Source organism: Rhinopithecus roxellana, chromosome 4, assembly GCF_007565055.1.
Source record: "Rhinopithecus roxellana isolate Shanxi Qingling chromosome 4, ASM756505v1, whole genome shotgun sequence".
Taxonomy (NCBI): Eukaryota; Metazoa; Chordata; class Mammalia; order Primates; family Cercopithecidae; genus Rhinopithecus; species Rhinopithecus roxellana.
This window is the reverse complement of record NC_044552.1, coordinates 173,667-245,755: the sequence shown is the minus strand read 5'-3', so window position 1 is coordinate 245,755 and position 72,089 is coordinate 173,667. Positions and strand designations below refer to the sequence as shown.

General features: G+C 38.4%; 1 long non-coding RNA gene across 1 annotated transcript; it reads left to right on the top strand.

The window, feature by feature from the left end:
- The first annotated feature begins 37,659 nt into the window (after positions 1 to 37,659).
- LOC115896853 lies at positions 37,660 to 46,921 on the top strand. The gene is made up of 2 exons (XR_004056745.1): positions 37,660 to 37,755; positions 46,388 to 46,921. It is a non-coding gene; the product is annotated as an uncharacterized LOC115896853 (long non-coding RNA).
- Positions 46,922 to 72,089: the final 25,168 nt, after the last annotated feature.

Here is a 72,089-nt window from a genome sequence, read left to right as displayed (position 1 = left end):
AAAGTTTTTAAAATTTTATTTTAGATAAAGTACTTCATTTCTGCACAAGTGAATAGACCTATCTTAGATACATAAGAAACATACTCCAGAAATACATGAAAACCAACTCTGTCTCTCTGTCTCTCTCTCTCCCTCTCCCTCTCTATCACCCTCTATCACCACCCTCTCTATCTCTCTGTCTCTTTTCTCTCTCTCTCCCAGAAGAAAACTGAAATGGAAATCTGAGGGAGGTTGATAGAATACTATATGAAGGAAGAATCAGGATATTAAAATAGATGTAGACTTTCTTGGAAAAAAAAGTACAATTACTGTATTCGCCTAAGCTGGAATAATTATAAGTGTCTTTTTCATGATCACAAGGCAGAAAAAGAAAACACAAAACAAAACAAAACAAAAAACTAGAACTCAGCATAAAATATCCAGCTTGGTCCCAGAGCAGTTTAATTTCTAAAACTTATCCTGATTAGCAGGCTAAACAAAAAATCCTCATGTCTGAGTTTGTATCTTCATTTTCTAAATGGCAATAATCATATCTAACCTACCTATCTCAAAGAGGTATATTATAAGAATCCAGTAAAATATGTTCGTATGTCTTTTTTCATAATTTTATTTTAAATTTAGGGGTACACGTGCACGTTCATTATATAAGTAAAATTGTGTCATGGGAGTTCCTAGTACAGATTATTTTGTCACCAAGGTATTAAGCCTAGTACCCATCAGGTACACCAAGGTATTAAGCCTAGTACCCATCAGTTATTTTTCCTCTCTCTCTCCCACCCTTCATCCTCTGATCAGTCCCAGTGTGTTGTTCCCCTCTATGTGTCCATGTGTTCTCATTTAGCTCCCACTTATGAGTGAGAACATGTGTTATTTGGTTTTCTGTTCCTGTGTTAGTTTGCTAAGAATAATAGTCTCCAGGTCCATTCACGTTTCTGCCAAGGACATGATCTTGTACTTTTTATGGCTGCATGGTATTCCATGGTGTATATGTACCACATTTTCTTTATCCAGTCTATCATTGATGGGCATTTATGTTGATTCCATGTCTTTGCTATTGTAAATAGTGCTGCAATGAACATATGCGTGTACGTATCTTTATAATAGAATGATTCATATTCATTTGGGTATATACCAGCAATGGTATTGCTGAGTTGAATGATATTTCTGTTTTTAGGTTTTTGAGGAATCACCACACTGTCTTCCACAGTGGTTGAACTAATTTATGTTCCCACCTACAGTGTATAAGCATTCCTTTTTCTCCACAATGTTGCTAACAACTGCTATTTTTTTGACTTTTTAATAATACCCATTCTGACTGGTGTGAGATGGTATCTGATTGTGGTTTTGATTTGCATCTCTTTAATGATCAGTGATACTGAAGCTGTTTTCCATATGCATGTTGGTCACATGTATGTCTTCTATTGCGAAGTGTCTGTTCATGTCCTTTGTTCACTTTTCATTGAGGTTCTTTTCTTCTTGTACATTTGTTTAAGTTCCTTATAGATGCTGGATATTAGAAAATTGCAAAAATTTTCTCCCATTATGTATGTTGTCTGTTCATTCTGTTGATAGTTTCCCTTGTTGTGCAGAGGCTATATAGTCAGTATAGCCATTTTAATGATATTGATTCCTCCTGTCCATGAACATGGAATCTTTTTCCATTTGTGTTATCTCTGATTTCTTTGAACAATGTTTTTTAGTTATTTTTGTACAGATCTTTCACCTCTCTGGTTAGCTATATTCCTAGGGGTGTGTGTGTGTGTGTGTGTGTGTGTGTGTGTGTGTGTGTGTGGCAGTTGGGCCAGGAATTGTGTTGCTGAGTTCACTCTGAGCTTGACTGTTGTTGGTGTACAGGAATGCTGTGAGTTTTACACAGTGATTTGTATCCTGAGACTTTGCTGAAGTTGTTTATCAGGTTAAGGAGCTTTGGGGCTGAGACTACAGGGTTTTCTAGTTACAGGATCACGTTATCTGCAAACAGGATAGTTCAACTTCCTCTCTTTGTATTTAGATGCCCTTTATTATTTTCTTTTATGATTTCCCTGGCCAGGACTTTCAGTACTATGTTGGATAGAAGTGGTGAGAGAGGCCATCTTTGTCTTCGGCTGGTTTTCAAGGGGAATACTTCCAGTTTTTGCTCACTCAGTATGATGTTAGCTATAGCTCTGTCATAGAAGGCCCTTATTATTTTGCTGCATGTTCCTTCAATACCCAGGATTTTTGAGAGTTGTTAACATGAAGGGGTGTTGAATTTTATCGAAAGCCTTTTCTATGTCTATTCAGATAATCATGTGGTTTTTCGTCTTTAGTTCTGTTCATGTGATGAATCACATTTATTGATGTGCATATGTTGAACCAAACTTGGATCCCAGGGATAAAGCCTACTTGATCGTGGTAAATAAGCTTTTTGATGTGCTGCTCGGTTCAGTTTGCCAATATTTTGTTGAGGATTTTTCATCGCTGTTCACTGATAATAATGGCCTGAAGTTTTCTTACTTTCTTGTGTATCTGCCAGGTTTTGGTATCAGAATGATGCTGGACTTATAGAATGAGTTAGGGAGAAGCCCCTCCTCCTCAATTTTTTTGAATCATTTCAGCAGGAATGGTATCAGCTCTTCTTTGTACATCTGGTAGAATTCAGCTGTGTATCTGTCTGGTCCTGGGCTTTTTTAGTTGGTAAGATACTTATTACTGACTCAATTTCAAACCTCATTACTAGTCTGTTCAGGGATTCCATTTCTTCCTGGTTCAGTCTTGGGAGGGTCTATGTATCCAGGAACTCATCTATTTCTTCTTGATTTTCTAGTTTATGTGCATAGAGGTGTACATAATGTTCTCTGATAGTTGTTTGTATTTCTGTGGGGTTTTGGTAATATCCCCCTTGTTGTTTCTGATTGTGTTTGTTTTAATCGCCTCTCTTTTTATCAGTCTAGCTAGTGATCTATTTAATTAATTTAAAAAATAAAATAAAACCTCCTGCATTCGGTGATCTTTTGATTAAGACATGATATTTTTGTGTCTCAATCTCCTTCAGTACATTTTACTCTTGTCACCCAGGCTGGAGTGCAATGGCATGATCTCAGCTCATTTCAACTTCCGCCTCCTGGGTTCAAGCAATTCTCCTGCCTTAGCCTCCCAAGTAGCTGAGATTACAGGCATCTGCCACCGTATCCACCTAATTTTTACATTTTTTATAGCGGTGGGGTTTCACCATGTTGGCCAGGCTGGTCTGGAATGCCTGACCTCAAGATCCACCCACCTTGGCCTCCCAAAGTGCTGGGATTATAGGCATGAGCCAGCACACCAGGCCTGGTTATTTCTTGTCTTCTGTTGGCTTTGCGATTTGTTTGCCCTTGGTTCTCTAGTTCTTTTAGTTCTGATATTAAGTTGTTAACTTTCTAACTTTTTAATGTGGCATTTTAGTGTTGTAAATTTTCCTCTTAACACTGACATAGCTGTCTCCCAGAGATTCTGTTATGTTGTATCTCTGTTCTTACTAGTTTAAAAGAACTTCTTGATTTCTGCCTTAATTTCATTATTTACCCAAAAGTCATTTAGGAACAGGTTCTTCAATTACCATGGAATTGTATGGTTTTGAGTGAATTTTTTAGTCTTGATTTCTAATTTGATTGTTCTATGGTCTGAGACATTGTTTGTTATGATTTCAGTTCTTTTTATTTGCTGAGGAGTATTTTACTTCTGATTACATGAAAGATATTACAGTATGTGTCATGTGGCAATGTGAAGAATGTATATTCTGTTGTTTGGGAATGGAGAGTTCTGTAAATGTCTATGAGGTCTATTTAATCAGTAGGGCATTAAAGTCTCCCAGTATTCATGTGTGGGAGTCTGTCTCTTTGAAGGTCTCGAAGAACTTTCTTTATGAATCTGGGTGCTTCTGTATTGGGTGCATATATATTTAGGACAGTTAGAGCTTTTTGTTGAATTGAATCCTTTACTGTTATGTAATAATGCCTTCTTTGTCTTTTTTGGTCTTTGTTGGTTTAAAGTCTGTTTTGTCTGAAACTAGGATTGCAACCATTGCTTATTTCTGTTTTCCATTTACTTGGTAGATTTTCTCCATCCCTTTATTTTGAGTCTATGTGTGTCATTGCATGTGAGATGGATTTCTTGAAGATAGCATACCACTAGGTCTTGGTTCTTTATCCAGGTTGCCAATATGTGTCTTTTGAGACATTTAGCCCATTTACATTCAAGATTACTATTTGTATGTGGGGATTTAATCCTGTCATCATGATGTTAGCTGGTTATTTTGCAGACTTGTTTATGTGGTTGCCTTATAGTGTCACTGGTTTGTATACTTCGGTATGTTTTTATAGTGGCTCGTAACTGTCTTTCTCTGTACGCCTTTTAGCATGCTTTAAGCTGCTTTGAGAAAACCAAACTTAAACTCACTTGAACAGCCAAATAATTTCCTGTCACATGACTTCCAGAAGTAGGGCAAACATTAGAGTTGACAGCTTCAGTTACTGTGACATCATCAGGAGCACATGTTCTTTCCAACTCTCCTTTCTGTTGTCAAGAGATTTGGCATAATCCACAGCAAATCTCTCATTCCCCTAGTGACTATAAAATGGCTACAAGTAACAGTAGGGCCTCCCTGCCTCTTTCTTTCTATCCACAGAGAAAATAGAAATTCTTCCCTCCAGACCTTGCACCTATTCCTGGACTGTAACACCAATCAGTGAACTATTTGATGCTTGACTTATACCTTCCTGAAAGGCTCTGGCTTTGATTCTTTAGGACCCACTCCTGGAGCTGGGAAAGGGGGAATTTCTCATGAGTTGCAAGAGCTATGTGATGGATATAATTACATATGAACAAGATTGGATATCTGTAAAGGGGAAATATTAGAGAGGAAATGAAGATTGAGTAAGCGATCAACAGCATCCAATATAGACTGGGAAGTCGCCTGGAAATAGCACATTTTTATAAATATACAATAAGATATTTTTTAGCTGTATTTTCTTCAAAGGCAGCAGCTCATCTTCCCCTACAACGATATTGAAGTTCTCCTAAACAACTTGATGGGGAGGATCTGACTTTCTTGGTGACTACAACTTAATCTACCCTGTTTAAGGTAGATTTTGAAGGTGGATTTTTATAAATTATGACATTAAAAACTGTAATATGAGCAAGAAAAGCCCGAGGCATCAGTATAAAACATGGTGTTAAGAAAAAATTTTGATGAGTTAGAAATATTTTCATATTTTAAGTGAAGAACAGCAGGTTTTTAAAAAAACAAAATATCCTTACCTTATGCTATATACAAAAATTAACTCAAAATTGATCAAAAACCTAAAGGTAAGAGCTGAAACTATATCAGTCTAAGAAGAAAACAAGGGGGAAGCTTCATGACATTGAATTTGGTAATGATTCTTTAGATATGACACCAAACCACTGGAAACAAAAGAAAAATAGATAAATTGTGTATCATCAACATTTAGAACTTTTGTGCATCAACATTTAGAACTTTTGTGTATCAAAGGACACTTATCAACTGAGTGAAAGGCAACGCACAGAATGAAATAAAATATTTGCAAATTATATATCCAATAAGGGTGTAATATACAGGATATATAAAGAACTCCTATAACTCCACAAGAAAAGAAATTGATTTTTAAAACGGACAAAGAATTGAATAGACATCTCTCCAAAAATAAATATGTAAATGTCCAATGAGCCCACAAAATAATGCTCCACATCACTAATAATTAGCGAAACACAAATCAAAACTATAAGATACCACTCCATATCTATTAGGATAACTACTGAAAAAACAAACAAAACAGAAAATAGCCAGACTTGGTGAGGATTTGAAGAATTTGGAAACCTTTTGCACTGTTGGGAATGTAAAATCGTGCAACTGATATGGAAAACAGTATGGTGATGCCTAAAATAATGAAAAATAGAATTAATATTAATCCACTAATTTCCTTTCTGAGTATACATCTAAAAGAATTAAAAGTAAGGTGTCAAAAATATATTTATATACTCACAATGTGCATAGCAGCATTATTCACAATACTTAAAAAGTGGAAGCAACCCCATGTCCACTGACAGATGAATGAATAAATGAAATGTGGTATATACATATAATGAAATACTATGTAGCCTTTAAAAGGTAGGAGACGTAACACATGCTACAGCATGGATGAAACTTGAACACCTCATACTAAGTAAGACAATTCAGTCACAAAAAGATAATTACTGTATTATTCCACATATATGAAGTACCTAGTATAGTCAAATTCATAGAGACCATAACTAGAACGGTGGTTGCCAAAGGAGTTACTGTTTAATGTGTACAGCGTTTTGGTCTGGGAAGGGGTCAAAGGTTCTCATGATGAATGGTGGTGATGGGTTCACAACAATGTGAATCCATTTAATACTACTGAACTGAACACTTACAAATGGATGATACATTTTATATGTATTTTCCCACTTTTTATAAAAAGTGTACAAAAATGTTTACAATTTTGCTATTTTACTACTAAACTGTCCAAAATGTATTACTTATGTAACAAGAAAGACACTGATTTAATGGAAATACCTGTTACTTCCTTACCTCTTAGTCTTGAAAAGATTGAATTCCTATTCCACATCTGGTGGAGGTTGAAAATTCTTTGAGATTTCTACTAATTTTTAGTTGTCAAGTCTGCCTCTGATTCTCCATTCCTAATTTCACTGAATTATTCTATGTTAAAAAATTTTTAAACACCCTCAAGAAAACCATTTTCCTCTACATTACATTTACATAGACTCTCTTCAATTTCACAAAAGCAAAATGAAGCATTAAAATACCCCATAGACACATGCATTTAAAGAGTTAACTGAAGATTTGAAGAGATGGGAAGTAGGGCTTGTGTATATCTACAACCCAGGACATTTCAATTTGAATATCAAGCACTCAGGTCTTACAAGTCATTTCAGTCTCTCTACTCCGGTCGCTTCAAACTTATAACATCCCAACCTCACATCACATCGACCCCTTATAGCTCCTGTCTTTCTTTTTTTAATCATTCTTCCTCACGCATTCTCTCTTGTATGGATTCTCCTCTTTCTCAAAGCTCAAAATTCTTCTCTATCATATAATCAGTTCAGAGCTCTCTAACCCCTTTACTCCCAAATTCAGCTCTAAAACCTCTCCTGGGATCACTAGAATAAAGGACCCTTTTTTATAGGTCTTCTTCTTAAAAGGTAGCTGTAGTCACGATAGGCATTTTACCTTCCATTCCAAACAGAGGGTCAGAGCCCCAATCTCCTTTTCTACACCCTCACATCTTTCCTGTCACCTACCCTGCTATGAGCTACATTCACCTCCTTGAAGACAGTGAGCTGCCATTCTTCTCTGCTGGCACAGTTCGTTTGACCCTAATCGGGTCTAAGGCCTGCTTATACAGTTTTGCAAATCACCATTTTCAGGGGCATACATAGAGTCCATTTACCAAGTCTTTCTAACAAGTGCTAGAACTAGTTGTTGTCATAACCCACTGCAATGAACTCTACTGGGAATTGCAAGAGATCATTTTTCTTCTGCATCTTACAAAGGAACTCCTTGATACTCTCTCAGGCCTTGAAAATGGAGTGGAAATAAGAAGAAATATTTCACATTTAGCTAAACAAAGCACAATGTAAAACACGATTCATTCATCTTAGGTGCATAGGTTCTTTGAGGGCTTATTAGCTAATGTGTACTATGTATTCGAAGAGAAACAATAGCTTCCCGTGTAAGAAATAGTGCTTTAAAAATAAATGGACAAAAAATTTAATTTTCTATTCAAGACTGACTTGGTTTGGCTTTTACTAACCACTGACTCTGAAGGAAGAGGAAAACGTTTTCAGTAATGTCTTTTAAATTGGTGTAACTTGATGGTTACCGATATTTCAACACAAAAAAAGAAATCCTTATTATTCTGATAGCATAAAGGAACTTACTTGTAAAATATTTCAAACCAGTCATTTATTATTTTTTGAAGTCCATTCCATTTATTCTTCAGTCCATAAATTGAGTGACTAATCTATATCCTTTCACCCATTGACATAACTCTCCAAAGACATTCACATAATGTTGTGTATGTGAGAACAAGGTAGGAGGAATGTAAACGTAAGTCATAGAAATTACCAGAATGGTAAATAAAAGGGATTCTATAATTTATCAACTTTAGAAATCAAAGAAAGAGCTCCCAGTCCAAATATAGCCAAATGGATAATTGTGAATAAGTTGCTAATAGGAAACTGTTAAGCGATCAGCCCAGAAAAGAGATGAGAAATTTAAGAATGGTGCAGAAATTATCTAGGTGTATGTAACTTTTTTGTTGTGGTAGCCAGATGAATAGTAACATTTTTCCTAATGTTGTCAGTGTTTAATAGTCTGAAAACTACCTACAGGTATTCAACAAAGTGGACTCCAATCTATGGAAGTGAGGAAAGCAACATGATCAGGTGTGAAAATAATTGAACTAGGTACCAGGAAACCAGGTTCTAAGGTCAGAGCTGTCACTGACTCACTAGGAGACTTCAGGTCATAGTTGCTCAGTCCCATCCATCCGTTTTTTTCTGGTGCCCATTCAATAAGTATTTCTTGAAATATTTATTGCTATGTGCTAACAAAAAGTGGTAAGTTCTGAGTTGCAATAATTGATTAGAAATGGTTGGTGGCCTCAGATAGCTCCCAGTCTAGAGGGAAAGACAAATAATAATGATGTTTGCTCTATAAATAAATGTCTTTAGTTTTAGAGTGGCACTATCGACCAAGTATTGTTGTGGCAGAAAGTAGACCACATTATTGCTCCACATTCCTTACTGTTATGGGAAATGTCAGGCTGCTATGTCTGGCAGGTACTACAGCCACAATGTGAGAACCCAGGAACTTTTCAAGAGTTTATGAAAGTGTTTTCATCCTGGAAAAAAACAAAACAAAACAAAAAACTATTGGCTGCAAAATTTAAAAATAAAATTGCAATATGAACAATCATTATTGTTTTTGCTCTAAGCAAGTTACTTATTTTTCAATGACTCAGAAAATACGGTGATACATAAATTATGTTTCAAGTTAGGTGTTTATTCTAATATATTTGAAAAAATATGGACTGGGCTTCCAAAAGTAACAGTGCCCGGGACTCACTAAGGTCTTTGAATAGTCACTCCCTATGTAGACAGACATGGGTTCAGTCCTGGATCAGTCACATGTTGGTTGGGGACTTAAGAAACTACCTTGAATGTCTTAAGCTGTAGTTTAGTATTCTATAACATGAAGATAATCATATCCAACTTAAAGTATTATAATGACTAACATATAATGTTTTATATGGGAGTTGCCTAGCATAATGCCTGGCACACATTGGTTGCCCAATGACTGTTATTTTAATTTTCTTTCCTGTATAGTTGGGGCTACTGTTGATATGTTTCTCTTTTTTTCCATAAAGTGACATTTTTGCATTTTTTTTTCTTTTAAATTATGTGCTTAGACACCATTGGAATTCCAGTGTGATCTCAGTCGTGTAATCTGCCTTTTTCTGAAGTTTTATTTTATTTTTAATTGACAAACGATAATATATAGAAAACAGTGTGATGTTTCAATACATGTATACTGTGTGGAATAATCAAATCAGGCTAATTAGCATAGCCATAACCTCAAATATATAGCATTTCTTTGCAGTAAGAGGATTTAAAGTTTAGCTATTTTGAAATATACAATACTTTATTATCAACTAGTCACCATGCTAGGAAACAGACACCAGAACTTGCTCCTCCTGTCAAACTGAAACTTTGTGCCCGTTGACCAGCATCTCCCCTTTTCTTGCCTATACGCCTCACCCGGCCTCAGGTGGCAGGAATGGAATCAATCACAACATATTAACTTTAACAAAAAATGTTAAAGCCTACTTCACTCTGAGCATATCTCCTCCCAAACACTGGGCTCTGAGGAAACTGTTAGGAAAACAATGATATATCCAGAGACACCTTGACTTCTCAAGGTGATACTGTTGTGATACTAAGAAGAGGGGCTTGCCTGGCTGATACCCTTGGTGGTGTTTACTCAAGAGACACTTTATAGTCTCTTAAGAGAATTTCTCACCCCACCTTCAAACTTCTCTCTTTCTTCCATCTTTTTTTTTTCTTTCACTGAACCTCTACGAAAAATAACACATTTTGCTGTTTAAAAAAAAAAAAAAAAGTCATTCATCTCAATTACTGACATGCTTATTTGTATGATTTCTTTTTAAAATTATGAAGCCTTGAATGGTTCTTGGAGAGTTTATTTTTATTTTATATTTGGTATCTAAAATCTGGAAAAAAGTCCCATACTTCAAGATACAGAAAAATCTGCATGAGGAACAGATGAGTGAAATTTTCACAACTCAGCTTGCATTTCTCTGACTTCTCCAAATGTCATCACTTTTGTGTGAGCATTGTTTTCTTGCCTCTATATCCCAAAGGCAATATTTTATCTTTTCTCAAAAGTTTTATGTGCTTTCTTGTACTTGATATCTTTATTAACTGGTCATGTAGTTAGGTGATCACATTGACTTTATTGATATTGTGCAACCAGTAAAAATGTTATTATAGGTAATTAATGAATTTCCTTCCAAACTCACCCATCTTGTCTCTGTCCCTTAAAAATATGATTTACTTTTAGCATTCTGAGTTTTGCGTGACCCATAATACCTTTGCTGTCACTAAGCCTACGCAAGGGCAGGAGCAAAGAATCTTCTGGATCTCCCGCTTCACCCAGAAATATCACATTGTGCCATCTATGGAGGCAAATGTATTTGGCTCCTAAAGGACAAACTTTGGTCACAACGAATTATTTACTGATGGAAATACCTTTAAAAGTGTATGTGTTTTCAATTGCAGTGAAGTCCATGAGGAATTCAAACCATGTCAGTTAGCCTCTCTTCCCGATGCATTCTTCATGGGTTGAAAGAATCTCTAGGTCCTAGTTACAAAAGACTCATTTTATAGGAAAGGAGATTCAATTTTAGGAGAGTTAGTGAGTTTTCCAAGGTGGTCACTGATTTGATCAGAAGTAGGAATAGAATTTAGGTCTTCTAGGATGCTAGCCTAGTGATCTTTCCTTTACACCAAAATGTTCTTGCGCTGTAAGCCTCTGCCCATAACCTTTAAAAAAAAATCTCAGGTGGTTTCTGGGAAAAAAGAGAAAACTATTATCCAAAAATCGTGTCCAGAATTATGTGTCTCTGGGCCTAATTAACATGTCAGGGGCCTAAGTTGGCATCTTCTGCCTTTCTCAAGTTCTGCTTCTTAAATTTTTATACTAAGAGCAACATGGGGCCAGATACTGTGTAATACTGTTGTTTCTCAGAGAAAAGTGTATTTTTTCACATATTCAGAGTAATTATGCAGTGTTTTTTGTAGAAAAAAATTATTACAGTTTTTAATGCATTCCCAGTTTTTGAACTATTTAGCTGAAGAAAAAAAAAACTACTATTCCCTTTTGCAAAGCAATATGGAGTCACAGGATGAAAACTCAGAAAAATTAAAGCACCAATAGCTGCTGCTTAGCACTTAACAGTTACTGAAAAATCTTTTTCGTATACATTCTCTGTTTTTTGTTTTTGTTTTGAGACAGGGTTTCACTCTGTCGCCCAGGTTGGAGTGCAGCTACAAGAACCCAGTTCACTGCAGTCTTCACCTCCTAGGCTTAAGCAATCCTCCCACCTCACATTCCCAAGTAGCTGGGACTACAGGTGTGCACCACCACGCTCAGCTACTTTTTAAAACTTTAGAGATGGGACCTCACTATGTTGCCCAGGCTGGTGTCAAACTCCTGGCCTCAAACAATCCTCCCCCCTCAGCCTTCCAAAATGCTGGGATTACAGGTGTGAGCCACTGCACTCAGCCTTGCATTGCCTTTCTTAATCCTACCAAGAACCTTAGAAGATGGAGACATAGAAATCATTGTCTCCATTTTGCATATCAGAAACTGAAGCTCAATGAAGTTACATAATTTGGTCAAAGTTACTCAAGTAGCTGTGTAGACTGATTGTTTTAATCTTAACACCAGCAGCAAAAATCTGAGTGTTCCTTTCCATATACATGTTTCTTTATAATTTGTACATACATTGATTAATATTGTTATTAATATTAATTAACATTATTATTATTATTAATAACATTATTAATATGTTGAATATGTTATAAAACTTCCTATCAAAATGATAACTTTAAAGGGTGAGATAAATATAAAATAACCGTTATTTTTTGTTACATATTTTTTATCAATGAAATAAAAGTTTTATTCACACACAAAAAGTAGTATTTATGACATTTTAAGTACAAAATGTATGATTCAATATGCTCTGTTTTTTTGAAGAATTTTATTTAATACTTGTGATTTAGCAATATGAAATTCTGGTTCTAAGTTGAGTTTACTTTGATACTTGATTTTATGGCCAGATAAATGGAAAAGCCACTCAACATTAACATATAAATATAAATAGAAGAAGTGCATTATTGATCATACTGATTAAATTGTGGAAATTATTTTCAAGTTTATCCACTAATTATGCAATGTTTTCTCTTAAAATTCTGTTAAAAATTTTCCTCTCATCTGACCTCTGCTAATTATTCTTGCTAACTAATCAGAAGACATTAAGGTAGAGCAAATTTACATTATTAACAAATAAGCTCAGACTTCCAGTTTTAGCTCTGGCAGATAAAGAGCTTGGAAGTCATTACTCTCATTTTCTCAACAAGATAAAGTTGAACCTACTGAAAAATCAATGACTTTTCTTGTACCCATGAGGTAGCAGGGCAAACCACAACCCAGAAATCTCAGCTGCTTATCTGGACAGGAACTACTGGAGTCTTAAACTAGTAAAAACACATAAATAGTAATTTTGATGACTTAGAGGAGATGAAATATGTACTAGCTTACGATTGAGAAAATCCTGGCAGCTGCAGTCTTAGAAGGGCCTCCTCACTTTTACATTTAGAAATCCCAAAAAGCCTTCATGTGAAGAGAAAAGAAAAATCCCCTCATGGTTCTGGTAGGGACAATCATAGTAAAACACCCCAGAGCATTCTCCATGACAAAAGCCTACTCTCCAGTTGGTGGGGGAAACACTTGACCAGAGCTTTAAAAACCACCTGGAGAAAGGACGTTTCTCTGACTTCCTGTCTCAGCTTAGAAGCGAACAAAACTATGGAACCTTTGCAAAGGTCAAAGCCCCAGAACTCAGGCCTGCTGAAAACAGAGATTTTATTATTAGATTACAGAACACTTCCCTTGGCCTACCTTACCACCACACCAGCAGGACTCCACTAGAATAACAGTGACTTACAGCTGAAAGAGCACATTACTATTTACATGTTTCTGCTAGTTTAAGCCTCCAGTAGTTCCTGTCCAGACAAGCAGATCTCAGCTGAGATTTCCGATCTTACTCCAGATTCCATGTCTTAGTCCAGATTCCACATCTTTGTCCATTCATGCTGCTATAACAAAATACTATAAACAAAATACTATAAATGTTTAAACACCAAACATTTATTTCTCACAGTTCTGGAAAGTGAGAAGTCAAAGATCAAGGAGCCAGCACATTTGCTGTCCAGTGAGGACCCAATTCCTAGTTTGTGGATGGTGTCTTCTTGCTGTGTCCTCACATGGAAGAAGGGGCAAACCAGTTCCCTTGGGCCTCTTTAATAAGGGCATTAGTTCCAATCATAAGAGTTCTATCCTCTTGACCTAGCTATCTTTCAAAGCCCCCCTCTTCCTAATACTATCATATCGGAGGTTAGGATTTCAACATATGAATTTTGTGGGACCACAAACATTCAGACCTTAGCACACAAACTCTATCTGAGGAATATTTCTTAGGGAAGCCTGAAGCAGTAAAAACATAGACACTAGAGGACTTTGAGACCACTACCACCTATAGCTATAGCAAACATTAAGGTGGGCCCAACTCCTAGCCAGACTGAAACAGCTATATTGTCTGGGGTATACACCCCGGGGTTTGTCATCACGTGCCAGGAAAATTTAGTACATGGACGCCCAGGAGGAGTTTAGGAGTGGAAGTTTAATAGGCAGAAGAGAAGAGAAAGAGAAACAGGTCTCTTCATAGAGAGAGGGGTTTCCAAGGGGAAAGGACTGGCTGGCAGTGAATGGGTCAGATTTTATAGTCAGGTTTGAGGAGGTGGTGTCTGAATTACATAGGACTCAGAGATTGGTTAATCAGGTATGACCTTTACATAGTGCACAGGGAAGGCTGATCTCCTCACCCTAATCTTATTATGCAAATGAGCTTTCCAATTAATCGGTGCCATCTTGTCTGTTCCTTACTGTACATGTGGCTGGCAGAGAAGGGAAGGTGGAGCTACCATCTTGAATATGTCTAGTCCCTAGTTCCTGCCAGTATTCACACTTGCAAGCTTCCAGCTTGCTTATCTATGTCTGCAGCTTGACTTTACAGTCATGCTCTTTGTTAGAAAATTATTTGGGGCTGCTTTTCATTGAAAAGAAAAGCCTTACCCAGGACTTCTGTCCCCTCATTATCTGCCTAAGTGATTTCTTCATAACTCCCATATCAAGATTACCATAAATCTTCACACTAAAGGCCTAATTACCTCAGTTCCTATTGCCTTATATGTCATGCCTTGTTTTCAACAACAAAAACAAATGGAAGACATGCTAAAAAGCAAAAGAAAAAAAAAAAAACCTCAGATATGACATAGATTTGGGAATTATCAGGCAGAGAATTTTAAAATGTTACAATTAATATCTTAAGAGATGTAGTAAAAAAGGTAAATAACATGCAAGCACAGATGAGTAACGTGGGCGGAAAGATGAAAATTCTAAGAAAAATCAATTATATTCAAACCCACATGACAGAATCTGTTCTAATTAAGAAAACATTAAAAACACACACATACACAATCAAATAAGTAATGGCACCACCTTCAGCCTCTCTATGATAGGGAACTACTTCTCTTGTTCTAGGATTTCCTCTCAAATGTGGCTAGGGAAACTGTCACATATCAATCGAATGAATGAACAAGTATCAATCTGTCTATTAAATGTATATGCACCCCATTTTGGCAACAACTGCACTATAACCTAATAGCCACGTCCCCATCTACATTGGGCAATTGATCTATGAAGGAAGAGCTAATTTATGTTGTAATTCAATTTTCCATTGAGACACTGATTGAACTATGTCCTCCAATGATTGCATTTTTTTTATATAGAGAGGAATAATACTTTCCACTTAACCTGCCAGATGCCCTGAATTCATATTGAGAATCAAAAACTAGTCACAGTAAACCAGTATTTAAAAGGAGATAAACTGGTTTCATTAAGAGTCAATTTAGGCCAGGCATGGTGGCTCATGCCTGTAATCTCAACATTTTGGGAGGCCAAGGCGGGGAAATTACTTGAGGTCAGGAGTTTGAGACCAGCCTGGCTAACACGGTGAAACCCTGTCTCTACAAAAAATAAAAAAATATATAAAAATTAGCCAAGTGTGGTGGTGTGCACCTGTAATCCCAGCTACTCAGGAGGCTGAGGCAGGAGAATCACTTGAACCCGGGAGCAGAGGTTGCAGTGAGCTGAGATCACGCCACTGCACTCCAGCCTGGGTGACAGAGTGAGACTTCATCTCAAAAAGATAAAATAAAATAGTAAAAAAGAGTCAATTCACCATTCACTTAATTTGGAAATAGAGTTGTCTCCAGTTAACATTTATCAGTTATTTTTACTGATGCTAGTGGGAATGAAGGAGTCTTGGGTTTGACACTTTCTCTCGTTAGTTGTGACAGTTCTATTCATCCAATATTCACCTTCCCCTCTTCACTTCCAAACTCTCTTTAAATAAGGCAGAGCCACCTAACTAGCTCTGGCCAATGAGCTGTGAGCAGAAGTGACAGAAAGGTATGAGCTCTTCATGTGTGGTCTCTTATGGTGGAGCCTGCATCAGCAGTATTCCTAAGCTTCCATGAGTAGGACAGCCTCATACCACCTCCCTTCGTACATGCAACTATACTGGATACGTAGCATAAGCAAGAAAAACACTTGTTTAAGTCAACAAGATTTCCAAGTTCATTTATTATCTTAGCATAACTTGGCCAATCCTGAATGATACAGTAATCCTGAGGCAATTATGGTTCTTGTTTTCCTTTTCTGTAATAAGAACGAAACTACCAATGCACTCTATCTGCTCCATGAGTTGTCACACAGAATGAGTTATAGGTTAATTAGTGGGTAAATCCCTTATGCATGGATTAGAAAATGCACCCTAGCACTATGTAGGTGAACACTATAGTTCCTATAGACTCTATCAGAAAAACGGGATACATTTTTAGTGCAATGATAGAGATGGTCTATAATTGTCTTAATATTGATCTAGGCCCTTCTAATCAGAATAGTAAATTCTAACCTCATTTGATTTATCTCAAAGTGTTTTTGCAAATAAAGGCCTTCTATTTGGAGTTTATTTATTCTCCCTTCTTCCATGTGTACATCCATGCACATCGGCTACCCCATGACCTGTATAACTATAAATGAATAGTTGAATGAATAATAAAATTAATGCATTGATCATAACTATTTATTTCTTAAACCAATAAAACAATTTTGACATATCGAGACTCTGGAATGTGTTATTCTCCAATTATGGATATGACCTTTTGCAGAAAAAGAAAACTATGTGGAGAGAGAGATGGGAAAGTCAGAGTAGAATGGACTCAGGCAGAATCTATCTACACATTTCTTCAGCTCTAAAACTCTGAATATTACATAAAATGTAAACTAAATTCATTACATAAATGAAAACTAAAAGCAGAAAATGTATTGTTGAGTGACATTTTAAATGACCCACAAGTTAGTGCTTTCAGTAAGTTAAAAGATAAAAAATACAACAGCGGAAGCAATGTTTTGTGTTATCACTATGACTCATTAATTTAAAAATAAGCCAGTGTTCAAAAAAGAAAGCAAATCAATTTCCTTTTTTTTTCTATGTGCACAGCCTAATGATTTATAAAAACAAAAGTGAAAATGTGGTCTACATATTGTGTTAGAAATATTAATAATCCAACTGTTGAAAGTGATATAAATTTGCTCAATTCTCCTACTTTAACTAAAAGACATTACAACACAGCATGTTGAAATCTAACTAAATGATACTATTGAAATATTGTGTTGTATGTTTTACACCTGAACCATTGTATCTAACACTCAGAGGTCTTTAAAAAAATTTTTTATTATACTTTAAGTTCTGGGATACATGTGCAGAACGTGCATATGTATTTATTATACTAAGTATTTATTATACTTTAAATTCTGGGATACACGTGCAGAACATGCAGATTTGTTACATAGGTATACAAGTGACATGGTGGTTTGCTTCACGCGTCAACCTGTCATCTACGTTAGGTATTTCTCCTAATGCTATCCCTCCCCTAGTCCCCCAACCCCCAACAGACACTGGTGTGTGAAGTTCCCCTCCCTGTGTCCATGTGTTCTCATTGTTCAACTCCCACCTATGAGTGAGAACATGTGGTGTTTGGTTCTCTGTTCTTGTGTTAGTTTGCTGAGAATGATGGTTACCAGCTTCATCCATGTCCCTGCAAAGGACATGAACTCATCTGTTTTAATGGCTGCATAGTATTCCATGATGTATATGTGCCACATTTTCTTTATCCAGTCTATCATTGATGGGCATTTGGGTTGGTTCCAAGTCTTTGCTATTGTGAACAGTGCTGCAATAAACATAACGTGTGCATATGTCTTTATAGCAGAATGATTTATAATCCTTTGAGTATATACCCAGTAATGGGATTGCTGGGTCAAGTGGTATTTCTGATTCTAGATCCTTGAGGAATCACCACACTGTCTTCCACAATGGTTGAACTAATTTATACTCCCACCAACAGTGTAAAAGCGTTCCTATTTCTCCACATCCACTGAGAGGTCTTTTTAACCAATATTCTGGGTTTTTTAAAAGAATTTTATAAGTTACTTCTCAATAATTTAACCTTTTACTTTTATACTGGGTGTTAAAGACATACAGTAAGATAAGCACTATAATCAATTGACTGGCTAAGTACAAAAAAATTGAAAGAAGAGAAACTTGAAATTTATAATTCTTCTGTGCCTAACTTTAAACGTTAAATGTTTACCATAAGCATGAGTCCTGATCACAAAGGAAATACTTTTAGCATATATTTTATATTTGACTTATCCTAAGACATGGCTTCAAGTGCCTTCTACGAATCAAGCATGACAGTTGACATTAAAGGAAACAGTTTCTGATAGCACCGAGCTGAGAGTCTAGTGAGAAAGATAAGGAAACAGATAACTATAATGAATGTACTGCAAGAAAAGATCCTTTGGTGAAGCTATAGAAACCCATGGGAAGAGGACTAACCCAGGTTGGAATGGGCACGACTATGAAAAAGTGAGTAGGATTTAGCTAAGAGAAAGACAATGAGGACACTCTTGAGAGAGGAAAGAGTTTAAGCAACAATGCAGAAGAAAGTGTGTATCTTTGAGGAACTTCTAACTGTGTTGAACACTGGCTATATGACTGAATCACAGGCAGTGCCGCCCAAAGGAACTTTTTGCATTGATGGGAATATTCATATTGTCTTCACTCTAATGCAGTAGGTGACTGTAAAGCCACCAGTCACAGTGGCTGTAAAGTACTTTAAATGTAATGAGTGTGACTAAGGAATAGAAATTTTAATTTTATTCTATTTTATTTTAAACGACATTGAAGCAGCCACCTATGGCCAGTGGCCATCCTATCAGCAGCACAACTCTAGATTATCAGTTGCTGAAACATGAGGCAGAACACAAGGCTCACACTTCGAAGAGTTTTATAAGCCAGGTTAAGTAGTTGGGATTTCAGCCTGAAGGCAAAGAGGAGTTAATGGTGAAGAATGTTAAGCAAGGAGGGATGTGATCAAATTCCTTTAGAAATATCATTCTGACCGCTGTGTTTAGGATGCAAAGGAGGCTCAAGGCTTGAGGCAAAGACAGCAGATAAGTTTATGGTTAGAGTAACACAAATGAAAAATGAGAACCCCACTAAAGACAATGACAGGGAGTATGAGGAAGAGGAGAGAGATGGGATTAAATGTGAGATTAAGGAACAGTAGAAAGAGACATTCTAGTGTCTGGATTACACACATAGGTGGAAGAAAGTGTCAGTCACCAACATGTGCAATAGGAGTTAAGAAAAATGTAAGGGTTGCTCTATTTAACTGATATTGAGTATGAACTGTCAGTGGGACAGTGAAGTAAAAAAGACATAATTAGGAGTTGGGTGAGTATGTTAGCAAATAGAGAAACAAATGAAAATAGCACCTAGACATACTTAGTTCAGTCTTTATATTCATTGGCAGAAATTTCACAATATGCTGTTAACATCTTTTTACTTCAAAGACTTCAGATGTATACACATTCTATATAAAATATTATTAAAGGCAATGTAATCAGATTCATAAAGTGCTTATAAGTTTCACTTTAAACATCAATTATCATTATGTAATGTTTTGAAAAGTATCTTATTTATTTAAACTTTTGGACTAGTTATATTTTGGATTGACTTGAGATTAGTAATTTCTCAGATATGAAATTAGGGTGTTTTTCCAAACTTTCCAAAGGTGCATTCTGGTGATGATATTCTACATCAAATAGGTTTAATTTTAGAATAATACGAATGTTCTTTTACTAGCCAATGAAATAAATATTTGCTTCCTTAAAAAAAAAGAAAAACCTTTCTCTCATAAAGGAAACAAACAAGCTTTTTTTATTTCAGAACCCATTCTGGAAACTGACTTAAATCCATTATTCAGGTTTCTACAGATAATTATGGCTCATCTCAAGGTATACAAAAGTTGTGAAATAGAAAATATCATTTCAAATCTACACAATAACTATTTTGGGGTCCTCAATCCACATCTGACCTCTAAAAATAAATCTTCCTGAGAAAGTATAGTCCACTAAATACGTTTCAATTTTTGTCACAAATAGTCGTATGATCACTGGTTCCAAGTGGCTCTTTGGGACCTAGATGTTCCTCCAGTGATATGTATACATCTTTGTAATTTTCACACTGAATGTTTAGTTCTTTTTTTATGGTTCCTTTAAAAACATAACACACATCTTCAAACTACCACCTGGCTGTACCCTAAAAGTTTGTCTGGGTAGGCCGTGTGGCACCCAGAATACATGTTTGCCATAGAAAGAGTGTTGTAAATGTTGGAGAGGTTCCCAGGTAACACACAAATGCCTATTAGCCCTGTGGATGGAGCTAATGGCACTGCAAAATCTTAGGCATTAGGACGTAAGTTGTTCAAGACTCTGAGACCTGGAAGGCAGGAGTGATGAAAAACCTGGGGAAGAGCTGTACATTGAAGAGGAAGAAAAAACATATGCTGAATGGTGCCAAGAAAAAGGACAAGGGCTGAGATTGTAAGAAATGTTTTTTTAAAAAAGCAAACAAACAAACGAAATACTTTTGAAATGAGGAAGAGGGAGAGAGAAAAAGATGGGGAGAGAAAGGCTATATTACAGTTTGATGTTTTCTATTTTGCTTTCACTCTAACCCTCTAGTGGTAAGTGAAGGAGGAAATAAAAGAGCAGGGGAGCAGCAAAAGGTGAAGGAGAGCTTGCTCTGTCTTTTCCTCTCCCTTCTCCTTCCAAGAATTGGCTCCTTCCAGCCATGCTCATATTCCACCCCCCTACATGATGGCCACATCATGTTGAGATAAAAGACTGTATACAAATTTTTAAAACTTCAAAAAAAAAAAAAAGGCTACCCAGTGAACTGTTTTATATAGATCATTATAATATTGGTCGCTGTCTTTTGGAACAATTGCCTGCTGTGGTGACACAGCTGTAATGAAGAGATCACGCTGTGAAGTGAAAAGTCTCCTTTTCCTCTGGGATTAGATGCGTATTTGCCTTCTTCCAGAAAGGTTTCGGAACACAGGGAGGAGAGAAACAGCGGTAAGGAGCAGCAGAAGATATTGTCTTGATCTCCCGTTTCACTAGCCTGGAGAAAAGGTGCTTTTGCAGGAAACTCGGTTTGCAAACACTGAACATCTTTTGTGTTTCTTGTTGGCAAAGCAATTGATTCTAGTTAGAGACTGGCTGGGTGCCACCGTGTAACCACTTTGTCTTTTCTGTTCTGAAAAGTATAGTAGGAAGAGCTACAATTGAGGCTTCTTTTTTCTTTTCTTAGTATAGTCTGTTTATACTATTTTTTTTTTTTTTTTGCCTACTACCCCTTCTGCCATGAACAACTGCACGCGATTCATAAGTCACAGTTCATAATACTTTTTAAAATATATAAACAACAAAAATATACCTTTCGAGACATTTTTTAAAACAAGAGGGAGAAGACAGTTTTTATACCAGTATGCCTTCCTCCCTAATATGATTCTTTTACCTTTCCCTTCTGAGAAAGAAAGCAAGCCAAAACCTTGTGCTATAAGCAGAAAAGGTAACAGAGGGTGTATTATAACTCAGTAATGCTAACACAAAGATGGACTACACTGTGAGCGTGGCATTTAAGGAGCCGAGGACAGCTGTGGCAACCATTACTTTTCTATTTAATTTCTTTCATAAACATTGTAACACTCAGTTCTATTTAAATTTCAATTCAGTTTTATTAAGGAATGAATATCTACTATTGATTATTTATTAGCTCCTGTCTGCCCTCTGTTTAAAAAAGTTCGGATACTTTCACCATGGAAAGTATTATTCAAATGACTTCATGGTAAACATTAATAATTGGCTTTGGTGTAATTGACACTTTGAAAGCACCAGGAGTTGAAGAACTTGCGGAGAAGTCATGGAGGCACTGAGGCCTCAGAAGCGCAGCTCTCCTCCCCTCACACAGGGGACTACAGTGGTGGCAGGGAGGGGATGGGTGAATCCACTCCCTTGAGGCAACTGCGTTCTCATTAGCAAGGTGTGATTTGGGACTGACTCTGAGCAACATCTATTGTATGTACTTGGGTGTCTGGGCTTGGAAGACAAAGCCCGCCAAGAAAGCAGGTCAAGAAGGTAAGCCCTTCCCCTAGAACCGGGAAGAGGGAGGCCTTTTGTTTGCTCTCACACATTGAAGCAGACTTAACTGACTCTCCTTCATGATAGTGAAACAGGTTCTGCAAAATACACATCCAAACTTATTCTTCAAAAGGCAATATACAGCATGAAATCCAAGCAAGAGGCCAAGCAGAAAAAGCCTTGATTGTTGTTGCATGGATTAATTGCTCTCAATGCCAAAGGTTTTAAAAGGAGATACCTTCATTTTAGCAAATGTCTTGATGGCAAGAGAAGAATCTGTTAAAGGGTTAACACTTAGGTGTATTTTATTAAAATGTCACAGAATTATCTTAAAAATATACTACCAATCAAAAGAATTTTTCACTATAAGGTTATCAGGTCATTTTTGCATCTTAATCAACTTTAAGTTTGAAAAACATAGTGACCCTACCACATTCTGATGAAAACTTTATTTAGAAGTACACATTAGTGAAACATTCTTGACAAAAAAACTAACCTTTAAAAACTAAACAGTGTGGGCTGGGTGCAGTGGCTCACGCATGTAATCCCAGCATTTTGGGAGGCCAAGACAGGCAGATCACGAGGTCAAGAATTTGAGACCAGCCTGACCAACATGGTGAAACTCTGCCTCAATTACACATTCAAAAGTAAGCCGGGCATGGTGGCAGGCACCTATAATCCCAGCTACTCAGGAGGCCGAGGCAGGAGAATTGCTTGAACCCGGTGTTTCCGGAATTGGTGGGTCCTTGGTCTCACTAACTTCAAGAATGAAGCTGCATACCCTCAGGGTGAGTGTTACAATTCTTAAAAGATAGTGTGTTCAGAGTTTGTTCCTTCAGATGTATCTACAGTTTCCTCCTTCTGGTGGGTTCATGGTCTCACTGGCTTCAGAAATAAAGCTGTAGATCTTCACGGTGGGCGTTACAGCTCATAAAGGCTGCATAGACCCCACCACTAAGCAACAAGATTTACTGCAAAGAGCAAAAGGGGAAAAGAAAAACCTTCCACCAGGAAAGGTGCCACAGGATTGCCACTGCTGCCCCTGGGCAGCCTGCTTTTATTCCCTTATCTGACCCACCCACATCTTGCTGATTGGTCCATTTTACAGAGAGCTGATTGTTCCGTTTTGACAGGTGCTGATTGGTGTGTTTACAAACCTTGAGCTAGACACAGAGCACTGATTGGTGCATTTACAAGCCTTTAGCCAGACAAAAAAGTTCTCCAAGTCCCCACCAGATTAGCCAGACCCAGAGCACTGATTGGTGCATTTACAAACCTTGAGCTAGACACAGAGTGCTGATTGGTGTTTTTACATTCCTTTAGCTAGACACAAAAGTTCTCCAAGTTCCCACTAGATTAGCTAGACACAGGGTGCTGATTGGTGCGTTTACAAACCTTGAACTAGACACAAAGTGCTGATTGGTGCATTTACAAACTTTTAGCTAGATATAAAAGTTCTCCAAGGCCCCACCTGACTCAGGAAACCAGCTGGCTTTGCTTAGTGGATCCTGCCCAGGGCCTCCGGCACAGCTGCCTTTCAATCCCAGGCCAGGCACGTGCACTCCTCAGCCCTTGGGCGGTAGATGGGACTGGGTGCCGCTGAGGAGCAGGCGGCGGCACCTGTCGGGGAGGCTGGGCACATAGGAGTCCACTGGTGGTGGGGGCACTCGGGCATGGCAGGCTGCAGGTCCCAAGCCCTGCCCCACGGGGAAGCAGTGGAGGCTCAGTGAGAATTCAGCCCAGCACAGGCAGGCCAGCAATGCTGGGGGACCCAGCACACCCTCTGCAGCTGCTGGCCTGGGTGGTAAGCCCCTCACTGCCCAGGACTGGTGGCTCCGGCCGGCCATTCCGAATTGGGGTCCTGAGCCCACGCCCACCCGGAACTGGCCCTGGCCCTCGAAAACCATGCACAGCCCCGGTTCCTGCCGGCACTTCTCCCTCCACAGCTCCCTGCAAGCAGAGGGAGCCGGCTCTGGCCTTGGTCAGCCCAGAGAGGGGCTCCCACAGTGCAGCCGGGGGTTGAAGGGCTCCTCAGGCATGGCCAGAGTGGACGCTGAGACCTAGGAGGCACAGAGAGCTAGCGAGGACTGCTAGCATGTTGTCACCTCTCACAGGGAGGTAGAGGTTGCAGTGAGCCAAGATCGCGCCATTACACTCTAGCCTGGGCATAGAGCGAGACTCCATCTCAAAACTGACTAAATAAGTAAACTAAATATTGTGTGGTGTTCTCCTCCTTGTGTCCATGTGTTCTGATTGTTCAGCTCCCACGGTGAAAACGTGGTGGTTGGTTTTCTGTTCCTGCCCTAGGTTGCTGAGGATAATGGCTTCCAGCTCCATCCATGTCCCTGCAAATGATATGATCTCATTCCTTTTTATGGCTGGATAGTATTCCATGGTGTATATGTACCACACTCAGCTGGAACTTAAAATAAAAATTAAAAAAAAAAAAAAAACACATAAACTCAAAAATGCTTTATATTGTGATGGTAATAACCCCAGTGTTTGGAAACAAGTTTAGGGCAAAAACATGAAGTCACATTTTTGAGTCAAAGTTTATTTTTCAATAGGAAAACAGTAAGCTAAAGGAACTAATAAATTCTTTTAAATAAGGTTGGCATGGTGACTCATGCCTGTAATCGCAGCGGTTTGGGAGCCCAAGTTGGGTGAATCACTTGAGTCCAAGAGTTCGAGACCAGCCTAGGCAACATGGCAAACCTCATCTCTACAGAAAAATGCAAAAATTAGCCAGAAGTGGTGGCCCATGTGGGCAGTCCCAGCTACTGGAGAGGCTGAGGTGGGAGGATGGTTTCTCTGCATAGATGGGAGGCCAATGGAGAATGTTGAGTAAAGAACTGACCTGATCTATTCTGGAATCTTGTGTTGAGACAAGCTGCAGAGGGATAAAGAGGATGAGTAGGTTATTGCAGTCATCCTTGTGTGAGAGATGGTGGCTTAGACTACAGAGTGAAGAGTAACAGTGATATAAAGAGTTTGCATGTCTCTAAAAGGTTCAGACAAGATTTGCTGATGTAGGGTGTGAGAGAAAGTGAAATGTTAAAGGTGAGCCCACCTTTAGTCTGAGCATGGATTAGGATGTAGCTGCATTTACAGATGTGCCTCAATTTATGATGGGGTTAAATCCTAATAAACCCATACTAAGTTGAAAATATCCTAAGTAAGAAATGCATTTGATACACCTAACCCACCAAGCATCATAGCTTAGCCTAGCCTCCCGTAAACATGCTCAGAGATTTACATTAGCCTACAGTTGGGCAAAAATCATCTGTCACCAGAGTCCACTGTAGAATGTCTAGTGTTTGCCCTCGTGATCACATGAGGAGCTGTTACTGCGCAGCATCGCAAGGGTGTCATACCACATATCACTAGCCTCGGTGATATGGGAAATATTACAATTCCAATTCAAAGTATGGTTTCTACTGACTATGTATCACTTTCACACCATTGTAAAGTAAAAAAATTGTAAATGAAACATGTAAGTTGGAGACAGTTTGTACTAAGTTGAGGAGGACTAATAGAGGAACAGCTTCATTGGGAGAGACAAGGAATTTAGCTTTAGACATTGAGTTAAATGGGAAATGTGAATCTACATTTGAAGGGAGTGGTCCAGTCTAGAGATAGTTGTTAGAATATTTATGATATTTAAAGCCATGTGATAGGATGAGATCACAAGAGGAGTGGCAGGGGAGGAAATTGACTCAGGCAGAGAAAAGAGAGTTTTACAAGAGTGATTAACAAGATAAAATCTGGTACAGCAGTCAAATAAAATTTTATTCAATCACAGGCCATCCTAAGGAATGAATAATCCTGTGACTTTGGATTTTAAAATGTTAAGTGAACTTTTCAGAAAATAACCCTGGCTTCTAAGTTGTCTAGATAATATAGCAACACATATGGTATGCAGACCTCTGAAAGCACCTAAAATAGTACATTGGGGAATGGAAAGAAAGCATTAGAGTCTATGGCCATATTACCCTGAACGCACCCTATCTTCTCTGATCTCAGAAGCTAAGCAGGTTTGGGCGTGGTTAGTGCTTGGTATGGAAGAAAGCATTAGACAGCAATCTTGTAAGAATTTAAAATTCAATATATTATTATAATATATATTTTTTTGAGTTGATAATAATTCGTGTGCATGCGTACATACATCTAAAAACATTTTTAGAGGTGGGAGATGTAAAATGCTTGTAAAACACTGTACTATAGTGAAAGAATTAGCAGAAAGCTGAAAAGGCCTTTTTGCTACTTAGTTGTGTTATGGTTGATCTAGAATCAACCTGTGTTTGGATACATCCTTATATATGAGTAAAAAGGCCACTAAGTGAGCAACTGCTTGACTCTAGTTAGGATAGGCTCTATAATGCCAGCTCTAATGTTCTTGTCCAGCACACTCATGCTGGAGGCCCTGCGGTCCTAGTGCCTGCTCAGCATCCACTCCTGCCACCTACACTCATGGCAGTAGCATGCAGAGCTGCGCTGGGCCTCAGCCACAGCAGCCAGAGGAATATTGGTTGCATCATGAAATCGGAGGGCTTGAGAATATTGCCCTGCTTCCTTTGTTCTGTTTTTCTGCAATTATTTTATCTGAGAGAGACCCTCTGGGGTTCCTGCATTTGTCCTCTGAGGAGGGGGCCTAACACAGCAAAGTCTGGAGGCTGCTTAAAAACCCTGTGTGTGGCACTGTGATCATTTCTCGTCATTTATTTTTGCTGAAGCTATGTACCTTTGATTAAACCTGGCACGGCACTTTAGAAGTCACTGATACACATCAAAGAAGTTAGCGCTCCTAGATCAAAATAGACTGAAGGTTTGGACCTGAACCAGCGCTGCTTGAACACTAAGAACAGACCACAGCAGGAGGCAATTGCTTTTGGACAAGAATCAGGAAATAACCAAATGGATTTCCTCTATTTCTTCCTTCATTAGCAGCATGGCAAATGCCTTCATCCTTTTAGAAGAGAAATCTTTATTGGATTTTTATCCATAAACCAGTTTGGGGGTAAAATTTGAGGTGAAAACTTAAAGAACTTCCTAAACTATAAAACTTTGTGATAAAGATGAACATAATTTATGCTGGATGAATGGAATAAATATCCCAATTTTTCTTTTTATTTTATATGCAATTGTTGATAGAGCTCAAATGCATTTGAGGAATGTAGATTTACTTTGTTTCCATTTGGTGATCTGGGAACAATTAAAAAGATCACACAGATCAATCAAAAATAGGATCAAGTGGAAAAATTACACATGTCGGTAAGTCTTTGAGGAGTTTTTTCCAAAGACATTTTGAGAGAGTGGAGGAGTTTCCTTTTTATATAATCTCTCCTCAAAGGTGAGTACTTGACTTGTAATAGACATCCAAGAAGTATTTGAATAAATTATTTTAAATGCCAATTTCTAAATCATATCTAATATAAATAAATTAAATAGATCATAAATCATCTATTTAAAAATAAACTCAGTTGAGTTGGTAGAAGGATAAGAATAATTATTAGAGCAAAACATCCAATAATCAGTAATTCCATTTTGACTTTTTTAACAAGGAGATTTCTAAGTGCTGAGATTAACAACCTCATTTGTTCTTCACAGTAGTTCTGTGATGTAACTATGTTATTGATCCCTTTCTACAGACAAAGCCATTGAGGCTTTGGGAGTAAATTAATGCTCCTATGACCAATCAACTATTTATAACAGTCCATTGGCAAACGTTTCCTGTAAAGGACCAGATGGTAAATATTTTAGGCTTTTTTGCACCATACAGTTGCTCTTGCAACTACTCACCTCTGCTGTTGTAGCATGTAAACAGCCATAGCCCATACATAAATAAATGACTGTGGCTGTATTCCAGTGAAACTTTAGTTATGGGCTGAAATTTGAATTTTGTGTAATTTTCATGTCATGAAATATTATTATTCAATTGATTTTTTCCCGGATCATGTAAAAATGTAAAACACATTCTTGTTTCACAGGTTGCACCAAAAGAGGTGGTGAGCTGGATTTGGTGCACAAGCAGTAGTTTACCAAGCCCTGATAGAAGAGACAGGCTCAGGAGTTAAACTTAGATTTTCTACCACAGTCCATGTTCTTTCCACTACACCATATGGATTTGTTTCATGGTTGAGGAGAGGCCCTAGTCAGAGACTTGAAATCTGGAGAGTTTTACTGCTGTTCCTACTTTTAAAATTAAGTATAAGACTCAAACATTTTAAGCTTCTGCATCCAAAAAGAAAGATAGAGTAATCACCGACAGTAGAGTAATTACCAAAGAGAGAGCCAATAGCAAGCCCAGCGAACACTTCATTGTCAGCTAGAGGGTTTGGCTAAAAGTAAATTTAATACTCATTAAGAAACGAACATTGCTTTAATGCCACTTCAGAGGCTGGTAAATTGTAGCTAGCTCTGAGCAATTCAGGAAGCTGGCCCATTACTTTAAGGCTGACATGTACTTATAAACAAATCCTTCAGAAGGCAAGAAGATCAGGAGAAGCCCCATAGTGGAAAGATGAAGTGTCCCCTGAAGCGCCCAGACCTGGAATTCTATCCCTTACAAAGGCAATAGGCATGGTCATAAGTAGAAGAGGGAGTGGGTGTTGACTGTACTGAAAATATGGCACACAAACTTCATAAAGTACAGCCCCACAGAGGAAAGATTTTGAGAATTGCACCTGTCTATGAAAATAGTGATTAAAAACACACTCTGATCAAGGTACATTTCATCATTTTTATATTTGTTTTCCTCCTCCCATATCATGATTTATTACAACCCCTCTGAAGCATGAAGCTGAAATTCGTCTCCTTAAACCTCTCTTCCCTGAGTGATTTTGTTGGGATAGTGGTTCATAAGAACTTAGCAATTGCTGGTGTGCTATGGAATAAAACTGTCAGTGTGATTTAAAAACACATATTGCAGAAAATAAGAAAACGCTATTTAAAACCCTTGTCATTTCATCTTCTATAGAAGACAAAGGCAATGAGGGAGAGAGTTCAAAATAATAAAAAAGACTTTGTTAATTGTGAGGCATTTACAACCTCAAAATCACATCACAGTGCCATGGGAACTAGCAGGTATCCACGTGTCTCAGATCTAAAATAACAGGAGCTAATTGCCCAAGTGATAGATGACTTTAGAGAAATGTACTTAGATAAGTAAATTAGTGAATGAAAGAAGGCCATGAATGACTAACTGCATATATGTCCTTACATATACTTTTTGGGATAATTTGGATTCTGTTTTTCAATTTTGGAATGCAAGGAGTTAATCATCTTGAATATTCCCCATTTCCTTTTGTTCTGGCTCTTCTGTGACATCATGAAATTAAAATGTAGAAATTAACCCAAAATGCTGGCATTGTCTTTAAGTTGCTTTTGGTTTTCTGTTTGCCTAAAAGTTATACTTGATGAGCTTCCTCATCTATGGGTTTGGTAGGTGCAACATATGAGCTTGTGGGAAAATATTTCATCAGAAGAGCATTAATATATCTTTGCTCAGAATGAATATTCTGAGCTGCACTACCCTTTGAAAGGAAAATGCGTATTCATGCAGTATTGTGAATGGATAAAGAGAGGAAGAAGGATTCTATGCAGAAGAGAGATGATTTTACTCCTGCCACTTAGCTAGATAGGTACAGAGATAGATAGATATTTAAGTGCATCCTTTAAGCATATACACAGATATTTAAAATTTTATAGACAAGTTCTTGCCAACCTTTTTCTTTTATTTTTTTTAAGACAGAGTTTCACTCTGTCACCTATGCTGGAGTGCAGTGGCGCTATCTTGGCTCATTGCAACCTCTACCTCCTAGGTTCAGGCAATTCCCCTGCCTCAGCACCCCCTAGTAGCTGGGATTACAGGCACACACCACCACACCTGGCTAATTTTTGTATTTTTAGTAGAGACAGGGTTTCACCATGTTGGCTAGGCTGGTCTCGAACTCCTGATCTCTGATAATACACCCGCCTCGGCCTCCCAAAGTGCTGGGATTACAGGCGTGAGCCACCACGCCCGGCTGCCAACCTCTTTTTAATGAAACATATAGTAAGTGTTTATTTGTGATAACACTGTGGCAAACAAACAGCAAGGAGTGTGAAAACAGTTATTTGGAATTTGCTATAAAATATTATTTTACTGACATTGTAAAATTTTGGTAAGAAAAAGAAAATGCAGCGTATTAGGAAAGATATAGATTATTTCTAAAATAAAACTTCAAACACTTAAAGAGAAATTTGAGCTTGCTTTTATAATACTAGGTTTTAAGGTTGAAATTGTTCTACTTGATTCCTAGCCAAGGTGTTACAATGATGATTTCATCAAATTTTCAGTATTTGCTCTCTGAAATATTTCCATGTAAGTAAATAGTGTATATTTTAAACGTTTCTGAAACCACTCATTTACAATAATTGGGTTTTTTAATCTAATAATTCTTCCTTTTCTTAAATTATCAGCTACATTATTGAAATTTCCTGAGATCATGTATTTGGACTTTAAACCCAGGTGAATTTTTTTTCATATTACATGTTTCAGAAATAATGATGAAGTTTCAATCTGCAAAGCATGCATACATTTGCTAGGACAGCCACCTGGCAGCTAGCTTGTATGCTAAAGAGCAGATCCAGCCAATGAACATCAAGTATATAGTTTATGTAAAGGTAAGGATTCAGGGGCTGTATAGCAATGCATTCACTGTAGCTCCCCTCCTCCCATCCCTGATTTCCCACCCTCTACCTACAGGACACCTTTGGGCTGAGTGCCACGTACTCTGTCTGTGCACTTTGTACATGAAATCTAGGAGGCCTTGTACCCTGGTTAATAGTGGGCTACCACAGACACTGCAGCTGGTATGAATACATATGTCCAGGTGCTTAATCATCTCCTTGTCTTTGCTCAGCTGTCATGGTGGACTGGAATGATGGATGTTGCTCATGATCTTCTCTATAGTGGGGCTTTTCTGGTGGGCCTGTAAAGTGTTCCATTGGAGAGTTCAAGAATACAAGGAAGAGACTGCATGTGTTTACCCAGACCAGGCCAAGGCTCCATCTATATCCTCTAGCTTCCTGATTTCCTAACCAAATGGACCAATGTCTACCTTTAGAACACTGCTTTTCTGTCCACAGATAAACTTGGGACTCTGAGGGTCTAGAAGCCACCTGACAGAGTCTCTGTAGAAGAGATGTGCTTCCAGCCAGCGTCAACGGGAGAGGAGGGTGTGCAGCCCGCAGACCAGGACCTTTTTTGTGTGTAGGACAGGTCAACTCCTTTCCAGCAATTACATCTCACACTTACCTCAACTGACCACAACCTCAACCAGGAAAGCTGGTTACTTATTCCTGAGATTTTAGTTACTTATTCCTGTTACTTATTCTTGAGATTTCTCACCTGCCTCTCCCAAGCATGAGGCAATTGTAAAAACAGAAAAACAGAGCTTGATCAACATCAGATATACAACTCAAATAACCAAATATTAGTTTTTGCTTTACAGGTAAATAAATGTTAATGTTAAAAAATTCCCTACTGTAAATCAAAAAAATTTTTTTAATTACTGTCATAAAAACTGTGATCTTGGTGAAATCACTGAATGATAAAGAACTTTAAAAATGTTTCTGAAATAAATCACACCTCTTGCCTAGATTTTGCTTTATCCTGAGATTTTTCATAGAAATTTTACTTTGACTTTGGTTAACATGTTAAGATTGGCATTAAAAATATAGGTTTTGCATGAGATAAAATTAGATCACTTGTAATTCCAATTTTTAGGGTTTTCAAAATAATCATTAATATATGTAAATTACTTGTTAAAATGGTCCCCATTCCTTAAGGTATCTAAACACCTAAATAGTCTGGTGGTAGAAAATTTAAGGTCATTTGGAAAGTATAATATTTGAGGTACAATTCTATGAGACCAGGGCAATTCACAGGCAACAAATCAAGCATTACAAAGTAATATTTAGATAGCTACTTGTCATGTCTGGGTAGACATCACAGGTACCATGAAAAACAGCAGAAAGAGCCAAGATTACAAGGCTACATTCTAGTTATTTGGTTACATAGATACAGCCATGGTCTACCAATTTAAGCGGTAGTATTTAATAAAAGAGAAAGCAAATTACAAAATGAGTTGTATTGATAAATGTGATTAACTCAATTTAAATTTCAAGGCTTTAATATTTTCATAGGCTTAGTCTTTTGTTCTTAGTCACATGCATAATTACTTTTCCTCATTCTTTTGATTTAGTGACAGAAAAATCTGAATAATCTCTGTAGAAAAATATACAGTGGGAAAAACTGATCTAAATGAGAATAAACGTTGCCAAAGTCTTGTGGTTACGTTGTGTATGACCAAGTGGAAAAACAAACCATTATAATCTCACTGATTGTGGTTAAAAATAAATACCTCATTTCTTCTAAGTGTGATGAAGCAAGAGAAAGTTTATCTAGTTAGTTTTTAACTCTCATAGTTTATGTCAAAATTGAAACAGGAGAAAAAAGTTTCCAGCATATAAATCCCAGGACATAGTCTGGCTGCCATACAACTCTTTGTTTTCCCCTGTTTTCTTAAGCACAAGATACACTCAAATTCCACAGAACAGGCAAAATTCAGTGGCTTCATAAGCAGTCTTTGAGAATATACTTCAATGGTTTATCATTGTCAAATTCAAAGGTTCTCAATAAAAGCATATCAGAATCACCAGGAGATGTCAAATTAAAAGGTTCTCAATAAAAACACATCAGAATTACCAGGAGAATAGCTTCAAAATACATATTTCACAAAAGATAAATTATGCAATCAATAAATAGTAAACTTACCTCCAATCCACTCTAGTTTAGTGACCTCTTAAACTCAAAAAGACCAATACAGGAATGCTATTTATGCAGGTATATTCTGAGATTGTGTGTGTGTGTTTGTGCACGTGTGATGTGACACACTTACATATACCAGCTTCTGCAGAGATCCCAGACCCTGCCTTTATGCAGAAGGCATGGTTAGAATGCGGATTTGCCAAGCATACTTTCTTCTGCTTCCTGGTTGTGTGATCATCACTCTGGCCATGTTTCCCTCTCATTCTGCCATGGAGTTTATAAGAGCCCAGACCGGCAAAGACAGAACCAGTATTTGCCCATAATAATTTGGGAAATTCCATGGCCTCATTCAACATTCATGGGTTTTGGTAGCCCAGAGAGTGGAGTATAGGAAGGGGCCAAGATTTCTCTGAGCTGTTTTCCCAGGAAACATGGGTGTCAAAATATCAGAAATGGCAATACTGTCTTAATAATACCTCCTGTTCGTGGACAAATTCTGTAAATTTTTATTTGTCAGAATAAGTACAGTCTATGAATACTTAATTGTTATGCAGTCATACTTTCCTGGTTTGTTTTTTTTTTTTTCTTTTTTCTTTTCTTCTAACCTAACACTCTCCTCCAGGGAAATCAATCACCGCACTAAACATTTACTAACAGGATCTCCCACTTTGGCTACACATTGGGATCACCTAGAGAGCTTTTTAATATACTGGTACTTGGGTCCCACTCCCAGAGGTTTTACTTTGATTGGTCTGGGATGGACCTGGGCATCTGGATTTTTTTATATCACCAGACCTTTTTTTTTTTTTAACTTTTATTTTAGGTTCAGGCGTATTTGTGCAGATTTGAAAGATAGGTAAATTGCATGTCACAGGGATTTGGTGTACAGATTATTTTGTCACCCCTTGGTAATAAGCATAATGCCCAATAACCAAGGACTTGCAAGGCCTCTACAAGGAGATTTACAAGACACTATTCAAAGGAATTAGAGATGGCAGGTAGTTTTTGGATCCTTACCCTCCTCCCACCTTCCACCCTCAAGTAGGCCCCAGTGGATGTAATTCCCTTCTTTGTGTCCATGTGTACTCAAATTTTAGCTCCCACCTATAAGTGAGAATGTGCAGTATTTGGTTTTCTGTTCCTGTGTTAGTTTGCTTAGGATCATGGCCTCCAGCTCCATCCATGTTGCTGCCAAGGACATGATCTCATTCTTTTTTATGGCTGCATAGTATTCCATGGTTTATATGTAACATCTTTTAAAAATCCAGTCTACCGTTGATGGACATTTAGGTTGATTCCATGTCTTTGCTATTGTGAACAGTGCTGCAATGAACATATATGTGCATGTGTCTTTTTGTGGTAGAATGATTTACATTATTTTAGGTATATACTCAACAATGGGATTCCTGGATCCAGTGGTAATTCTATTTTGAGTTCTTTAAGAAATCAACAAACTGCTTTCTACAATGGCTGAACTTTACATTACCACCAGCAGTGTATAAGCATTCCTTTTTCTCTACAACCTTGCCAGGCCAGCATCTGTTATTTTAATAATAGCCATTCTGACTGATATGAGATTATTTTCATTTCTCTAATAATTAGTGAAGTTGAGCATTGTCAACAAACTAGGCATGAAGGAACATACCTCAAAATAATAAAAGTCACCTATGACAAACCCACAGCCAACCTCATACTGAATGGAAAAAAGCTGGAAGCATTTACCCTGAAAACCAACATGAGACAAGGATACCCACTCCTACCACTCCTATCCAACACAGTACTGGAAATACTAACCAGAGTATTCAGGCAAGAGAAAGAAAAAAGACATCCAAACAGGAAAAGAGAAAGTCAAACTATCCCTGTTTGCAAACAATATGATTCTATGCCTAGAAAACCCCATAGTCTTAGCTCCCTGATCTGATAAACAACTTCATCAAAGTTTTAGGATGTAAAATCAAGGTACAAAAATCAGTAGCATTCCTATACACCAACGTCCAAGCTGACAGCCAAATCAATAATGCAATCCCATTCACCATAGCCACAAAAAGAATAAAATATCTAGGAATACAGCTATCCAAGGAGGTGAAAGACCTCTACAACAATAATTATAAAATACTGCTCAAAGGCATCAGAAATGGCACAAACAAATGCAAAAATATTCCATGCTTACAAACAGGAAGAATCAATATTATTAAAATGGCTATACTGCCCAAAGCAGTTTACAAATTCAATGCTATTTCTATAAACTATCAATGACATCCTTAAGATAATTAGAAAAAAACTATTTTAAAATTCAAATGGAACAAAAAAAAAAAAAAAAAGAAAGAAAGAAAAGAGCCCCCAAAGCCATGGCAATCCTAAGCAAAAAGAACAGAGCTGAAGGCATCACATTATCCCACATCAAACTATACTACAAGACTACAGTAACCAAAACAGCATGGTACTGGTACAAAAACAGACACATAGACCAGTGAAATAGAATAGAAAGTTCGGAAACAAAGCCACACACCTACAGCCATCTGATCTTCAACAGAATTGACAAAAATAAACAATGGGGAAAGACTCCCTATTCAAAAAACGGTTCTAGGATAACTGGCTAGCCATATGCAGAAGACTGAAACTGGATTTCTTTCTTATACCATGTACAGAAATCAACTCAAGATGGCTTAAAGACTTAAATGTAAAACCTAAAACTATATATATATATAAAAAAAAAAGGCCTGAAAGATAACCATTCTGGACATAAGATCAGGCAAAGATTTTATGATGAAGTTGCCAAAGCAATTGCAACAAAATTGACAAATGGGATCTAATTAAATTATAGAGCTTCTGTACAGCAAAACAGTAAACCAACAACCAAAAAATGAGAGAAAATATTTGCAAGCTATACATCCAACAAAGGTTTAGTATCCAGAAGGAAGTTAAATTTACAAGCAAAAAAAAAAAAAAATTATTAAAAAGTGGGCAGGAGACATGAACAGACATTTTTCAAAAGAAACATTTAAGTGGCCAACAGCATATTTAAAAAGGCACCTGGATTTTAAAAAGCTTTCTAAGTAATTATAATGCAAAGCCAAGATTGAGAACCACTGCGCTAGAGAGAAATTATTCTGTCTGGGAGTGCAAGTTTTTTTTGTTTTGTTTTGTTTTGTTTTGTTTTGTTTTGTTTTAAGTGAGTAAATCAAGATAATCCTGCATTCTATTTCTGAAAGAGAAAGACACCTATTGCTCTAGGGGTAAATGACGCCCTAGTCACCTTAATTTAGAATTTGCAGCTTTGTTCACTGTTTTACAGTCTCCATGTTATTAATTTTCTGTTTCATAAACCTGACAAACGTAATTGTTAATTACGTACCACACACTCCACCCTCACAGTAATGGTTTCTCTCAGAACCTTCATCTGATATAAAGCTATAGTACAATGCCCCACTATATTAAATTTCAATTTAATTATCTTTATTACAGCATCACCTCCTTGGAGGAAATATTAACTCTGAGATGGACCTATAATAAGAGAGAACGGTAATGCAGGGAGCCTTGCCCTAAAGCCTTGTGCTACTATATAGGCTACAGTTACAAGCTCAAGAGCCACAATAAAATGGTTGAAAAGGAGCTTCTCTGCCATATCCTCGGCTCCTTGTGATGTGATCCCTCAAAGGCCCCTACTGGCACACACAAAGTGAATGGCATAAGAAACAGATCTTACACACACACACATGCACGCACAAGTCATTGTGCGTGCGTGTGTATGTATGTGCACACTTTAGTTGAAAACATAGAATAATTCACAAATAATTAGCCCAGGTGAGACCAGGAAACTGTCCATGGACAGTACATAGGCATTACACCATAGTTAATCTTTTAAGAGTTAAACTTTACTTAGCACCATGTACTTAAAAAAAAAAAAAAAAAAGCTTAGGGTGTTTTGCCTTAAAACATTACTTGAAGTGACTTTCAATGACTCTCTTTAAACTTGGTTTGAAAGTTAAAAGAGCTAGAAGCCAGCAAACTCCCCAAAAGTAATTGAGTCCCTAAATTAACACTAAGGGGCTTGAATCCCATGCAACGATGATATTAGGTGACTGAGAAAAAATGAACTAGAAAATTGGATCACAGAGCTTTGAGGCTGTGTTATTGAAGCAAAATAATAAAATAAACTTTATTATCACTTATTCAGCATTTAAATAATAGGTATTTACAAGAAGTATTTTGGGATCAACTGCTATCAGGAGTGAACTGTCAGCATCCCACATACATGCCTCACCACTCCCGTTTTTGTTCTTTTTAAACATGTCAGGAAGTTTAGGCACAGAGAAATTGATTTGTCCAAATTTCAGCCAATGGAGTCCAACATAAACACAGACAATACCAGTGACACTTGAAATATTCAGTGAATTGGGTGATCAGTATATAGCTAGGACACCAGCTTTAGCCTAAGTTGAACTTATCATAGGATATTGACATCTTTGGGGGCACTGGAAACATGGTGGGGAGAGGGTTCAAACTAAGAATGCTCCTTGATAGAACACATTGCGGGAGAACATATTGAGACACTTAAGTGAACAGCCAAAGGGGAAAGGGTATTTTGAGTACATGCTGTGCCTTTTATTCACATAACCCCACCCTCTGCTTAGGGAGAGAGGGTTGTAATAAAGAGCAAAACTTCAATTAGATATGATACTAAAATTTCGTGACCAATTGGGGCAAAAGCGCCTTATCTATTGGGGTTTCTAACAAAGTGGAAATTAACAGAAAGAACTCTTTCCAGAATTAGTAAATATTGGAAGCTAGAGGAGGTAGGAAGTGGCTTCATGGCAACACTGCAGCTGTGCTTTTCATGATCATTAATGAATCTGATGGAATGAGACAGTGGAAAATGGTCAGTATTGGGCAGTAGCTGAGAGTTCTGTATTAAGGGGGGAAATGTGAGGGTATGAGATGTGCTTGTTCTTATGATCAAATTGGTGTGAACTGAGTAAAGACAGTTGATTATTTAATATTTAGAATCCAAGGAAGATTCTCCCTGAATTGTAAATTGGCAGCCTCACTGGGCACACTGGCTAATGCCTATAATCCCAGCATTTGGGGAGGCCTAGGTGGGCAGGTAGCTCAAGCTCAGGAATTCAAAACCAGCCTGGGGAACATGGTGAAACCTCATCTCTACAAAAAATACCGAAAAATACCCAGGCATGGTGGTGCATGTCTGTAGCCCCAGCTACCTAGGAGGCTGAGGTGGGAGGATCACCTGAGCCCAGGAGGTTGAGGCTGTAGTGAGCCATGATTGCACCACTGTACTCCAGCCTGGGTAAGAGAGTAATACCCTGTCTCAAAAAAATGAAATAAAATAAATGAATAAATAAGTAAACTGGCAACCTACTTCGCCAAAATATACAATCTTTCTATTCTTCATTATTATTTCAACTTTGTGCAACACGTTGCCTATAGACATTTAATAATATTTGCTCATTAATTGAGACCTATCTGAACAACTACTATCAAGTTCCCATGGTTCCTTATTTGGGCTTTTCCTTGCTGTGTGCAAAGGTTCTATATGGTTCTACTAGATCCATCAGTCAGAGCTCAGTCAGGAAAACTGAAACAACTTGAGGAATTTCTAATGGAGGTAACCATGTAGGAAACTGGTTCCTCAATATTGGAAGGCCCAAAAGAGCAAAAAGGAGAGGGTTTGATCAGTAACTGCAAGATGATACTTCTATCCTGTCAGTGACAGGACTAAAGGGGAAAATACTATTCAAGAGCCCATGATCTCTGCCATTAAAGTTGCTGGATAATCTCCTGCTGCGGTCAGAGCCACCACTGCCACTACTTGGGAAGACCATAGAAGTAACCTGCTTTTTCTGCTACTCTGCTGATATACTGCCTAAAGCCAAGAGAGGAAAAAATGCCCACATCTTTTTTTTTAAAAAAAAACAACTTTATTTTAAGATCAGAGGTACATGTGCAGGATGTGTAGGTTTGTTACACAGGTAAACCTGTATCATGAGGGTTTGTTGTACAGATTATTTCATCACCCAGTTATGAAGCCTAATACCCATTTGTCATTTTTCTTGACCTTCTCCCTCCTCCCACCCGCCACCCTGAAAGGCCCCAGTGTGTATTGTTCCCCTCTATGTGTCCATGTGTTCTCATCATTTAGCTCCCACTTGTAAGTGAGAACTTGCCATTCCTGTGTTGGCTTGCTGAGGATAATGGCCTCCAGCTCCTTCCATGTCCCTGCAAAAGACATGATTTCGTTCTTTTTTATAAAATGCTCTCAATCTTATTCCCATCTTCCAATTTCCTGTTAGGACTTCCCACTAGGAGAGTATAAGAAAGCTGCTTGGTAAGGAGCGAATCTTGTTAAAAATAAAGTTCACAGACTTTCAGCCTGCTTCTAAGAGAGAAGCACAGATGCATGAGCATGGAGCTGACAGCCAACAGACAAGTAACCAGTCCATTGGGTTACCCAACTTAAAGTTAAGCAGGAAGCCAACAATATTGAAATAGTCCTGTTAGATTAAATTCCATTGCCAATGAGAATTTGTTTGATAAAAATTATACATGATTGTCTGCTACATTAGTGTAACAGGCAACCATCAATTTTCTCCTCTTGTTTTGTAATCCATAGATTTAGCTGTAAAAGACTTGCTTCTGTTTACAAAAATTTTAGTTGAAAAACATTTATAAAAACAAGAAAATATACATAGTATACTACAGCTAATAATATATGTCAATATACATAATATATGTTTTATTAGATTAAGAAAAAGTGCAAGAAAGGAAATCTAATGCTTGTCACAGGGCCAAATACAATATCTGAGGATAAAATTTGATGAAAATAGCATTATGAAAATTCACTCCCATTAGATGATGGCTTTTTTATGTCAGCATGATAACTTCCAGGAAATAAATGAAGACATTTTAAAAATCAAAGGGATATAATCATATACGTGGTGCCTTATAAAAATTGTTAATGGTACAGTATACCAGCTCCAAACTATGACAACATTAACCACAGCAGGAGAAAGTAATGAATTCTAATAAGTCTGGAGACAAGAAAATAAATAATTAATATCTCTGAATCAATTTTGTGGAGCTATTATCTTAATTTTATGGTATTTTGAATAGAATAAAAAATATTGAGTCACAAAAGCAAGATATTAATTAAGCAGGGGTGGTTCCTGAGACTTGTTGGTACACAGGCTACATTTTTTTCTTTTTATTGGAGACTGGAGTGTTACATTTCATTTTTGGAGAAAGTAATCATCTACTTTTCCAAAGCAAGTTAGCAGTCAAATAGAATCTAAATGACAAATACCACTTCTCCTCAAAGGTGGTATCTACCGACCACACATTTTATAAAAGAAGGATCAAGTCCAAATTATTACAGTTTCTTTATTCTCACTGATAGTCTACGCCACACATTAATAGGTGGTTCAAAGCAAAAGCTATATAATTGGTTTTGGATATCCCAACCTCCTTTATTTCTAATAAGTATCTATTGTTCCTAGACCTAGGATCCTGTCATATGAGGAAGCTAGTAGTATCACTCCTCCAAGCCCCAGAGATGACTCTGGTTTGGTGGAGACAGTAGATTAAATATCTGAGCAGACAAGAGAGGCAGCCTCTAGACACACTCCCCCTACAGGAGTTTAAGGGCCTGAGGCTGGGGAACAGCTACCGGCACCAGCAGCGATGCCCTGGAGTCGGTCTCATGAAGCTTAGGAACTTTGAGCAATGTCTATCATTCAGGTGATCCCCTGCAACAAAGAACTACGATGTGCAGAGAGGGAAGGCCCTGTAACTAGAAGAGAATATTGGATACACTTGCCTTATTATGTAGTCTATTAGTAATCCTAGGACAGCCTCTAGCCAAAAACAAAAAACAAAAAACAAAAAACAAAACAACATGTCTTAAAGCTTGGTGTACTTGATTTGGTATTTCACCTTTCCTGTGCCTGCCTCCCCAGTCAATCTAAGTGTTTATCCTGATTTCCCCTTAGAGAAGACATGTGACTACTCTTTGCAACATTTGCTATGTTTATGAAATACAGGGTGCAAATTATGTATTTCATAAAGGAGAGATATGTTTGTATTAACAGCATGATCTTATGCTTATAATCTCTTTTTAATCTGGATATATCATACTGCCAAAGTGATTTCATAATTTAAGTTGATATATTTTTTTTTTTCTGTCTTACCGGTACATAAAGTGATGGCATATTTTACAATCTTTGGTGTCATAGATTAGATAAAATATGTAATTCACTTAGCAAATGTGAAATATTGGACAAATTTCAGACCCCTAATGCATAAAACGTGAAGGTCAACACTTAACTAAAATGATTTCTTAAAGTTTCTTCCACCTTCAAAACCCGTCAAACTATTTACTAGACCTTCAGCAAAAAAAGGCATTTGGTAAAGAAATTGAGATACTAATGACAAATAATCTATCAAGGAAACTTAAATGATTATTCAAAATTAATAGGCAGGAAATAGTTTAGCTGAGGACAAGACCAGTCTGCCAAAGACAGAGAGCGAGCAAGTGAGAGAGAGAGAGAGAGAGAGAGAGAGAGAGAGAGAGAGAGAGAGAGAGAAAGCTTAAAAGCCCAGAATAAAACTGCATACACAATATTTAACATGTTTTTCTATTTCTTAAAATGCCCCCACCATATTACCTGAGCTGCTGAAGTGTGTAGTAGCAAACACAACCCTTCTCCACAGCTCATATTTTAAAGAATTGAGAAGTTACATTCATAATTTATAAATCAAATTAGAAATTTTCTGATTGGAAAAAAGAAGAAATTTGATGCCCTCCCCCCCCCCCCCCCGCCAATTGCCTGAGATTGTATCCCTGTGGACATTGACCTGGGGAAAGCCACTTCGTCATTTCATCTATTGAAGATATAATTATTTTGATCCTCTAAGCTATCTGAAAATTTGAATGTCTTCTGTGTTGTGATAAAATGCCCTTTCCCGTTAGCCTTCTGAAACAGAGTGCACTCAGAAGGCCTGCTAGATGCATTATAGGGACACATCAGGCATTCTGCAAGCTGAAGATTCTCCACTTTGATCTCCCAGCAAGCTGACTGTGGCACAGTGTCCCCACAGAGTTGAATGCACCACCGAGGAGGGTCTTTTAACTAAAGTGCACACGGGGAAAATTTCATGAGGTTCTTATGAAGTGGTTTGTTTTAGCTCTGAATGGAGGAAAAGAAGTAGAGAGGAAAAGGGGAGACGGTCTTGTGACATAAAGATCCAGCTGGACCTGGTGTGATTTTTATCATCTTAAAGCCTGTTTGAGAAGACTAACCTCAAAGTGCAAGACTGTCTCAATACACCACATTTAAAAAAATGGAAGGCAAAAAGTAGCTGTTCTGTAAACAACCCACAAAGCAAATCGCCAGTTGATACTTCCTGAACTAGAATTCTTTGAGTTACAATGGGAACAGCTTCTCGGTATATAAAGAGTATGAGTCTTCTCTTTGGTTCCAACGGAGCTTTGTCATGACTTGTAATGAGCTGAACATTGTAATGCATGTTCTAAAAAAAAAATTGACTATGACTGTGTGTGCAAAAATACAATGCACATGCACCAGGATGTTAACAAAACAGCACCTGCACAAACTAAGATTGCAACTCTATTCTCAGCTTATCTTTGCTTTTCACTCCCTGGGATCATTTCTGTTTCAATGGGAAGGAAAGCCGCACACGCAAGCAGAATTCATACATTAAACTGGAGCTACCACTTTTATGTGAATCAGAGCTCAGTAAACAAAACAAAAATCTGAAAAATTTTAAGTCCAAATATTATCTGTCACATAAATACAATAAGCTTCCACAATGACAATGTTAATAGCAATAGATGATAAGTAACACAGGCTTTTAAATCTGAGGTTGGAATTTAAGAGAGGTACTACACAATTCTAGGCTGTTTAAAATTGTTTTAAGTTGACTATACACATAAGAAGCATTTGTTCAGACTTTAAAACTGTTCTTAAAAATATCATTAATAGAGTTATAGAAATTAATGTACAGATGAGTGAAAATACATAAATAGCAAAAAATGATTATATTTATTTGTCCTTTAAAAATGCCAATAGTTAACATAGTTCTCTAAATCTAATCCAACATCTGTTCATGGTTTACAAGTGACAGATTTGCTGATTCATTGAGAATAGATAACCCAGGTAAACAATAAAAACCACCGCAACTAACAAATAGTGAATACTTACATTTACCACAAGTACCATGCCTTGTGCTAAATACTTTATATATTTATTTAGTCCTTCAACATTCTGTTAGGTAGGTACTTGTTATGCTTTGAATTTAGCAGATGATCTACCTCGGGGTTCAGGTTTATGAACCTTGCCCCTGTCGCATAGCTAGTAAGCAGCAGAGCTGGGCAGTGTGGTATCGCACTCCTCCCCTAGATCTAGTCATCACATATTTCTCAGTCACTATACCTATAATAGGAAAGAGCAAAACAACATCGAGGATGCTGTTATTTGGGCAAATGTACATTTTTCAATTGTGGCAAGTGAGAGCGCTTTCTATAGTAAGGCCAGTTGAAAGTGAACAGTGAGTATCCCTAACCTGAATCATTACAATATTACAAAATGAAGACTTGAAACAACCAAAGAACTTCATATTGGAAAGAGTATTAGAGGGCATCATATTACCCAACATAGGGGTTCTGTCCAGTGCATTCCTGACAGATGGCTGCATTTGAACACTTCCAGTGATGGGGCATTCACCACCCACTAGGCAGCTTATTCCAATTTTAAATGACTTGAATTTTTAGAAAGGGCATCACTACATGGAGCCAAAAATCAGAGCTGCTATCACTTCAAGTAATTACTGCATGCTGTATCACTTGATCATTGAAGAAACTATTGTCTCACTGTAAAATATGGGAGCTAAAGTATATACAAGGGGCAGCATATTTAATTGAATAAGTGGCATGTCCAGGTTTGGATCTCTTCCTCAGCTGTGTCAACGCCAGTGAAATCCAACAGCAAGCCTGGATTATACTGCATAACCCTAAATAAAATTTACCAGCAAACCAAGGGCATCCCACATCACATAACTATTGCACTTTGCTCTATCAGCTTAATGTCCATTGTGCTGGTAAAGACACACCAAATTTCTGATTGAAGCAAGATTCAGAACTGGGCATGGTAGCAGAAACATGCAGTAGGTCTGTGAACATAATTGCCACTATAAACCCTCTGAGTGAGGTGCAAAGGAGGACGTGAGCTATAATTCATACGTGTAGTGTATAATGGAGGACACACACGCAGCTGATGGGTGACTGTGGCTCCTCACACTGCCAGCTTGCCTTAGAGGGTAGGGCTGCTGATGGAGCAAGGCATGGTGCCCATTGCACATGCCCACTCCGCACATCCAGCCAAAGAGACTAAAATTCAAGGAAAATATTTGCTCTCAAAGCAAATAGAATCAGCATACACTTTAATCTGTTCTATAGATACACAGTGCCGCCTCTTAACCAAATGCCTTACTCTTGAGCAGTTCACTGCACTCTGTAACCGAACGTCAGACAGGACAGGAGAATGTAACTCCTTCATTTCTAGAGAGAAGTGCAAAGTTTGCTCATATTGCCTAATGTTTTACATCCATTGTGTCTAAAATTAAAATCCCAGCAGCGACCAGGCTTGACTGTATTCTAAACAGAAGCTACATCAAAAGAGCTTTTGAATCTGGCTTCCTAAGCCAGGGTCGTGAATTGATACTTCACTGCTGACTTCTTCTGCCCCAATCTCTAAGAGAAGCTCTACCTAGCCTCCAGAATTGGCAAAAATCTGTGATGTCTCTCTAAATTGAAAATCTATTGTTAAAAACAAACTTCTTAACAGGTTGACTGATTTTAATGAGTATCCATAGTTTTTATCAGCATCCATATACATCCAATGTCTTCTGACATTAATTTTATTGAGTTTTTAACTCAAAAGTTACGTTAAATGCATGTTTGTGTCTTTTTGCATTTCAATCTATTTTTAAAAATATTTGAAAGTATTTGAATTTCAAAATAAGCTGTCACCTATTACAGGTTATCCCAGAAGTCTTAGTGGAGTTTCGAGCTTTCATAATTTAGGCAGAAACAAATGCTACCAACTTCCAAAGAGCACCACTTGTAATATTTATGGTTACCTTTCCTCTAGGCTCATGCAGAATTTTTCAAAACCTGTTTTTAACTTTTTCCAGTTTCTCTTACTGAAAATGATACACACTGACTAGAAAAAGAAAAGGAAAAAAATCAGTCAAGATTTACAAAATTGCATACACATTAAAAACATAAATAATTACTATTTTAAGAGACACTTGAACAAGACAGTACATTCATACTTCTGAAATAGTTAAAGCTCAAAAGTGAACTAAGGGTTTTTGAAGACTCTGTAGAATGTTCCAGTTCTGGAGCCCTGCAGAGACAGCCTATGTCAGGCGGGAATATAGCAACCCCAAAGCCATCTCTGTATTTATGCTTCTTTACCCACTTCCTGAAAATGAACAAGCATAATATAGAAAGAGGACCTCTATCTTTAAGACATCATTTCCACTTTGTGAGTGCATAAATTAACGGTGGAGAAGTTTCAAAAAGAGCATCTTCCCCAGGTCAAACCCTGGGCTCTGCCCCATGGCACATGATTCAAATTTAGAGAGCAGCATTTCACCCACCATATCGCTGTAGAATCTAATCATAATAAAGACAGAAGAGATTTTCTTACTTGAGCACTTAAAGTCAAAGCTTACAAAGAGTCTGCTTGGAGAAATTTGGGCATATATGCAGACTTGATTCATTCTTTCTACTCTTTCTAGAAAAATCTAAGAAAGCTGAGGGTTGCGCTCAAGTTTTGATTCTCCTTCTTTAGGCCCCTTTTCTGCCTCCCGCCTTCCCAAATCCTCAAAGAGACAGTGAATGTCACCACCACAGAAAAATCAAACTAGACTGTGAGAAAGCCAAAGAACTCTTTATCACTCAGTTGATATGAAATAGTCAAGCAGAAAACAATCTTCCATCCTAGTCGCCCTGACTCATTTTATGAATGAGAAAAATAAAGGGAAGAACATTTTATCATGCTGTGTTTTATCAATCTTGGGATAAAAGTCTGAGCTGGAGCTTAAGCATTCCTCTCTCAAAAGGGTATGGTGTCAAAGACACCACAGAGATAGCTGATGTTAACCACATAGACTGTAACCTAGTTTCTGGTAGGGACCATTCTATTCATTGTCCAATCACTACCACAGAGCTGGCACAGGGACTACAATCAGCAGATGTTTGTTTCACAAAATGTAGCTATCAGGACAATATAAACTTTTATATTATAAAAAGCTATTAGAGTATATTAACCTTTTGCTTCCTGCCTATTCTGGGTTGGATAAAAAAAAACAAGAGTGTTTTTAGAGTAAAGGGATAATACTGTATGCTAATTTTGATGGAAAGAACAAATTCCAGGAAAGAATTGCAATCATTCTGGTTTGAATTTTTAAAGGAGGAAGATGAAGGGGCACACAGGAAGACAAAGTGCACTGAAACGAGAAAGAAGCTTAGAAAACAGCACAGAATACTGAAAGACACAGAAGGGAACACGAAGAGATTGCAGTGGGACTGGGACTTGGAACCACTTTCTCTACATGTTGTTTTAAGTATTAATTTTTGTGTAAATGGCATATAAGATCCTCATCCGCCATCTACATAAAAGATTGCGGTGCCAAACAGAACTGCCCCGTGTGGGCTTTGTTTCCAAGTCAGCTTTCTCACAAGCGTCTCTCTGTTTTCTGACAAATGAAAGGAACAAGTTCATTGGAACAAGGAGCGGGTATTGTCTCTATTTGCCGTTGACTTGTTTGCTTCCTTGGGGTACTTAATGAAGGAGCAGTATTTGGGCAGCAGGGAAAGAGCTTTGGAGTTGTCAAAAGCACTAGCTAAAAAGCTTCAAACTGGGTCTTGCCGGTGTGTAACTGCTGTGGAAGAAAACATTTGAAAACAAGACATGCATTTTTAATAAATGGAGACATAAAAGTTATTTTTATTTGATCTGAGCCTGACATTATTTTGTGCTTCTAAATTCCTTTGGAAACACTCGAAGTTTCAATTCCCATGTCATCTTCAGACTGCTTTGAGAAACGTGAATATTGTGCAATTATCTTTTGGATGAATGGGAAAAAAAGGTAATCTTTCCTTGAATGATAACCTTTACTCAGCCTTAAATACACAAGAAATGCTTCATTTCTCACTTTCTTTATCTGACACACTGAAACAACACCAATAATTGTTTAGGCCTCTTGCAGAGATTCTCTGCGCCCTATTTTGTATCAGAAGTTTTTATAAATGTTTCTCACATGAAGTTCAAATTGATCAGCATTTAACTAGGTAAACTGGAGACTTCTTTGTTTGTAATTCTTTCTCAGTCTTTTGCCCATAAATCAAGAAACTGAATGGACTTAAAGACCTCCCGTTATTTTATAGGTGATGAAACTGAGACCCAGAATGTCTGATATTTGCGCGAGACCATCTTGTTGGTTCTGCAGACTCAGAACACACCGATTCTTCAAGCCTTCCACTGTTTCTTCTGCTTAATAATAAAACATACACCATAAAAAGCAGCTGCTGCTTTTTGAGGCACAGTGCTAGATGCTTTAAATATATTAGGATATTTTTCTTCATTATCTCCTTACAAGATAATTATTATTCTCTTTTCTGAGATAAGAAAGCTGAGAAAGAAAGTTGATAAAGATCCAAAAAGGTAGTGTAACTCACCCAATGTTACAAAGCTGGACAGTGGCAAAACCTGACCTAGAACACAGCTCAGACTGACCCCCAAACCAGAATAGCTAAGCTAACATATCCCTGAAATTCAAAATAAAATGAAAACCTGAATATGAAAATAGAAACAGAGGCACATGTCTCCTTGGGTACCGTAACAACAACAACAACAAAAGTGAAAATCAGGCTGTTTCTTGAACTAATGGGAAGAAGTCCAATCTAGACATTGGAGTCCTAGCCAGTTCCATAAATCACCTAACTGAGGAATATTGGTAAAATTCAGCCTCACTGAGCCTTGGAGTCACGCTCTCTAAGGCCGGTGTTAATGCTACCTGCGCCACCTCCTTCACCAGACCACTGAGAGGATCAAACGAGAAAGATAAATATGATGACACTTCCAAATATTTATCAAAGAATTATAATTTTAAATTCTAAGCCCCACTGGAAAGGGCCTCAAAATTCTGCTTTTTTTTTTTATTAATTGCAGAAATAGATAGCAGAATTAATTTAAAAAATAAAAAATGAACATTTTCTACCGTGTTGCTTAGGGGAAAAATTACAGAAAAGATTTGCTTCTCTGATTTGAGAATCCTCTTGCTATTTATATGATCTCGAGAAACATGGAAAGCAAATGAGGGTGTACTTGGTTGATTAGTGTGCTCCCCCAATCATATCTACCCAGAACCTCAGAATGTGACTTTATCAGGAAATAGTACCTTTATAGATGTAATTAGTTAGAGATCTCAAGTTGAAATCATTCTTGGATTTAAGGGGATGATTTTCCTAAAACCAGTGACTGGTGTCCTTATAAGAAGAGGAGAGCACACAGAGAAACACAAAAGAAAGCCATGTGAAGATGGAGGCAGGGATTGGAGTGATGTTGCCACAAGTCAGGAAACACCAAGAGCCACCAGAAGCTGGAAGAGGCAAAAGATTCTCTCCTGGAAACCTCAGAACGCCCGTGGCTCTGCTACCACCTTGATTTCAGACTTCTGGCCTCTAGAACTGTGAGAAAACAAATTTCTGTTGTCTTAAGCCACCTAGATTGTACTGTTTGTTCCAGCCCTGGGAAACATATAGAAAAGGTAATGCGCCTTCATCAATTATGTTCTCAAGTCACCAGGGAGGTGGCTTCTCCTCCACACCCATCCTCAGATGCTCCCCTGAATGCGTGAGGCTCTTTGAACAGTACTATACCAGTTGTTCATAGGCAATTTCCACTCCAATTGATCAGGGCTCAACTACTAAATAAGATAAATATCTTAAATATGCCCCCAGCTCACAGGTATTATAGGGAAGCAGTATTCAGTTGTAAATATATGATTCACTCTAGCTGCTTATCTATTATTATGTTTGATATAATTTTGTGTTCAGAGTTCTTCATGAATAGACTGATGCTGGATGGAACTAGAAGCTCATCTGAGTCAAGAATGAAAATGTTGGTGATAAAAATTGCACATTATAGATTTGGGCACATCTTATGGTCTCAACAGAAAAGGTCCCCAGGGAAGATAATTACTTTTACTTTCCACCTTTGTTACAAAAATAATATAAAAGACAGGAAATGGGAAAGAGCTGCTTCAGCTTATTAAAAAAGAGACAGTGGCCATATTTTTTAAACTCTGTTTACATATTAAGGGGCTTGAGATTACCACCATGGTCAAAGGATACTGGGACTCTGCACAGAAGACCCTCAATTAATATTTGATGGAAGGACAAACAATAAATGATTTTTACATATAGCGTACCTTAGTAAAATTACTATAGGACATGCTACAGTACATGGTCATACAGACTGAAATATTTGGCAAATTATAAAACATTTATCTGTATATAGGGCAGTAGGAGGTGGACATTTCTTAGGCAGGGTCAGCTCCGGGAATACCCTGCTCTTCTTCCCTTTTCTTCCTAAACAAGAATGAGCTTATGTCCTTTGCAGGGACACGGATGAAGCTGGAAACCATCATTCTCAGCAAACTAACACAGGAACAGAAAACCAAACACCACACGTTCTCACTCATACGTAAGAGTTGAACAATGAGAACACAGGGACACAGGGAGGGGAACATCACACACTGGGGCCTGTCAGGGGGTGGAGGGCTAGGGGAGGGATAGCATTAGGAGAAATTCCTAATGTAGGTGACGGGTTGATGCGTGCAGCAAATCACCATGGCTGGTGTATACCTATGTAACAAACCTGCATGTTCTGTACATGTAGCCCAGAACAAAAGTATACTTTTTTTTAGAGGCATGTATTTGTATATAGGGCAGTGGGAGGTGGACATTTCTTAGGCAGGGTCAGCTCCAGGAATACCCTGCTCTTTTTCCCTTTGCTTCCTAATTCCTCCTGTATCACCAGTATTAACAATATCTTAACCAGACAGATTAAAAGGCTAAATAACCATGACGGGCTGTTGAGGAGAAGCATACAGCTTAACTGTAATGAAATTATAACGTTTAACACTCTTCACCTCACTGATCCTGTGAATATACCCTAAGGCCCCACCCCACATATGTCTTTCCCAGCAGTAATGAAGGCAAAAGAATAGAAACAGGTGTTCCCCATGAATGCCTGGACCCCAAGGGCACCACCTGTGTCCACATAAATCCAACACAAACAGTATCTAGCACAGTTGTGAGCAAGGTTATAGGACTCATCACGCTCCCCTGCCAAGGCAGGAAAATGAGGACAGGTAATTTGGCTCTTTTAAGCATCAGAGATACACTGCCAAATACATGGAAGGGGACAAAATTCTCTTCCTTCTTGAAATTCTTAGGGAAAGAAGTAGAACTCAGCCAATACAAAATGAAACTTCTAAAAGTGCATTAACAATATCCGGCTGCAGCTACTCGGGAGGCTGAGGCAGGAGAATGGTGTGAACCTGGGAGGCGGAGCTTGCAGTGAGCCGAGATCGCGCCACTGCACTCCAGTCTGGGTGACAGAGCAAAACTCTGCAAAAAAAAAAAAAAAAAAAAAATTGGCTGGGCACGTGGCTCATGCCTGTAGTCCCAGCACTTCGGGAGGTGGAGGCAGCAGGATCACTTGAGCCCTGGGCAACATAGTGAGACTCCTTCTCTACAAAAAAATAAAAAATATTAGCTGGGTGTGGTGGTACACGCCTGTTGTCCCACCTCCTCAAGAGGCTGAGGTAGGAGGATGACTTGATCCTGGGAGGTTGAGGCTACAGTGAGCCATGATGGTGCCACTGCATTGCCTGGGTGATAGAGCAAGACCCTGTCTCAAATATACATACATCAAACAGTTCTCAGAGTACACATGGCTTTATTTTACCATGTGGCTCATTCACAAGTATATGCCAAATTATACTCACCAGGAATTGAGGACACTATCAGCTCCAGAAATGGACATAGCAAGTTGCTGGTTGGGAGTCCTGTATATCACAGGGCCCTTTGTATATACCACTAACCCCAGGGTTAGTGGTAAAGCTCCCTTTCCTTGGCAACAGAACTACAGGAGAAGTGGCTGGATAAGTGTAGGTTGTATTTCTACCTTCAGTAAGGGAACCCCATATGAAGATGTGCCAAATCTTCTTTTTTTAACACAGCTGGCAGCCCGAAGCAGCAATGCACGTGGATATCTAAGAGTGCGGAGACATTCAGGGAAGACAGGGCTAATGGAGCCACAGGATGAAGTGGCTGATCTGCTCTAACAACCTTCTCAGTAGCAACCGCAGCTGTTTCTCCTCCCAAAGCAATCGCACATGATTAAAATGCCACGTTCTTCACAATGTTCTGGGGAGTCACATTTACTGTGACTCAGAAATTTTGCGTTTATTGGGCAAAAGTGAGACCTATTGTATCCCAGGCTGCCTGTTGAGTGGATGCTTGGGGGCTGCAAATCTGATAGCCTACTGGGGGGGTGGTCACCATACTTTCACATGTTGAAAGTACACTGCCAAGCTAGATGTGCCGAAAGAGGCATTTGGAAATGACGCGCTAAGAACCAGAGAGCCTCCTTGGTAACAGTCAGTCTCAGAATTGCCGGATTCAGGCTACTGGGAGTTACAGTTACAGTTTCCCCAGGACAATGTTTCTTAGGAAATGTGTCAGATCATTGGTATTTTTGCATGATGGATTTTTGTTGTTGTTGTTGTTGTTTTCTGTTTTTTGAGACGGAGTCTCGCTCTGTCGCCCGGGCTGGAGTGCAGTGGCCGATCTCAGCTCACTGCAAGCTCCGCCTCCCAGGTTTACGCCATTCTCCTGCCTCAGCCTCCCGAGTAGCTGGGACTACAGGCGCCCGCCACCTCGCCCGGCTGGTTTTTTGTATTCTTTAGTAGAGACGGGGTTTCACCGTGTTAGCCAGGATGGTCTCGATCTCCTGACCTTGTGATTCGCCCGTCTCGGCCTCCCAAAGTGCTGGGATTACAGGCTTGAACCACCGCGCCCGGCCTGCATGATGGATTTTATTGACATAATGCTGGACCCAATACCTGAGCCTCATCAGCCCCATTGTTAATGATTTGTGAATGCTGGTGTGTGGTCTTTGGGCATATAAAGGTGCGCCCTCAGGTACACTGTCTCTGTACACATCACACCCTCAGTGCACAATCGTCAGAGTGTGTGGGAAGTTCCTGGGGCCTCTCCCCCAAGTGCTGTATGAGAAAACAAGATCTGGTATCATAAAAATTTTTTACAAGAACTCCCAAACTGTAGATCCCTTTAAAAACTTCATTGTAGTGGTTCAAATCTGTGCTAGTATATATCATACTTAATATACTTTGTTCATTAAATTGGCTTAATTGAAAAACATTTAATTCATTTAGATACTGGCAAAGATCCATTTTTTTAATTTACGAAATCCCCTTAAAATATAGTCTCAGTCTGTTTTGTGCCTACAGGTTTACTTTAACAGCTAAAATATCTTTTGTCATTTCCCCTGGTTTTCAGATATCTCTTTCCCATAACCAGGGTGTCAACACACAGAACAAGCAGGTCAATGGTTTTCAAAGTGACTTCTAGCTGCACTTTTTTTGTTGTTGTTGAGGCGGAGTTTCGCTCTTGTCACCCAGGCTGGAGTGCAATAGTGTGATCTCGGCTCACTGCAACCTCTGCCTCCTAGGTTCAAGTGATTCTCCTGCTTCAGCCTCTCAAGTAGCTGGGATTACAGGCACCCGCCACCATGCCCAGTTAATTTTTTTTTATATTTATAGTAGAGACAGAGTTTCACCATGTTGGCCAGCCTGGTTTTGAACTCCTGAACTCAAGTGATCTGCCCGCCTCAGCCTCCCAAAGTGATAGGATTACAGGTGTGAGCCACCGGGCCCAACCTAGCTGCACTTTTATAGCAAATAGGATGCTTGGATGATAATTCCAATTGCACAGGAATGTCACTTTGCAAAATGTGTACAGATTAAAAAACTAAAAGGGAAAAAAATGCTTGCCAAATGGTCATCGAAAATTGCAGAAATTAAATGCACAAGACCAAATTCCAAGCATTTAATATAGTCAAGTGGCAGTGGAGTTTGTCTACCGCACTACCACAGACTAATGGCTCAAGTTCCTGCTTTGCAAATCTGATTTCTTGCTCAGAATGTTGCTCATAATTGGCTTCTGGGCCAGGATGCCCATTGAGATGTAGGAAATAGCTGTTGTTGATATTTTGATGCCGAAAAGGGTCTGTCAGATTTTTCTTTCCTGTAACCACTCACTTTCTCTTTGCCTGTTGTCACATTTCCCCCGTCTCCTGCTCATTTTACCCACATTAAAGCTGTAAGTAAATAAATGACAGGCTGTGGCCTATCATCAGGTGACAGATCATCCTGCCTGGGCTCTGAAGAACGGAGACGTTGTCATCTGTCTGGTCCCCCTCACATTCCCTGTCAGCCTCACCGCATCCGGGTGGCATGTCACAGTCATCGGAGCAAGATGAATACAGCCGTGTAAACATCAGCTTGGGAGCCGAGTCAATCAAACATGGGACTCTAACTGCACAGAAGCCCTTTGCTGCCAGAAAAGAAAAGCACTCAGAGAGAAAGAAATGCCTTTCAGTGGCCTGTTTCTGCTTCCACTGCTGCTACTTATTTCTTAATTGAATTTAACAGGTTGTGGGTTTTGCTGTTTGTTCTTTTCCAAGTTGAAAGGGCAAAGTCATAATTTTTCCCCATCAAGAGTAGGAGACTTAATACAAATCTAGCTGTTTTAGAGCTGATCAATAGTTATTGGATTTGCCTAATCAGCCAAAGCAGAGGCAAACCAAAGCCACAGCCCACAAGGACTCTTACAGAGCTTTATAGCCTCCACCAAGATGAAAGTTAGGCAAGTTGCAAGAAATGACAACAAAGGAGATGATGAAACATCTCCTCGGCTAAGCTCAAGTGGCATTTGGAAGAATAATTTGGAGGGTTGTTCCAAAACAAATAACGAACCATGGATTAAAATAAACAAAGTCATAAAAATGTCAGGAGGAATGCCAGCATAATAATGACTTCCCAGTGCGAGAGAAAAGTCAAAGGAGGATAATGCAACTTCTTCCTGAATGAAAACAGCCAGTGCTCTCTGTCCCCATGGACTTTCCATCTCCTTCTGGATACGCCTTAAGAAGCTTTTGGAGCTGCCATTTTAGAAACTGTCTCTCATGGTACTTAAGGAGAAAAACTGAATGGATCCTTCCTTTGTTCTGTTAAAAATGTAACTGTCAACCACCACATCGCTTTCTCATGTATTTGCGGTGCATGTGGAAAGACTCCTATGAGGAGGGCACCTTCTGCTGAGATTTCCTGAACACCCTGACGCTCACGTTGGGAGCAGCCATTGACAAAACTTGTACCACAGGAGGCCCTTTGGCTAAGCCTTGATCATTTCTGAAAACGGGGTAGTTTTGTTGTTTCTCTGTCAAAAAAGGACTTATGTAACTATCCGGCAGTATAAAGCACCACAGTAATAGTGCCGATGACTCCAGAATTATCCCAAACCATTCTGAGGCAACGACACTTGCAGAGTCTGTATGTAGCATCAAACTAAAAGCCATTGAACACTGCATTGATATCCTGTTCCTATATTCCTTGATCTACCACTGAAGACCCTGAAAGTCCTGGTCCCAGCCTAAATTTTCAGCCATCTTGCTTTTACTTTTATTACTTCCCTTTGGCCCTATTCTTTTTCTTTCTTTCTTTTTTTTTTTTTTTTTTTTTTTTTTTTTTTTTTTTTTTTTTTTAGATGACGTTTCACTCTTGTTGCCCAGGCTGGAGTACAGTGGTGCAATCTGGTCTCACTGCAACCTCCACCTCCCAGGTTCAAGCGATTCTTCTGTCTCAGCCTCTCAAGTAGCTGGGATTATAGGCACCCACCACCATGCCTAGTTAATTTTTGTATTTTTGGTAGAGACGGGGTTTCACCATGTTGGACAGGCTGGTCTTGAAACCCTAGCCTCAGGTGATCTGCCCGCCTCGGCCTCCCAAAGTACTGGGATTACAGGTCTGAGCCACCACAGCCGGCCTACACTATTTTTAGGAAACTATATTACTTTCCTATATTTGGGGTATTGCTTTTATTACCCCCACCCCTGGAATATGTCTCATCCTTTCATGTATCCAACAAACATACACACTGGCCTAGAAATTCCATTTGTAGACATTCATCTACAAGAAAACAAATTTCCTTCAAGATTCTCTTTTCAGTATGCTAATAATAAAAAACAGATAGCAACCCCAAATTCCCAACATTATATAATACTTAAATAAGTTATAATATATCCATAGGTAATAATGTAGTATTCAGGCAATAAAAAAATGATGCCACACATTAATACTGATTCTCATGGAATAACATTCATGATATGTATTTTTGATGGAGAAAAATAAGCTACAGAACCAACCTGTACAAATGGTTTTGCTTTTATAAAAAGCAACATATTTAAATATGTATATATCATTTATATCCATATTCATAATTTTATTGAGAGTGTAGAAATACACGCCAATGTATGCATATGTTATTTATGAATCAAGAAATTGTTTTGTGTGTATGCATGTCATTTATCTGTATTCTACAACCTTTCAGAAGTAAAAATGAATTGCCTCGATATAGAAAATAATTGTAATGTAAACTTTACTTCAAACTCTAGCTTAAATGGCTTTCTTCCCACACAAAGCTTTTCCTAAAACTTCATCAGTAAGCTCTTCTTTTTCTGAACTCTATCTGTATCTATTTTATGTCGTTTAAATTTCATCTTGGGTTAAATACATTTGTGTATTATTAAAATATAAACTGCATGAGAGTAGGAGTCCTTTCTAATTTATTCTTGCATGTAAACTTGTAGCAGATGTTTACAAATATCCATTGTGTGAATAAATATTGTGTGCCCAATCAGTAATTCTAAAATTTAGCTGCATATCAGAATTACTTTGAAAGTGTTTTAAAAGCACAGAGTCCTGGGCTTATCAATGCTTTTAGGTCTTATGTGGACCTAAAGGGGTGGAGAATTATGGTCCTACTGTTCCTCCTAGACAATTCCAGTTTAATCTAGGAAATTATCCTTCCACCTGGCATGCTCATACTACCTGTCCACATACTTGGCTTTTGGGTCTTTAATGCCCTGAATTAATTCCTGCCCTTGCAAAAAGTGTATAAGCAATTATTAACTGATCAGACTTAATAATCAAAGTGCCTGGAATATTACAAATGTTTTAACAAATGTTTGTTAAATGAATGGTTATATTCTCCTGTCATGTTCCTAAGAGCTTGTACTTGTGACTTCCACCAGAGTTTCTCTCTCTAATTCCCTTAATTTGCCCCTTGTCTGTCTCCACGATACTCACCTAATTGTCTTCTTGAGAGCTGATTCACCTCTTAGCCTGATCATAATATTTTTGTAAGTACAGATTTTTCAGCCAGGTTGGCACAGGAAAATTAGCTGTGCACAAGAAGGAAGCTTCAAGATCAACATGAAAAGTTCCTGGGTGGGTAACTGGATCTGGGGTTGAGTATTTAGTAATGGGATTAATCCATGATCTGAGAGGTGAGCCGGAGCAGTTAGGAGCAGTGAAAATCATTGTCTGGTGGTAGAGCGATGGGAAGAGAAGGAAATCTAAACAAGGATATTCCAACAGCATTAACTCAGGGAGAGAGCTGCACATTGGGTACAGAGCAATCCCATCCAGAAAATGTAAGTGGGGAGATGGTTCAAAGAATTCGTCCCTATACTATCTCTGCCCATTTGTCACTGTCACTTATTGTCACTGTTGCTTATAAGCTTTGTTCTTCACTCATCATTTCTCCTAACCTCTCACTTGCCTGGTCCTAAGTCCCAGGCTCCCTTCAATCTTCTGGCATTTCTTAGTCAGTCCAGTCCTAGGAGTCATTGTACATATCTGACCATAGAAAAGATTGACGTAGAAGGTGCTGATGGGAAGAGAACAAAATATGAAATTGAAGGTGAGTAGGCCCTTTAGACCATTGCATTGCTATAAACCACCCTTCCCCTGTGCAATCATTATACTGAAACAATATAGCACATACAGTGTCATCTATCGCAATGTTATCAAACTGGAAATCCTCTGTAGAGGTCCTTTCTGGGTACTCATGAATTGTAGGTTTTTAAAAACCCATTAGCAAGCACTGAGATCTGTTGTCTCAAGTTTTCTATTTCAAACCAATTTACGTGGCAAACATACGTTCCCATTTTTATTTTTAGTAACAATGAATAAGATAATTTGGTAGTTAGAATGTGTGTGGATGTGCGTTAATATCATTACCGCACTTTTGACTTTCCAAATGTGCCCTGTTTTTAATAGAAATAAAACCACTACGAGACACTTCAGAAATCACTTTAGAATAATTTTGAAGACATTTGTTCATAGAAAAAAAAAAGAGTCTCATTATCATATGATTTAAGTATTTAAAAACAAAGTCTAGTAACTTTTAGGGAAATTAAGTAATTTTAGCTTCGAGAGCCTCTTTCTCCATAAGCTAGCTATCCGGGAAATAAAATTGCATAAATCACCATTCTGTACACTTTTTCTTTTGCAGGCTTAATTGACTGAAGGATGTAAGTTTTTCCCTAAAAAATCCGTATATTTACCTTGAATTATCATTTGATGCCTTTTACTCCAGACCTCCGTCTTTTTGAGCATCTGGTCTGTGGTCCTCTGTCTCAGTTTTGTTTCTGGATTCTCTGTGGAGATCTGTCTGTCATTCAGATTTTCATAGTAAACATACTAATACCTTTTTTTTCTCTTTATGAATTGTACTTTATAAAAATCTTGAGTTTTCTCATATTTGTCTACCACCCTTCCCTTTCCCTTACCGAGATACAAAATATGATGAATCCATGGAAACAACATCCACATTAATTATAAATTTGTAATTTTCCTGCTTCTCAGGTGAAAAGACAGGCACAGAGAAAAGCATCCGTTTTAAACTTTACTGCATACATGGAGAGGGTCAAGTGCAGAGGTACTGTGTACACACAACCAAGGCAATGACGGGGAGTGTGAGAGGGATATAGAGACAGAGTGGGGAGAGAGAGAGAGACGGAAGAGAGAAAGAGAATGAGAACAACGAAGAAAAAGAATGTAGCATACATATGAACACTAAACCAGGAGTGAAAAAATATGCCATTTAAGAGTGTACACTCTGAGGTCTGAAGTTCAAAAGAAGGAAGTTCAAGGGACTTTGATGGTCAGTGAGATCGTATCTGTGCTATTACAGAGGGTCCACCTCTAATCTTTTTACAAATGTTTTTATTTCTCCTGCCTACTCCTGCCCATTCACACACACACACACTCCCACAGACACACACAGACTCACACATACACACAAACACACACTCATACACACATAGGTGCATACAGTCACACACATGCACACATTCACACACACAATCACACACATACACACGTTCACACCCTCACACACACATTTGCACACTCACACATGCACATTCACACACTAACACATACACACCCACATACACAGACACGTTCACACACATACACACACATATGCATTCACACAGTCACACATATGTACATACACAAACATAGACACACACACACGTTCACACACATTCACACACAGTCACACGTACGTGCACACACATACATAGACTCACACATACACATTCACACTCATATATACACGTTCACACACACATTCACACACACAAACTCACACAGCCACACATTCCTACACATATACATGCATACACATATTCACACATATGCACACATTTACACACACACACACTCACACATTCAGTTCACTCACACACATATATGCATACACACACTCATACACACACACTCACAAACAGTGGTGACCATTTCAGAAGAACAGAGTGCACCCCCTGCACCTGGCCCACTTCTTCCAAGATGGAGAACAATTTGGCATGAGGAAACGTTTAGGTCTAAGAGTCTCCTGCTTTGAGAAAATCTATTATACGAAAATACAACCACACAGCACATATACATGGGAGTATCTGATGACTTAACCCAAGAATTCTTCATATTTTAGAAGGATCTGTTGCAAGATTTTTCTAAGTAGCAAATACCATTAAATCATTTATTTAAAATAACATGTAATCTATAAATAAACGTTACAAAAGCAATTCCAACATCATAAATTCAGGCATGGCTCTCCAGATTTTGGGGGCACCTTCACTTTCAAACCATATTTCTTTGTAATTTTATACAAAACTATGAAAAAATAACTCCCATAGGAGTCCCACATAGCCTTATAAAGATTCTCAAATGTCAGTTCTGGATAAGTACTTTGGCTCTAATCTGTTATATTTCTCTTCCACTTTCAGCTAATGTAAAGTTATAAAAGTTTACTCTAAAAATTAAAATAGTTAATAGAGAAAATTTCAAAGAACTTTGCTAAGGAACAGGTTATGTATCTCTACAATAAAGCCCTTAATGAATAACGTTATCAGAGTTATTTGGTCTAAAATTAATTAACCTAAATTTTCAAATTGAATCCCAAAAACTGTGGATGCTGACTTTTGTGTTGGCATGCAAAATTGAGCCTGCATCTGTTTCCATTCAAAAGTTCCATCAATGGGCACTTTCCGTTGGCTTGCTCCGTAAGTAATTCAGAAGGTGGAACAGCAAAAAGATAAGAGGGCTCATTAAGTGATTAAAGTCACTGGAATTGATAAATTTTTATATCAAAAGATTTCACAAAGAAAATGCAACTGTAGGAAAGTTTGAATTAATTTTTTTTTATTTTTTTTTACTTTGGGGGAAAGGGAGATAGTAAAATTAAATTAAGGGAGGTTCACAAATAGTGTGGGAAGTCAAGATTCTAATTTATATGAAGCTCTTCAAGTCCTCATAGGGGTCATAATAACCATGATTTGGTGGATAATCATTTGACATTGAGTTGACCAGAATTAACTTGCTAGAATAAAGGGAGACTGAGGCTTTCCCAGCTTCCGCTTGGGTGGGGAGCTTGTACCATGATTTGAATGAGTTATGCATAGCCTGAGAGTGCTTTTTGAATTTGACAAAAGGCGTCTTCACAAAAGCGCCCACCCAGTCAACTTATCCATGCTTCCAAAGTCTTATAATCTCTGGTGAAAGAGAATCCTTCTGCACCAGCACTACAAGGGATGAGGACAGCACGTGTTCAGGGGAGAGAAGCAGTCGGTGGCTCCTGCAACAAGAGGCAAAGGACAAACACTCATCTCAGCATCTCCGTCTTCACTAAACCATGAGAAAATTCTCAGTGCCTCAGAGCTTCCACTTTCTTTTCTTAAAGAAGCCTATCGCCGTACAGATATTTCCTAATGTATTTCTAGGAACCCTTTGTGGGTGGGGTGGGGGGCGGTCTATGAGTCATGCATCAGACCTGTCTTTTACACAAATCTGTGGTTGGCCAAGTCAGGGCTCTGCTGTGGTAGGATGCAAGAGTTTCCCAAGGAAGCTGGGCTGCACTGGAATTCTTCCCTCACTGCCTGAGGCATTGTCATCACCTTTGAGTAAGTAAATAGAGACTAGAAAGTTATTATCTCTGTATGCGATGAACCTCACCTCCTAATACACTCCATGGCCATGGTGAGTCAGAACGCCACTGCAGCTTGGCACTAGTGAGTTTAATGATACAGATCCATATCACTACTTTTGTAAAATAAGAAATGCATTTCCTCCATTGCAATTAGGAATTAGGACAAGGGAACCAGAAAACACGGGTTTGGGGACTCAAGCTCCCAAACTTTATCGAAAACTTACTAATAATTTTGTCCCTAGGGTGTAAAATGCTGTTAGAATGACTGATCCAGAAAAATTTTATTTTTCAGTCACCACACTGTACCTAGTACTATCACATTCCTCCAGTTGGTGGGGTGGTGAGATATATATATATATTTTTCCATATTTCCATCCCTGGGGATAAACTCAGTAGGCTAGAGTATAGAAATAATATTCAATATTTACATTGATACACATTTTTTAAAAATAATATCAACCACACTGAAAAATTATCCAAAAAGAGTTTGGGCAGAGAAGTGACACAACAGACACGATTTGATTCAGGCTTTGTTTTTAATCCAGCCCTACAGTTCCCAAACTGTGTGCTGAGGTCACCCAGGTGCTGTGGTGATTCATATGGGCACTGCAGCATGGACAACATTTTAGAGGAAAACATAGTGACATTTGTCAAATACCACATGAGCTATTATTACCATGACTTTTCTTGGACCTAAATCAACTTAATAAGCAAGCTTGGACCTAAACTCAATTAATAAATGGAACAATTATGTTTAGGGTGTTTTTGGTTTTGTTTTGTTTTACTTTAGCTAGAAGCACTTTGAAAAAGAACTAAGACACTAAAGATGCTGTGAATGGAGTAAGTTTGGGAATCCATGGTCTAGCCAAGTGATGATGGCTGGCATTCCTGTGCTCAATGTCTGGCAAGAAAGACAAATATGGCCAAGTCCTATTGCTTGGAATGGTTTGGAAATAAGGTAATACTTTTGCAAAAACGAATTTTCCTAAAATATGGGAAATTTTGACTTACTTGCATATTGATATGGTTAGGCTTTGTCTCCCCACCCAAATCTCATCTTGAACTGTAATTCTCATGATCCCCGTAATCCCCATGAGTCAAGGGAGAGACCAGGTGGAGATAATTGAATCATGGGGGTGGTTTCTGCCATGCTGTTCTCATCACAGTGAATTCTCACAAGATCTGATGGTTTTATAAGGGGCTCTTCTCCATGTGTTGGGCACTTCTCCTTCCTGCCACCTTGTGAAGAAGGTGCCTTGCTTCTCCTTCGCCTTCTGCCATGATTGTAAGTTTCCTGAGGCCTCCCCAGCCATGCCAAACTGTGAGTCAATTAAACCTCCTTCCTTTATAAATTACCCAGTCTCAGGCAGTTCTTTATAGCAGTATGAAAACAGTATGAATACACATACATATGCTGTAAAGGTAGTTTAATATAGATGAAAAATACAGTCAGCCAGCACATCTTCCTTTTTGCTTATTCAGTAAGTTAGAACTTAGAAAAAGTTTTGAGTTCACAGATTGCCTAAATATCTTCTTCACGCATCATTCAAAAACTGGTGGTTCATGAAAATGATAGTATGAACGAGACATATACACCCATGAGAAATCATGTTTCTTCGTATAATAGGTCATGATAGGAAACTAATCCTAAGTAGGAAGACGTGTTCCTGGATATATAATACAGGCTTCTCAGAACAATTCACATGAAATTTGACCCTAAAGCAGCAGTCCTCAACCTTTTTGCCACGGATATTGGTTTTGTGAAAGACAATTCTTCTATGAACCAGGGTGGGTGGGGGTATTAGTCTATTTTCACCCTGCTGATAAAGACATACCCAAAACTGGGAAGAATAAGAGGTTTAATTGGACGTACAGTTCCACATGCCTGAGGAGGCCTCAGAATCATGGCAGGAGGTGAAAGGCACTTCTTACATGACAAGAGAAAAAAATGAGGAAGATGCAAAAGCAGAAACCACTGATAAACCCATCAGATCTCATGAGACTTGTTCACTATCACAAGAATAGCACGGGAAAAACTGACCCCTGGCCCCCATGATTCGATTACCTCCCCGTGGTTCCTCCCACAACACATGGGAATTCTGGGAGATATGATTCAAGTTGAGATTTTGGTGGGGACACAGCCAAATCATATCATTATGTCTCTGGCCCCTCCAAATCTCATGTCCTCACATTTCAAAACCAATCATGTCTTCCCAACAGTCCCCCAAACTCTTAACTCATTTCAGCATTAACCCAAAAGTCCACAGTCCAAAGTATCATCTGAGACAAGGCAAGTCCCTTGAGTCTATGAGCCTGTAAAATCAAAAGCAAGTTAGTTACTTCCTAACCACAGTGTGGGTCCAGGTGTTGGGTAAATACAGCCACTCCAAATGGGAGAAATTGGCCAAAACAAAGGGGTTAAAGGGCCCATGCAAGTCCCAAATCCAGCAGGGCAGTCAAATTTTAATGCTCCAAAATGATCTCCTTTGACTCCAGGTCTCACATCCAGGTCACACTGATGCAAGAGGGTGGGTTCCCATGGTCTTGGACAGCTCCACCTCTGTGGCTTTGCAGGTACAGCCTCCCTCCCAGTTTCTTTTGTGGGCTGGCATTGAGTGTCTGTGGCTTTTCCAGGTGCACTGTGCAAGCCGTCGGTGGATCTGCCATTCTAGGGTCTGGAGGACGGTGGCCCTCTTCTCGCAGCTTCCATTAGGTGATGTCCCATTAGGGACTCTGTGTGGGGGCTCTGAACCCACATTTCCCTTCTGCACTGCCCTAGCAGAGGTTCTCCATGGGGGCCCAGCCCCTGCAGCAAACTTTTGCCCAGGTATCCCGGTGTTTCCATACGTCTTCTCAAATCTAGGTGGAAGTTCCCAAACCTCAATTCTTGACTTCTGCATACCTGCAGGCTCAATACCACGGGGAAGTTGCCAAGATTTGGGCCTTGCATCCTCTGAAACCACGGGCCACGCTGTACCTTGGCCCCTTTTAGCAATGGCTAGAGCAGTTGGTATGCAGGGCACAAAGTCCCTAGACTGTGCACAGCATGAGGACCCTGGGCTCAGCCCATGAAACCATTTTTCCTCCTAGACTTCCAGGTCTGTGATGGGATAGGCTGCCATGAGACCTATGACATGCCCTGGAGACATTTTCCCCATTGTCTTGAGGATTAACATTAGGCTTCTTATTACTTATGCAAATTTCTGCAGCCAGCTTACATTTCTCCTCAAAAAATGGGTTTTTCTTTTCTACTGTATTGTCAGGCTGCAAATTTTCAGAACTTTTATGTTCTGTTTCCCTTTTAAAATGGAATGCTTTTAACAGCACCCACGTCACCTTTTGAATGTTTTGCTGCTTAAGAATTTCTTCCACCAGATACCCTGAATCATCTCCCTCAAATTCAAAGTTCCACAAATCTCTAGGGTGGGGCGAAATGCAGCCAGTCTCTTTGCTAAAACATAACAAGAGTCACCTTTGCTGCAGTTCCCAACAAATTCCTCATCTCCATCTGGGACCACCTCATCCTGGACCTTATTGTTAATATCACTATCAGCATTTTTGTCAAAGCCATTCAACAAGTCTCTAGGAGGTTCCAAACTTTCCCACATTTTCCTGTCTTCTTCTGAGCTCTCCAAACTGTTCCAATCTCTGCTTGATACCCAGTTACAAAGCTGCGTCCACATTTTCAGGTATCTCTTCAGCAACACCCCACTGTGCTGGTACCAATTTACTGCATTAGTCTGTTTTCACACTACTGATAAAGATATACCCAAAACTGGGAAGAAAAAGAGGTTTAATTGACTGGGTGCAGTGGCTCACACCTGTAAAACCAGAACTTTGAGAGGTCGAGGCAGGTGGATCACAAGGTCAGGAGATCGAGACCATCCTGGCTAACACGGTGAAACCCTATCTCTACTAAAAAATACAAAAAATTAACCAGGCGTGGTGGTGGGTGCCTGTAGTCCCAGTTACTCAGGAGGCTGCGGCAGGAGAAAGGTGTGAACCTGGGAGGTGGAACTTGCAGTGAGCCGAGATCGCGCCACTGCACTCCAGCCTGAGCAACAGAGTGAGACTCCATCTCAAAAAAAAAAAAAAGAGAAAGAGGTTTAGTTGGAGTTACAGTTCCACATGGCTGGGAAGACCTCAGAATCATGGCAGGAATTTAAAGACACTTCTTACATGGCAGCGGCAAGAGAAAAAATGAGGAAGAGGCAAAAGCAGAAACCCCAGATAAACCCGTCAGATCTCATTAGACTTACTCACTATCACGAGAATAGCACAGGAAAAACTGGTCCCCATGATTCAATTACCTCCCCCTGAGTCCTCCCGCAACATGTGGGAATTCTGGGAGATACAATTCAAGTTGAGATTTGAGTGAGCACACAGCCAAACCGTAACAGAGGGGTGTGGGGGAGGAATGGTTCCAGGGTGATTCAAGTGCATTACATTTATTTTGCACTTTAGTTCTATTATTATTACATTGTAAAATATAATGAAATAATTATACAACTCACCATAATGCAGAATCCTTGGGATCCCTGGGCTTGTTTTCCTGCAACTAGAAAGTCTCATCTGGGGGTGATGGGAGACAGTGACGGACCAGCAGGCATTAGATTCTCGTAAGGAGTGCACAACATAGATCCCTCCCATGCACAGTTCACAATAAGGTTTATGCTCCTATGAGAATCTACGTAGCAGTTCTACAAGGCAGTCCTACACGGCAGTTCGTGCTTTATTGAACCTAAGCATAAAAATGGACAGTTTCCCCTGCACCTTTGTGTATTCATTCTGAAGGCTCTCATGTCATGGTAAACTATGACCAAGTAAATTTCTATGCCTTTGCTCCTATTAATATGCCTTTTGTCAATTGATTTTTAGAGAACCTTTAGAGGTTGAAGTGGAAGATTTCCCTTGGCTCCTTTAATACTTTAAGTGTCATTTGTCAAAAAGGTAAATACTATCTAATATTGTGAGATATGGGGTTTCTGTGAAGACACTATTTAAAGACTGTTGAAAATATCTAAAACCTTACCATTATTTTTTCCTAAGACAAATCTTTCCAAGGCATTTTTTGCAGGGAGGAGTTAATAATACAGAGTAGAAATAACCCTTTTCTCTAGGATGCCTCTGTTGTCTCAGTTAAGTTCTGCTGGAGTTTGTGGTGGGTGAACTTGAATAAGATAACACCACAAAGCCTTGAATCCCCTTCCCTGTATAATTCCAGTTTCAAACTGACTCCAAGGAGGAATTTGCATGAGATACGGAGCAGAAGTGAGGCAGCGGCCAGTACACTCTGAATGAAATGGTGAGAAGTAGTGACAAGATCACAGATGCTGGTGTTCCCAGCTCATCTTCACTCTTCTCTATTCTGTGTCCAGCTCCTCTGTCCCAATGGACACTGTTGACCAACAGCAGTGCAGGGGCCACCAGCAAATGCTTGGCAGCAAACTCGCAGAGGCAGCTGCCACACAGAGGCAAGCTCCCCAAGGCCTTCCATGGCCTCCCCTTCCCATCCACCTTGGATGGGCTTTGCTCAGCTTATGACTTCCTGACCGCTGACTCTTCTGATGCCCCCACTCCTGCCTACTCCCACTCCCCCAGCTCCTTCTACACTGGAAAAGCTCTCATTCCTGTAATAAACCCCTGGTCCTGTGGCTCACAGTGGTTCCCTAACTGATACAAGTATGTACTGCAGACATCCCAAGTGACGAAGAAAACTTGAAAAATGATTCTCCAGTAAATGTGATTTTTCTTGTGAGTAATTTCCTTTTGGGGACATTGAATTGGAATACAAAGGATCTGTCATTAATCAGTTCTGTTTTTAAAAAACATCCTAGACCATTGCTCCTTAAATCCTTTTATTAATACCAAAGAAGACTTAGGGGTGGGGAAACAACACATATATGCATAGATTGTCTAAAACGCATTAAAGTTACTCAAATTTCTTATGAACTTTTCCCCCTGAGGAAGAAGAAAATGTTTCTACAGTCAGGGAAATAGTCCTGTTTGGTGTAGCTTTCTCTTTCAGTCAAGCAGTTTCTTTCCAGATTTAATAAACAGCTTTCAAAAGGGGTATAAAAGTGTCTGCTCAAAAGCCTGCAGTCTGTTATGTGGAAGTGCCTGTGGATTCACAGGCCTGTTTCCAGAGGAGTGGATTATCATCTTGTGATAACTCATTGCTCAGCACTGAGTAATACAGTTCTGTGGGCAAACAAAAAAGCCATTCTTTTTTGGTGACAAAAGATGAAGCTAGTTATTAACAATTTGATACAAAAGAAGTAAAAAGGACTGGAAATGAGGAGTCAAGCCAGGTTTGGCATCTATTATTCACACAAAACCTTCTAGTAATGACAACTACCCCAATCATAGAAAACTCCTATTCAGAGGCCTCATTATCTTGCTTCACTGTCAAAAGTATAGATGATAGATAACATCCAATGACTGTCAAAATTAAAATCAAATCAATTTTAATGAAAGAAAATAGACCATTTCTGTTTGTTGATTCCAGGGAAAATGTAGGAAGATTAATTTCTGAAACCTTTAATTTATCATTTCACCCTGAAAAGTACCTGTTTTTGCAAATACTTTCTATATTGTCAACATCCTTTCTTTTTAAAAAAAAAAAAAAAGAAAGAAATATATCTGCTTAAATGCTGAGTACTATTTCTCTGAATTCCAGTCTACCGAGTTTATGCCCAGAGATATTTTTTTTCTATATTATCTCAGAGTTGCAGGCTTCATCAAAGGTCACCAGATCCACTGATTTTTGTCAAATATCCCCATGTTATTTCATCTGATAAACTATAAGTTGTTATTGGCCTTTTGAAATTTTAAAGAATGGGAAACAATAGCTGGTTTATTTTCTAAAATAAACAAGAATGTCTGCTAAAAATTAATCTGAAAACTCAAATAAAAATCAAAGGAAAAAATATGAGAGGGCTCACAATTCAGAAGGCTTAATCTCATTTACTAGTTCATCTGTATTTCTTTTTATTTATTTTCCACATGAATATGGGGCCAAATTCTCCATAAATGTTAACAGAATGAGAACAAAGGAACACATGTGACAATTTCCTTCTGAAGTTAATATTTTTAAAATGAATTTATCTCCTATCACAAAGATCACATGCTATTTACAAACACTGGAAGGCTGAAGCCAACTATGTCTATTAGCCAGATGTTATTTCAGTGTTCTTTTAAAGCAATGCTTAATCTTATGACACCACTGTGGCCCTTCAGAACTGTGGAGGACATGAAGTTATTAATATAATGCATTTTTCTGTTTCTTGAAATACGTAGAAAACAAAACACCAAAATAAGTGAGTATCAGATGGCTGGGCCTGCGGTTCCATGTGCCTTACCACAGCTGATCTGAACCCTAAGCAGTATTTTATTGATTAGTGTCATTACATTCTTTATCCCTAGTACAGCTCAGGAACCAATACTTTGATGCTTTCACATTTCCACTGGCATGGTTCTTATCAAATGAAAGGCAGTCAGTATATATTGGCCAAAAAGAATGGATCTGAGAGAGAAAGCAACCAAAATAAACTAATTTGAATAACACCCTACATTGCTCCCAGCCATCTCAATGTCTTCGTTTTTAAAAGGGCTAGTACCCCATGTTTGGTAATTGCAGCCTATGTCTCAATATCCTCCATCCCTGAAGCTTCAGACAACCTTTGAAGCTACTATTTACTGCGAGCACTTTGCTTACATTAAAGATGTAGCAAAAGGTTTGGCTAAAAGTTTATCTGAATCAGCTATTTTAGAAATAATTTATGTAAATGCCTACTCTAATGTTTGTGTAATAAAATGTATATTTATATTTTACATGTTAGAAGCCTACCAAGGGCATCAATGCTGGTGATTTAGAGACCTTGAGCTTCAGGAAGCTCCTATGAATCGGTTACCGTGACACTAGGACTTCAGTAGGAAAATGAGGAAAGGGCATTGACGGACTGGTTACTGAGAGTAAAAAAGTACAGTGTAGTTTCCATATTACTTTTCTGTGCAAACGCTACATATAAAATGAAATAGTTTGACCAGTAATAAAAATCATAAATAAAAGCAAAATATAATTCTTGAATAACAGAATAGAAAAGTGTTTCTTTTCTCTTTCCCTTCTTTTTCCTCCTTCCTTCCTTCCTTCTTTCCTTCTAGATTTTTCTTTCTTTCTTTTTTGTTGGTAGATGGAAACTAAGTTGGTTCAAATTTTCTGAATAGTCATTTAACATCTTCCAAAAGCTTTTAAATGTTCATCATTATAGGTGAAAATGAGCATTCTAATACCCTATTCATTGGAGAATAATGTAAAAAAAAAAAAATTCACAAATAAAAATTTACAAATATATTTTAGTATTTCAAATGTTTACATCTATTGAACATTTCCACTTATATTAGTTTTTTCTGAAAGAAAATAGTCTCACGGGTACATAATGGTACAAGGGTACATAATGGAGAGAATTTGATAACAATCCCAACATCGATCAGTAAAGGAAGTGTTAAAGGAAACTTGAGTTCATCCATATAATGTAATAGTAGGCAGGGATTATTAAACTAGACACATCTGACTATATTGATGGGAACATTGTTCAATATATAATGGCAAGTTGAAAAATAAAAAGTAAATTGCAGAACAGTATACTAAATGTAGTCTAATTTTTAAATTTTAATATTAATAATACATAGTAGCATGTCTATTTCTGAAACATTTAAATTTTTAGAAATTTATATTTCATTTATTATTGGGGGAAATGTGTGTTTGTGTGTGTATGTGCTGAAGAATTTGACTCAGAAATTCCATTTCTAGAATTTTTTTCCTAATAATGAATAATATGCTTCTTACAACAAATTATTTAAGTTGAGAATGAGTTGAATATTGCATGCATATACTCAAATTCTATTCAGTAAATTTCAGTGATGTTTTAAGGGTTTGTTTGAAATTAAAAATAAATTTGAAATTAAAATGTTATATATATATATATATATATATATATATATATATATATATATATATATAATTTTTTAGATGGAACCTCCCTCTGTAGCCAGGCTGGAGTGCAGTGGTGCGATCTCGGCTCACTGCAACCTCCATCTCCCGAGTTCAAGTGATTCTCCTGCTTCAGCCTCCCGAATAACTGGGACTACAGGCACGCACCACGATGCCCAGCTAATTTTTGTATTTTTAGTAGAGATGGGGTTTCACCATATTGGCCAGGATGGTCTCTATCTTCTGATTTCATGATGCACCCACCTCGACCTCCCAAAGTGCTGGGATTACAAGCGTGAGCCACCATGCCCGGCCTAATATATTTTTAATTTAGGTGAGTTATAAGGTTTACATATACTGTGACCTCCTTTTTTGCAGACAACTTCTATAAATGTTCCTGTTTGTGAGCAAAATACATAGGTGAACATAGACAAATGTACATACACATGCAAATAAAAACATCTGGCAGAATGTGAATGGTGCTTAATTTTTTTGTTGTTAAAATTATGAGTACTTTTTCCTCTCTTCGTTTAATGATAATTCAGTTTTTTCCTCAGAAGGCACATACAAATTTAAAATATTTTTTAAACACACGGATAGAAACTGACAATGACAGTAATAGAAATACATGTCTAATAAATAAATAAGATATATTTATTAGGATAATTAAAGAAATATAAATTAAAGCAATAATGACATGCAAATTTTCACTATGAAATTGGCAAAGATTTCTGAGAGGACTCACTGGTGGCGAGAGTTGAGAGACTGCCCTTGCATTGCTCTTGAAGGATAGATTGCTCTGACCTTCTGGAAAGTGATTCAGCAATAGTTAGAAACCTTCAAAATGCTCATAAGTTGGGCCACTAACTTTGCTTCTAAGAATGTATCCTAAGAAAGTAATCAGAGTTAAGCGTAAAGAAGTATGACATTTGGCCATTTAAAATTGTGAAAAATAAGAAATAAATAAAGTATTCAATCATGGGGGACACACTTAAACCATATTCATAATTATATCTGACATATTTATAAAATTAGGAGAATAATTATATATGTATGTGTGTTAAACCACTTAACATGATTTCAAATAAGTTGGATAATGATCATGTTACAATAATGTGAAGTGGAAAAAAAAAGAGCCAGGCCTCCAAATTATACACACAGCATAATTTTTTTTAAATGCAAGAAAATATATTAACATGTACTCTTTTTCTCACTCACTATTTGTGGAATAATTGAAAGTAGTTTGCATGTCTATCTTTTTACTCTTTATGTTTTTAAAAATCGTGTCGTTAAAAATTACTTGAAAATTCATTGAGTGAAAGGCATGGGCAAACACAAAAATGTATACACGATGCAGGGTCCAAGAAACATATGGGCCAGAGGTTTTCATGACACACACTGGGCTAGGCTCTTGCCATCCCACATAGAGCAGCCCTGGACCAGGTATGGCTGCATACACCACACTTTGTGCGCCTCCAGAGCAACCCTAAACCCTTGTGTGATATAGAGAAACAGATATTTCATCTTCATTTCTTGGCCCACAATTCCTAAAATCCTTGGAATCTTCAAAGCGACAAGGGGGCTTTTTGTGTACTAGTGAGTTGACTGGTGGCTAGAAGCCCCTAGGTATCTCCAGGAGGGTGGCTTTTCACTGGAAAGACCACGATAGGATTAGAGGGTTGGGACTTTCCGCCCACTCCCCAACTTCTGGGATGATCACAATGGTTTGATCATCAGTGGTTTAATCAATCGTGTCTGCATAATGAAGCTTCCATAAAAACACAAAAGGACTATTCAGAGAGCTTCCAGACAGCTGAACACATGGAGGTTCCTGGAGCAGGGAGCCTGGGGAGGACACAGAAGCTCTTCTTCCCTTCTGTATACCTCACCCTATGCATCTCTTCATCCGTATCCTTTGTAATATCCTCTGTGATAAAGCAGTAAATGTAAGCAAGTATTCACCTGAGGTCTATGAGCCACTCTAGCAAATTAATCAAACCCTGGGAGGCGTTATGGGAATCCCAATTTACACCTGGTCAGTCAGAAAAACAGGTAAAACAACCTGAGGCTTTTGATGGGCAGCAGAAGTGGGGGTTCGTCTTGTGAGACTGAAGCCTCAGCCTGTGGGGTCTGAATGCTCTCTATTGGAATTGAACTGGAGGATACCCAGTTGGTGACTACTGCAGAAATTGATTGCTTACTTGATATAGAGGGTGAAAATCCCCACACATTTGGTAGCAAAAGTCTTCTGTGTTGATTATTAAGTAAGAGTATAGGAGAAACTGAGTTTCGTTTTTTCCCTGTATCCTCAGACCTTGCCACCTCACATGTCTGTGCAGGAGTTGTGAGGCGCAGCCACAACCAATCAATGAAGAAGAACTGGAGGTTTACCATTAAGGTTTCGGTGATCAGAAGTGTGGTCCCTGGATCAATAGCATCAGAATCACCTAAGGACTTATACATGTAAATT